This window comes from Oryctolagus cuniculus, chromosome 3 (assembly GCF_964237555.1).
Source record: "Oryctolagus cuniculus chromosome 3, mOryCun1.1, whole genome shotgun sequence".
NCBI classification, from domain to species: Eukaryota; Metazoa; Chordata; class Mammalia; order Lagomorpha; family Leporidae; genus Oryctolagus; species Oryctolagus cuniculus.
In genome coordinates, this window is record NC_091434.1 from 116541929 (window position 1) to 116614017 (window position 72089).

The window sequence follows — 72089 nt, forward strand, 5'->3', positions numbered from 1 at the left end:
ATACATTTTTGTGACTCTTTTGAAAACCATTCCTGTGCATGAATTTTAAAATATTTTTGCACCAATATAAACCTTTTAGTTCCATTTTCCATGAACTTTTGGAAGTATCCTCATATGTAAATCACAGACTATTATTTTCTAAATTTCATTTTCCCATGCAAGATGGTTTTGGAGATAGGGCCCCAAGACTTCAGTGATTGATTGCCTGCAGGACCAATCGGAGCTCCTACTTGCTCCAAAATTGATGGTTCCAACCCCACTGTGGTAGCGCAGTTTTTCATTATATGAAATGGAAAAGTGATTTAATAATTCTTTCTGTCTTATATTGCTTTAAAGAATTTCAGACAGTTAAAAATTGCATGGATTTTTCCACCATCTGTGTGAGAGTGGGGAAAAAAATGCTGGTTTTGTTTTTCCTATTTTTAATATGAGCCAGATGAAACAAAAAGATTGTTTCTCTGCAAACTATAGGTCAAGTACCTATAGAGGCGCAGGGACGCTCTGTAAGTTATCATATTATCTTTCTTCCTTGACAGGATACCATTAGGTGGTGTATCATTTCAACATTTATTATCTTTCATGTCCTTTTATCTTCACACTAGGATTTCTTATAAAAATTCCGATCTGTGCATTTGGTTTCATTATACAGCACTGTCTTTTAGCAAACCAATTTTTGAATGGCTTTCAATATTCTTCAGTTTCACATTTGTCATCTCGGCCTGAAACAGTGCCCTAGTTATGTCTGTTTTAGCTTGTTAAAAAGAAACCTGTCCAGGGAATGAAGTGTGGGGAGATCACACCTTTCGAGGTGAGCATTAGGCATCCTGGAGAAATGGAAATCACCCAGTGAGGAGAGTCAACCATGGCAGAAAATAAAGCAAAAATGTTGAAACCAAATGCAACAACTGGTGTTCATTTTTAGAATATTGTCAATTATTCTAACATCTGGAAGCATTCCATACACTGAGGAAGGTTCCTTCTACAGCCCATGTGGGGGTATTGCCTGACTCACAAATGGGGCTGCCTACCCAAGTGCAAAGTGGTCCAGAATTTTCTTTGCATTCAGAGTCAATAATATAAAGGGTTCCTAGCTGAATATCACGTTTTTAAAGCTTACTTTTTTTTAAGCTCCACTTAGCTGAAAACAGGGTAGACTGATGGTATGGTTACCACTGGCCTTTCAGACCATGCCGACACGGTCTTAAGAGATTCTGAGGACTTTTTTCAGGATCCATTTGGATGTCTTTATTCCTACCACTGCTTTACTTAGCTAAAGGGATTTGCATCACAGGAAATTTGAAGTGTTTTGGAGAAATGCTTCCAAGTCTCTGTTGCCATGTTGTCAATTAGAGTTGCATGAAGCATTACAGATTGGCTGGACCGGGAAGTGTCACTTCAACAGAACCCGACACCAACCAAAGCCGTCTAGGCCCCGACGTCATCTTAGACATGAGTTCTACAAGACGTTGCTCCTCCGGCATCACACTGACAAGACAAGGGTCTTCAAACCTTGTTCACTCACCCAGATGACAGGACTGATTTGGCATGCTTTCATAAAACAAGAAAACCCAGGCTATGCATTCATTTTATGAAAGAGCTACACAGCAGTTGTTATACATCTGCATGAAGGGGAGATCTTAGGAAAGGGAACTCTGGAATAATGCCTGATTCAAGGCACTTCCAAAGTGAGGCAGATTTGGGTAAGAAATGCAAGAGAAACAGAGAAAAGGGATTTTGAAATGTTACAGACCTCACTTGTTTTCTAGCAGTGCCATAGCAGATTATCACAAACAGGATGGTTTCAAAAGAGTGGAGGCTAAAAGCCTGACTCCAGGTATCAGCAGACACAGTCCTTCTGCAGGCTCTAAAGAACTTTCTTCCGCTGCTTCTTCCAGCTTCTGGTGGCTGCCAGCAGTCCTGGGCGTTCCTTGGCTTGGTGCTGCATCACTCCAATCTCTTCTTCCTTTATCACATGATCTTATTCCATGTGTGTAGCTGAGTGTCTGTATCTCAATGTATATGTACACACATACGTATATATGTGCACACATATGCATATATGTATGTATGTCAAAGGACTTTCTGTAACATATAAAGTACTTTCTTTCTTTCTTTCTTTTTTTTTTTTTTTTTTTGACAGGCAGAGTGGACAGTGAGAGAGAGAGATACAGAGAGAAAGGTCTTCCTTTGCCGTTGGTTCACCCTCCAATGGCCACCGCGGCCAGCGCACTGCAGCCGGTGCACCACGCTGATCTGATGGCAGGAGCCAGGTACTTATCCTGGTCTCCCATGGGGTGCAGGGCCCAAGTACTTGGGCCATCCTCCACTGCACTCCCTGGCCACAGCAGAGAGCTGGCCTGGAAGAGGGGCAACCGGATAAAGTACTTTCTTAACTCAATATATTGAGAAATGGTCCAATAAAAATGAACATATTGGAACAGAACAAATATTTAACAAATTCAGCTACAAAACAATGACTAAGCACATGAATATAATATAATATAATATAATATAATATAATATAATATAAGTCAACACTGTTAGTCATCAGAGAACTGTGGTGTGCCTAGGAGAAATTCTAAAATTACAAAAAATACTGATAGGAAAATTTTGATAGAGATGAAAGGGGAGCAGCACTCATACGTTGCTGGTGGGAAGATGAAAAGATGCAATGACCTTGGATAACCATTTTTAGTTTATTACAAAATTTAACATATATTTACTCCCTCGCTCAGCAATTCCATTCCTAGTATTGTCTAGTCTTGCCGAGTGGGCTAGTTCTCACAAGAATTTGTTATAAAGTGAGGCCACCGCACATGGCTGGCCTTTCTGAGCATACCCAGGTGGTGTTTTACTTCTCATTCTAGTTGTGACACATCTAGGAATCCCTTGCCAGGATGCCAACACCATGACATTTGGGCCCTCCAGACACCAGATTGTAAGCCAAATGCACCTCTTTCTTTATAAGTTATTCAGTCTCAAGTAATGTATCATAGCAACAAAAAAATAGACTAGTACAGTAAGGATATAAAGGAAATGTAATTCTTATCCACCACTGGTAACAACCATTATGGAGAACAGCTTGGCAAATTCCAAAAACATTTACATAAACATCTACTACATGATCCAGCTGTTCTAATTCTAGATATTTACTAAAAAGAAATGAAAGTTCAACCCCATGCAAAGAATTCTGTCAATCTCAAAGCAACCTTCCTGGTAAAAACTCCAAACTGGAAGCAACCCAGTGTTGTTCAACAGGTAGACAGTTGAATGAACTGTGATATATCCATTCAGTGGAATAATTATCAGTCACAAAAAGGAATGAACTATTGATGTATGTTACATCATGGATGAATCTCAAAATAATCATGCTGAGTGAAAGAAGCCAGACTCAAGAAACAATACTCACTGTGGGGTGTCATTTATATAAAATTGTGAGAAAGTCAAACAAGAAACATATCAGCAGTTTCCTGAGTGGAAGAAAAATGGGAAAAGGCAGGCAGACGCAAAAAATGTTGTGTTCATTATCTAGATCGTGGAGCTGATGTGTTTGTTAGCCAGATTATGGGTTGGGAAATGTTATTCTGTAAAGGGATAGGTAGTAAGTATTTTTGAATTTGCCACTACATACTCTCTGTTGTAACTAACCAACTCTATCATTACAGAGAAAAAACAGCCATAGGCAATCTATAGATGAACAGGCATAATTGTGTTTTAATAAAGCTTTATTTTCAAAAACAAGTGATAGACTATCTTTAGCCTATCATCTATAAGTTGCCTACCCTGGATCTAAATTGTAGTGGCAATTTCACAGGTGAATACTTCACCAAAATTGTGAAGTAGTACGTTTTAGACATGTACAATTATTAAAAAACAGGGATGATAAAAGACAAATCCCTGTCTTTGATTGTCCTGATATCTACAACTATCCATCTCTCCCTTCTAAGACTAGATCTCCATTTTATTTGGATGTGACTTTTGCAATGTCTTCCTGTAAACAGAGTGCATTTGCTCATCCAATCAAAGTAGAAGCTTTTTTAAAAAAGAAAGAAATTTATGTGGGAAAAAGAGAGAGAGAGAGAGAGAATCCCATCTGCTGATTCATTCCTCAAATACCTTCACTGACCAGGTGACTGATGCCAAGAGACAGGAACTCAATCCATGTCTCCCATATGGGTGGCAGGAATCCAATCAGTTGAGCCATCAATGTCTGCTTCCCAGGTTCTGAAATAGCAGGAAGCTGGATCAGGAGCCAGAGCCCAGGATTGAACCCAGGCACTCTAACATGGGATGTGACTATCTTAACTGCTAGGTTAAGTGTCTAAGCAAAAGCTACTTCTAATGATTCATCTTGACTTAGCTAACGCTTCTCTCTTCTGCCTTGAAGACAGGGTCTCAGATAAGACATATGGAACCAATCTTCATCTGCACGCAGCTTGGATCAAATCTCCAGTCTTCCCATAACCCACATTAACGTGAATGAGAATTGGATGCTTGGTGTCTTAAGTCACTGGGGTAGTTTCTCACTGCACCAAAAGCTGACTAATACACTTTCCAAGTATTCTTTCCACAGCCCTGAAAGGTGATTTCCCCATTCTTTTCTGAATGATGTTGCAAGCACATTTCCCTGATTCAAATTTATTGGCTGCCTCCTATACATTGGTCACTATGCCAGACACCACTCACACAGAATACGTCCACAGACTCCACTCAGAAGAAAGTCACAGTCTAATGAAGAAAGCAGACCAGAATTACCAAACAGTGTAGCAGCTGAATAGGTGTTAGGATCGTTGGAAGCACAGGGAATTCAGGAGTACAGAGCGGGTAAGCACAGGATCACATTCAGGGAGGGATGGGAGGCCGTGACGAACAGATCCAAAACGCTTCCCATGGAATCTGACACCTGAGCTCATCTGGTTTGCCAGGCCTGGAAAGAGGATGTGAGTGGAAGCTGCCCTGAGCAGAGGACACCTCATGAGCATCGCTAGAAGAAGATGAGCTGGTGCACCCCTGCCCCTACTCCCCTCCCCTCCCTCAGGACTCTTCACTAGAAAGACCATTGGCAGTGTCAGAAAACATCTCCTCTACCTTCAGCATTGCATGCGGATGGCCTCCTGATACCCCAGATGAACATGCTACAAGAAGTGAAGTTTCTTTTTTTAAAAAAGATTTATTTTTATTTATTTGAAAGGCAGAGTTATAGAGAGAGGTAGAGACAGAAAGAGAGGTCTTCCATCCACTGGTTCACCCCCCAGATGGCCACAATGGCTGGAGCTGAGTCGATCCGAAGCCAGGAGCCAGGAGCTTCTTCCAGGTCTCCCACGTGGGTGCAGGGACCCAAGGACTTGGGCCATCTTCTACTGCTTTCCCAGACCACAGCAGAGAGCTGGATCGGAAGAGGAGCAGCCGGGACTAGAACCAGCACCCATATGGGATGCCGGTGCTTCAGGCCAGGGTGTTAACCCACTGCACCACAGTGCCAGCCCCAAGAAGTGAAGTTTCAACACTGTGATTCTAGGCAGACTCATTCACCACTCAGCACCATCATTTTGGGGAAAGACTATCATGAGGGAGAAGTTTGAATTCAAGTCTGAATCAATCCCAAACATTTGTTTTACAGACACCCAGCAAGAGGTGCGTCATCTACAACTTTTCTGTCTGTGTGAGCTTGTATTATTTCTATGAGCTTCACTGCACTGGCATTGTTAAGCTTATCTTATTTAACAGGGTTTTTTTTTCTGTATTATTAGTTTTTTTTTCAGTGGACCTGGAGTACAAGATAACCACAGGCCTCCTCCTAAGTTATAAAATATCTAGGGAATTAGTGCAGGAAAAAAACCAGAAGGCATTTTCTAGAGAATGACCCTTTGGCATCCACTACATCTGCTACCAAGTGTTTTCTGTCTCTCTATTAAAAATATTTGCTTTAGGGGCCAGCGCTGTGGCACAGCAGGTTAAAACCCTGGCCTGAAGCACCAGCATCCCACATGGGCGCCGGTTCTAGTCCCAGCGGCTTCACTTCCCATCCAGCTCTCTGCTATGGCCTAGGAAAGCAATAGAAGATGGGCCAAGTCCTTGGGCCCCTGTACCCATGTGGGAGACCTGGAAGAAGCTCCTGGCTCCTTGCTTTGGATTGGCGCAGCTCCGGCTGTTGCGGCAGTCTAAGGAGTGAACCAGTGGGTAAAAGACTTCTCTCTCTGTCTCTACCTCTCTCTGTAACCCTTTCAAATAAATAAAAAATAAAATAAATAAAAATACTCACTTTAAAAGTTTTATCTATTTATTTGAGAGGCAGAGAGAAACAGAAAGATAGACATACAGAGCTCCCATTCACTGCCGACTCCCCAAATGGCCATGGTGGGCTGGGTCAAAGCTAGGAGCTAGGAACTCAAATCTCCCAGACAGGTGACAGAAATCCAATTACTTCAACCATTATTGCTGCCTCCTAGAGTTTACAGGGGTAAGAAGCTGGTATAATAACTTTCCTTATTCAATTCCAAGGAAATAGCAGATGTGTGAGTGTTCCCAAGGTATAGAAATCAGGATGTTTGGGGCAGTCTAGAGTGTCGCTCCCCCTCTTCGTGGAGGAGCAACACAGGACCCTGCGCTGTTCTTTCGTCTGCTCGGCCTTCCCCGGGTTTGCTGCTGGTTCTTCCCGGGTTGGCTGCCGTCCCTTCCACCTCCATGGAAGGGCGGTTCCCCCTGCCACATTCCCCACTTCCGCGGGGGAGCAGCACACCGCCGGCCGGCTCTCTCGGGGGCTGCACAGGTGTTCCCCTTAGATGTTCCTCTTAGATGTTCCTGGTGCATGCCGTCTCTCTCCTCCTTTATAGTCCTCTTCCACCAATCCCAACTCTGCTACCCACACGCCGAGTACGCTGCTCTCCTCCAATCAGGAGCAGGTCCCACAGTTTAATGGTTGAACTGGAGGCAGCTGTGTAGAAGCTGTTTCCCTTCTCAGTGCCATATTGTGGGAAAGCAGATGCATAGAATAAGTCTTAATTCCAGTAACTTAGTCTAGTCCGAGTTGCTCCCAGTTGCTCCCCACATAGAGAGGAATAGCAGTAACTGGGGCAAGGATCTAACATCAAGCAGAAGAAATGTGGACCAGGAGATTTCCCGGTTGGCCTTGTTCCACCAGGCGGCACCACCCTGCAGAGCCAAGGGAAGCTGTGTCATAGCAAAGCTCTTGCAAGTGCACACTGCTAAGGGAAATGACCTCATCACTGGGGTTAGAGAATGCCTTTGGATCTGACAGCTCAATCCATTCATTTTTTCCAGGTGAGAATACTGAGACCCAGAGAGGAAAACAACCTTTGCCGGATCACAATTTTCAACCTGAGCTTGACTTCATACACTGACTCTACCTCTTCCTCTCCCATTCCTCAGCAAGCCTTCATGCCCCAGGATTTCTGGGCGCTGACCTCCAGCTCACTGTGGACAGTTGTAGCCCATAGCTTTCCCGCTATGCTGGCCTTTCTCTCGCTTCCCCAGAAACTTCCTTGCTAGGCTCCTTGTCAAGGGTCTCTCAAAGCATGGTCCCAGCCCTTCTCTGCTCACCCCTCGCTTCCTCCCTGTGTGATGACATCCCTGCCACTGTGTGAGTATTTGCAAGTGGCTTTCCCACCCTGGGGTGCTTGTCTCATCCCAGAACTCAAGAATCCACAACATATCCCATGGGCATCTCAAAATCAGCATGGCCCTGCCTGAACATCCACACATTGCCCCATCTCCATTCATTCCCATGTCAAAAATGATCCTACAGTTTTCCTGCTACCTAGATCAGAACCATGGGCATCATCCTTGCCCCTAACATCTCCCTCCCTGAGGCCTGATCATTCTGTCTTCCCCTTCTTCAAATCCACCCACTTGTCTCCAGCTTCATGGCTGACAGCCTTGCGAGCCAGCCACCGCCAGTCTCGCAGTGGGATCACTGCAGTGGCTGGCTTCCAGTTCTCCCTCACTCACCCTAGCCTGCATCCCCAGTGCCACAGGTCATGGTCTGTGACAGCCAGAGAGAGTTCTGAAAGTGAAAATAAGAGCCTGAACATCCTGGAATGAATTTTATCTCATTGCTTGAAGGATAAAGCCAAAAAACCCTGCAGTATCTGGCCCCTGGTGACTCCTCAGCCTTACCAGTCCTTCCCCATCCTGGTTCAGACACACACACACACACATAAACACACACACACACGCACACACACCTTGCTTCAGATATGTTTAGTTCTTTAAATTTCTTTTTTTATGTACAAAAGTGAGTATATATTTAAAATGAGGAAAGAAATTATAACATGTTACAAATGTATAGATTTTCTTAAATTGGCAAATTACCCCCAACATTATCTGAAACTATCAGGCTTCATCAAGAAAAGATGAATCAGGAATACAATGATGTAATTTGGCATATCAGGATACACAAAATAGACAACTTCACACACATGAACTCCCTATTTATTGGAAGTAGTTCTTTAAATTTCATCAAGGCCTTTGCCTCCTGCGTTGACACAACCTTATACTTCCTCCTAACCCTCACCTCCTTTCCCACACTCCCCCAACCTATCATTCATCATGCAGGTTTCACCTCCTCCAGGAAGCCTCCCCTGGTATCCCAGTTCCTTTGCTCTTCTTGCACTCTCTTCTTCCTTCATCATCTTGTCGCCACCACAGTCTACACTGATCTGCATAATGTCTGCCTCTCCTCTCTAAACAATGAGCTCCAGCACAGCAGGGCTGCACTTGCCAAGCTTATCACTGTGCCTTGAAACCCAGCACAGAGCATAGCACGTAGCAGATGCTCCATATGAATTTTGTAAAAATAAGTAATGTGATTGCCATATGCTAATCCAGAACTGTGCTTGGTCCACCTTTCTCCTACGCCTCCCTTTAAGAGGAAGGTTCAGGAGCAGGCCTTTAGCCCAGCAGTTAAGACTCGTATCACACATCAGGGTGTCCACATTAGTCCTTGGCTCTGTTTCCTGACTTCAGATTCCTGTCAATGCAGACCCTGGGAGGCAATGGTGATGATTCAAATAATTAGGCTCCTACCATCCTCATGGGGATATAGATTGTGCTCTCAACTCCTGGGTCCAGCCCAAGTGGAGCCCCAATCATTGTAGGGATCTGGGGAGTGAGCCAATGGATTGAACTACTCTCTTTCGCGTGCTCTCTTTCTCTCTCTCTCTCTCGCCCCCTGACTCTTGAATAAATAAATTTTCTTTTAAAAAAAAAAGAAGGCCCAAATGGTGTTAAGACATGTGGAGCTCAGCAGAGGTGAATGACTGCATTTTAGTAAATGCTGGATCTAAATTTGGGGACATGTCAAGGTGCACAGGTGGCCCTTAGTGACAGGACTCCACAAAGCAGCACACACTGGACATCTTATATAGACCTGAAAGACCCCAGGATTCTAACACAACAGAAGACATATTTCCGGCTCTAGGTGAGCATAACATTCTCAAGCAAGCACTAAATGAGATCAATTTTTAAAAATGTAGCCTGTAAATAAGAAACCCCACTTTGACACAACAAATCTGCTAACTCAGCATACTGCAACTGTATGTGCTTGGTGAGTTATCAGCCTCTCTGAACCTCAATCACTCCATCAGTGAAATGGAAATAAAATTAGCTGTTTAGCCTACATCAGAGGGTTTCCAGGAGAATAAAATAAAGCCTGTATGTGTGTGCACGCGTGTGTGTAGCAGTTCTGTGAGCCGCAATCCCCTGTCTAGGTAGATTACACTGTTTAGGTGATGGAGACTGCAACAGCTGGATTCAACATTCACACAAAAGAGGAGCTCACACACACAGGAACTCACTTGAGTTTCATCCTAAGTGAATCTGGCAGGGGCTTATTTGTCTGTCCAGGAGACTCAAGTGCTCCTGGCACCACAAATTACCCAGACTCTGGACAAATGCAACAGCAGGACTTCAGATTCCATGGGCCTCAGGAGACATGTGTGGCTGAATCAGTGCCCTCCACAGAGCAGGCAGCACAGCCCCGGTTTCACTCTGGAAGCACTGGGGCTCGTGTGGGAGAGGGCTTGTTCAGAGCTATCACCTCTAATTACAGCTTTCACCAACAATCCCCTTCCTCTGCCCAGTCCCTAAACCCCATGTCTGTCTACTTGATAATAACAAAATCCTCTTGATTTGCTTTCAATCTCCATTCTACACTAACTGCATGGATAGTCTATAGTGTCCCTAATTTGTACAAGGGGAATTCAAAGAATTTGTAGGGGGAAAAATGGAATTTAAAAAAAATAGGGGCAGGCATTTAGCCTAGCAGTTAAGACACTCGAGTCTCACATCAGTGTCAATTCCTGGCTCTGGATCCTGACTCTGGTATAGAATCTTGGAGGTAACCATGATGGCTCAAGTGATTGGGTTCCTGATAAGCACATGGGAGACCTGGATTCCATTCCCAGCCCCACATTTGGGCCTCAGGAATTTGGGGAGCAAACCTGTTAATGGACTTCTCTCTCTCTCTCTGTACCTTTCAAGTAAAAATCAGAAAATAAATAAATAAAATCTGTTTATTTTGGTGCTAGATTTTTTTTACAATTCTTTAATACTTTTTTAAGATTTATTTATTTTGAAAGAGCTAGAGAGAGAGAGAGACCTTCCATCCATCCGCTGCTTCACTCCCCAGATAGCCACAACAGCTGCAGTGGGATTGGATTGAAGCCAGGAGCCAGGAGCTTCATCCAGGTATCCTATGTGGGTCACAAGGGCCGAAGCACTTGGGTCATCCTTAGCTATTTTTCCAAGGCCATTAGCAGGGAGCTGGATCAGAAGTGGAGGAGCTGAAGCACAAACCGTTGCCCATGTAGGATCCCAGCCTTGAAAGCAATGGGTTTCCCCACTACACCACAATGCTGCCATACACATAGTTTTTATAAATATGCATTTTCCATGACCCTTTTATATGAACAAAACTCTGCATGGATTACAAAATATTTTTGCACTGAAACTTAGCTTTCAATTCTGTTTTCCAAAAAAACTTTTGGAAGTACTCATTTAACCCATAGGCTTGCTGTCCCCAGGAATCTTTAGATTCTGCCAATGACCTTCAGTATACAAAGAAAGAAAGCCCAATATCCCATCTCAGGTAGGATGGAAAAGTCAGCATTTCCAACTCCCGCCATCTCTGGAGACTCCCAGAATCTGGGGAAGCAACTACTTTTCCATGGTAATGATCTGCTTCATGCCTCTGTTTCTACCAAATTGTCTCTCTCACTCATGCTTCACCTCTTGTGTCTAAACCTCATCTCTCCATTGCATTCTGACCCACACCCAAACTTGAACCAGCTCTTTTTCCCTTGATTCCCAAGGAAATTGCAAGAAAATTTCTGTGTATAGCTGAGCTGTACTGAAGGTGCAGGTATCAGGGGTAGAGACAGTTTATGTCACCTCCCAGGCCAACAACCAACCAAAACCTGAATGGGTATCTAACTTCCTAGAAGCCCCTGAGGTAAGTAGTTCTGGGGTTGAGCACAGCTGCAGAGCTACTCTGCCTGTGAGCAAATCATTAGAGCAGTGAGAGCAGTGGCCACGGGAAACACACTTAGTCTACCTAGGACACAATTTCTCCACTTCTAAAATGGGGAACATCAGCCACTGCTACCACCTCTCCATCTGTAGTCTGTCTTTTGGCTACCTCAGCTACTTCTGCAGAGCTGAGCTCTCCCTGCTTCTCCTGCATTCACACTGGTCATGTCCTAGGAATCCCTTTCTTCCTACTGATGTAAGCCTCAACACAGCACTGTCCATCCTGGAAAGAATTTGTTCCCTGGCTATCCCAGCCTCCTCCCTGAGCCTGCAGCTCCAGGGTCCTCCAGGAATCAGTCAGATCTGTGAGAAGGGCCCCAAGGGATTCAGATTCACCTTAACATGTGCAAAGCAGTACAGGGTACCATGTCCCTAGAAGATGGAACCAGTGCAGCAGGTTGTAGGCTTAAAGATCAGGATTTTTCTCTGCACTGCATGGGTTATCACTGACTGTGTGAATGTGGGCAAGTTGCTTCACCTCTGTGATTCAAATCCTCTCATTGATGCCATGAGACTTAAACTAACTGGAAACATAGTCAGATATGCCCCTATTTTGTACCAGTTTGGACATGCAGAGATCTCAGAACAGCTCTTGGTGGTAGGAAATGCAGAATAAATCTTAATTATTTTGTTACTAGCAGGAGAGAGGTCATTTTCTGAACACTCCTGAGCTTCAAAGTCCTGGACCTCCTGTGCGGAAACATTGGACCCTGCTTGTAGCCCCTGGCCCAAAAAGTTGAATATGCAAAGCCCCTCACAGATCCTTGATGCTCAGATTGTCTTCACACGCGTGAAAAATCTGGCAGTGACAAATCCCTGGCCTTACAATTTGACTGGGAGCTACTTACCTAGTTGAGGACGTACTAAAATCACCTGGGTAGAAGGAGGCTTTCAAACACCAGCGGCCGGGTCCCACTCCCAGAGATTCGGATATTCTGGCACCTGGAAGCTTTGAATGCTTCACAGGTGATTCCCAAATGCAAGGTTGAAAACTGTGCTTTGCTGCCTGCTGTGTCATCAGTAGCTAATCCCTCCCCCCTACACACACACACACACACACACACACACACACACACACACACACTCAGGGAAAAGTAGAGATTTCCCAGTATCAACTGCAGTGGTACAGTGCTTCATTCTGACAAGATCTCAGGCATTGTAGCTGAAAGGGTTAAACTGCTGCTTGCGACACTGGCTACCTCATGCCCTGTCCCAGCTACTCCATGCCCAGTCTAGCTCCATGCTAATACACCTCGAGGCAGCAGTTGGTGGCCCAGTACTTGGGTTCCTGTCACCCATGTGAGAGACCTGAGTGGAGTTCCTGGCTCCTGGCTTTGGCCTGGCTCAACATGAGCTGTTGTGGGCATTTGGGAGTGAATCAACAAAGATTCTCTCTCTCTCTCTCTCTCTCTCTCTCTCTCTCTCTCTCTTTCTCTCTCTCTGAATCAACAAAGATTCTCTCTCTCGCTCTCTCTCTCTCTTGCTCTCTCTCTCTCTCTTACTCTCTCGCTCTCTCACTCTCTCATTCTCCTTCTCTGTCACTGTGCCTTTCATACCTTTTAAATAAATGATCTTTAAAAACAAGAATGTGCCCAGCTCTGGCCAGCACCGATACTGGGTCAGCCAATCCCTGTCTCTTGAGATTCACACTCTCCATGTATATACTGAAGTTGTTTTATCATCATTTCCCCTCATGGACTTCTGATGGGTTCTGCAAGAGCAGAATAATATGGCACAAATAAATAATTGCATGGTTGTATCAATTATCTATTGAAGAGTAATAAATAATGCCCAAAGTTAGATCTTCTAATAAGAATGACTTATCATGTCTTACATTCTGTGAATTGATGAATTTTGGTGAGTGAGTCTTCTGCCTCATTAAGAATTGGTTTGCATATCTTTCTGTATTTTGTATTCTATATGGGAACTTGGCTGGGACTAAAGCATCAAAGATGACCTCCTATTTGAGAGACCCCCTTCATTCAACTTCTAATCCCTTGGGAGTTCAGCCCGCACTTCTGGACAGACAGTCCCTAAAAAAGCAGAAACAGAAGCCATTGAGTCTCCCGAGTGTTGGGCCTAGAATGGACACAAATCACTCCTCAGAAACCTGTCCAGATTCAAGTGTAGAGAAAAGTGACTAACTCAGGTGAGAGGAGCAGCTTATGCATGCAAGAGTGGGAGGAAGTCGTTGACAAATCTGCAACAGAGGCCAAAGAGACTTGGAAAATGGGGAGTTAAGCAAAATAAAATAAGCTGGTTGGCTTTAACTGAAGGAATTCTCAAAGGTTTTTAAATGTTCCTCACTATTATGAGTTTCCAAAAAGGCGATGTTGTATAGAAAATTTCCCAAATGTATCAGACCATGGACCATTTTTTTGTTCTATTTTTGTCTTTTCATCTTGAAAAACTAATATTACTCAAAACATAAGGTCTTTAATGGCTTTTTCAGACTTAACATCTTTTGATTTCCAGACAGAATGGGTTTTTCCAATTTTGGTGAGAGGGGAATGGTCAGATCAGAGAGCTCATGGCTTCAAGTTTCTTTAGTGCTGTAAACTCTATGGAAACAGTGTGTCTTTCTTTGTCCTTGGTTTCTGAACTGGCCTCTCTTTGGTTAGCCGGGCTCCCTTACCCCTGTTCCCTTCTTCTGGGAATCCTTCTTGCGTTTGTCAAGGCTATGAGACACCATTTAAAATCAAAGTAGTGGATTTTTAATTTAGGGATGGAAAATCTCTGTGGAACTTTGCAGACTACATAATAAGGTCTATTTCTAGCTTTCTTCTTTCATAAAAAGTAAATTGGATTCAGCCGGCGCCGCGGCTCACTAGGCTAATCCTCCGCCTTGCAGCGCCAGCACACTGGGTTCTAGTCCCGGTCGGGGCGCCGGATTCTGTCCCGGCTGCCCCTCTTCCAGGCCAGCTCTCTGCTGTGGCCAGGGAGTGCAGTGGAGGATGGCCCAAGTGCTTGGGCCCTGCACCCCATGGGAGACCAGGATAAGCACCTGGCTCCTGCCATCGGATCAGCACAGTGCGCCGGCCGCAGCAGCCATGGGAGGATGAACCAACGGAAAAAGGAAGACCTTTCTCTCTGTCTCTCTCTCACTGTCCACTCTGCTTGTCAAAAAAAAAAAAAAAAAAAAGTAAATTGGATTGTCTGTGTTGGCTTGACAGTGGGAGACAAGCCCAGCTATGAGTGTGACCCCATTCCCGGCACATGCTCCTTCCCACCCTTAATTTATGGTCTGCATGGGTGGGGATATTATCACCTGTGTAGTTTCTTACCAGTTGAAAACACCCTACAGGCACACAACACTGTGGTCAGACTCCACTTTATCCCAGTGCACTGGAGACCACCTGGCACCCCAGGTAAACTCAGTGGTCTCCCAGGAATCCTACAGACCAGGGCTGTCAGGAGAGAGGTCCCCATAAGGACACAGAGTCTGAAAATTTACAAATAAAAGACAATATCCTTCCCCAGCCTGCACCAGCCCAGCTCATAGTTTTCATTAAATAATTGTTCGATGAATGGATCTCAACCTTAGAGGCTGAGCCAAGGGGTACATCTGGGAGATTAGATGATTTACAGGATAAAAATTACCCAGTTAAGACCTTTCCCACCAACAAAATGGGATAAAGACCAAGAAAAAAAAAACAAAAAAAACAAAAAAAAAAAAAAAAAAAAAAAAAAAAACAAGAAAGTGCAAGAGAAAAACCAAGAAACCAAGAAGTAAATTGAAGCGTTGAGATGAGTTGTATCAGGGATTTCTTCCAAATCAAAGAAGCTACCATTATTTTTTTCTTTCTGCCTCATAATCCCTCTCCTCCAAGATGGAAACATAGAACACACAAAAAGTCATTCCGGGTTTTTTCTTTGACAAAGGCTTTGTTTAGTTTTTATGAGTAGAGAGTGGAGGGAGGAAGTGAGCAGGAATAGAGCCAAAGATTATCTGTTGGTTTTCATTATCTCTGCTCTCTGGGTTCTCCACAACCATTCTACTTTCATTTCAGGATGTTTGGGAAACTCGGAGAAATAAAATAAACTAAAAGTTGCTTGTAATCCTATCATCTAAAGCTCATATTGTTAAGACTTGAGTATATTTCCTTTCTGAACATCATTATATATGAAGGTGCTTCTAAAAGTTTGTGGAAGCCAGAATTAAAAGGCAACTTCAATGTGGTGAAAAATTTTTGGAAATTCATGAAGAGTTTTTAATATGAATTTTTCTGGACTTTTTGAAAACTCTCATTTGCGTGGATTTCAAAATTTTGTGCAACAAAATATACATGTCTTTTAGTTCCATTTTTTCATAAACTTTTTGAAGTGCTCCTTTTATATATGAATACACATACAATATGTGTGTGTATATAATGTGCTCTCAAATTTTGTTAAGATGTGGGTGTATATACAAGCGCATCAAGGGCTGGCGCTGTGGCATAATAGGTTAAGCTTCTACCTGCAGCACCAGTGTCCCACATGGGCACCAGTTCAATTCCTGGCTGCTCCACTTCAGATCCAGCTCCCTGCTAAAGTACCTGGGAAAGCAATGGAAGATGATACAAGTCTTTGGACCCTTGCACCCATGTGGGAGACCCAGAAGAAGCTCCTGGCTTCACATGGGCTCAGCTCCATCCATTGTGGCCATTTGGGGAGTGAATCAGTGGGTGGAAGACCTCTCTGTCTCTGTCTCTCCCTCTCTCTGTCTGTAACTCTGCCTCTCAAATACATTTTAAAAGCCTTCAAAATGCATTATATATTGATTTAATTATATATATATACACACACACACACACACACACATATTTTTTGGTTGAGAGAATCAAATAGAGAACACAATTTATCCAACACATAAACAGCAAAAATTGCACATAAAACATATTTTGAAGAAATTTAAGTAATGACAACATTAACAAGTCTTACACATGATACCAAAAGTAACATTTTTCAACAAGACAGCCAAATTGGGCATATAATTTTAATAATATAATCGTATTAATTATAGCAATTAAAAAATTGTAAGTGGTATTTCTTTAGAACTCAATAGTAAGGATCCAGGAAATAGTAAGAATTTTTTCAAGCAACATGTTTTTGGTTATTACTAAACACATACAGCACTGATACAGAGCAAAGAGGACTTAAATTTCTCCTGATAAGTTCTAATACAATATCATGGTCGAAGACTAGATTTTTCTGGCTAAAGAAAAAGAATGTGAAGAAAAAGATTACAGCTTATATTGGATTTAAAGCATTTTGCAATCCATTATTAGTAGGTGATTTGTTGAATTTCCCCCTCACCATAAATGGCACACATATTTTTAATAAAATTGAGAACACATTTTAAATACACTCCATGTCCTGCTATTAGCATTTGTAAAACATGATTGGTTCTACTGTATGATATACCATCTACAGTTGTACCTTCTTTTGTTATCTGCATGTATTGTTAATTTGTGTAGCAACATAAATATTTGTTGTTAAGCCTTTGTATCTGACTGGCATGTGGGCTCTGGGATGGTAGATTGTAGGAGTGTGGGTTTTATCCTCCCCTGCTAGCCAGTGTACCGACTTGCTGTTTCATCCTCGCTCACATGGCTAGGGATCTTTCAGAACTGACAACTTTGAAGTTCTCCTCTGCATATTTGAATTATAGCTTTAATATATAGTAATATTCAATGGAGATAATCCCCTATCCTTACTTTTATCTATTTTTGCCACATCATTCTTCCAGATGATCTTCAGAATCATTTTGTCATGTTTGAAGGGACTTACTTTAAAACTAGAAGCTACTCTGAAAGAAATGCACATCTCTGTAATGTACCGTTTTCCCACCCAAAACCACAGGGATTATTCAAAATCTTCACTTCTTGCAGAGAAATTCAGTAGTTTTCTTCCTGGAGCTGTCAGACATTTCTGGCTCCTGTTGCTCTTAAGCAGTTTGTTTTCCACGTTGCTGATAACTTTTTAATCCCATTATACCTTTTACCTGGATATCGTTTGCAATTGGAAAATCTATTAAGTGTTGCGTATTTATATCAGAAAATTTTGCAGAACTTTCTTATCAATTCTAAAGTAATTTTCACAAATTACCTAGGATTTTATTGTCTTATAGTCATATCATTTGCAATAGTGGCCAATGTGCCTCCTCATTTTGGATGTTCTATTTTTCATAGTGTGAGCTGGCCTTCTTCATTTGTTTCTAACATTTAGTGAAAATACATCATGTGTTTTACTTTTATTAACTATAATGTAAAATGCTGTTATGAATTAGAAATTTTTTTATAGTATTAAGAAGTATCCTACTGTTCCTGGCTTCCAAACTACAAGGGTTCTTCCAAAAGTTTTTGGAAAATAAATTACAAGATGAGTTTATTTTGGTGTAAAAGAGTTTATAAATCCATGCAAAGTTTTTTTAAAAAATATAAATTGTCTATGTATATTTGGAGACCCCACGTATTTCAAAAGCAGAAGTGGGTATTTGATTATGTCTAAAGCCTTTTAAGCTCCTAAGGAGATTAGCATGAGTACTGTTATGCCACCATATTTCATTTACTATAAAATACATGGTAATTTCAGAGATGTGCAACCATACAAAAAGGAAAGATAGATTTTAGAAATGAGAAAGATATCCTAATATTAAACCATTAAGCATAGACACTCCTAGTTCATGGAGAAATGTGCTTTTTATTATGTTGTTGAATTTGGTTTGTTCAAGTTTAACTTGGAATTTTAAATCTTATATTCACATATGATATTATTTTATCATTCTTTTTATGTACTGTATTTATCAGGTTTTTATACTGGGGTGTCTCTAGTTTCATAAAATGAATTGGTTAGCTCATTTTTTCCTTCCTCAGGAATTGTTTACATAGCATGAGAATTATGATCCTTGGAAGACAGAAATATCACTTTGCTAGAAGTTTCTTGTCCCGAGATCATTTAAAAAATAGCATTTTAATGAATACTTTAATTGCGTGGTTATTGAGTTCTTCTAATTTTCCTTTTCTTGACAAAGTTGATCTCAAATTTTTCTGAAGTATTATCATTTCCTTTCAATTTTTTTAGTTGACAAAGAAATGTACAGACTTGCCTTATCTTTTTTAAAATTTTGTATCTTTTAATCTACTTAATTGTCTTTCCCTTTCCTATACTCAATTATCTTTTTCTTATTGTCTCTTATTTATATTTATGAGATATTTGCCTTTTTTCAAAACATAAATTATTGTATTTACTTTTCGGCTTCTCTTACTCACTATTAATACTTTAATAATCTTTATTGCTTTCTTTCCTTTGCTTGTTGTACTTAAATTGGATTTTAATAACTTTTGACACTGACTGCTGGCTGGTATATTTCAGTTTCTACTTTGTAATTACACCACCATTGCTTTATTTTAGGCCATGAGTATACCTATGAAGAAAAATGGCCATGCCACATCAATTTTGATATATATTTTCATTTTGATTAGGTTCTAAAACCTTATTCTTTATTTTTTTTTAAAGATTTTATTTGAGAGTTAGAGTTACAGACAGTGAGAGAGAGAGACAGGTCTTTCTTCTGTTGGTTCACCCCCCAAATGACAGTAACGGCCAGAGCTATGCCAATCCGAAGCCAGGAGTCAGGAGCTTCTTCCTGGTCTCCCATGTGGGTGCAGGGGCCCGAGGATTGGGGCAATCCTCTACTGCTTTGCCAGGCCATAGCAGAGAGCTGGATCGGAAGAATAGCAACTGGGACCAGAACTGGCACCCACATAGGATGCCAGCACTGCAGGCAGAGGATTAACTTACTGCGCCACAGCACTGGCCCCCTTATTCACTATTTTCTAAACAGCCTGCTTTTGATTTTCTTTTTGAATCAATTATTACTTAAGAGAGTATTTCTTAATTGCTAGTTATTTTAGGATTTGGGGGTTGTACATTTCTTTCTCTGTGTGTCCTTCCATTTTTAGTGCTAGAATATTGTAGCTGGGAAACTTCTGCTGTTGAAAGGGTTTTCATAGATTTTAGGTTTTGAGAAACCTATTGTATGGTCAATTTTATGTATGCTTTCTGCATGTTTAAAAAGGCGATACGATCTCCAGTGGTAGGGCACAAAACAGTTATTATACCAATTAGTTCAGTCCTTTTTTCCCAAAGAAACCGATAATTTAATGAGTATAAATTTCATACATACAACTTTAGGAATATAGTGATTCTTCCCCCCATACCCACCCTCCCATCCCTACTCCCACCCCACCTTTTCCTCTCTCTCCCATTCCCAGTCCTGTTCTCCATTAAGATTCATTTTTAATTAACTTTATACACAGAAGACCAACTCTGTACTAAGTAATGATTTCAACAATTTGCACACACACACAATATAAGAAACAGTTTGAAAACATGTTTTACAGTTAATTTTCATAGTACATCTCATTAAGGACAGAGGTCCTGCATGGGGAGTAAGTGCACAGTGACTCCTGTTGTTAATTTAATAATTAACACTCTTACATATGATGTCAGTGATCACCCGAGGCTCTTAACATGAATTGCCAAGGCCATGGAAGCCTTTTGAGTCCACAATCTCAATCAGTATTTAGACAAGGCCATAAGCAAAGTGGAAGTTCTCTCCTCCCTTCAGAGAAAAGTGCATCTTTCTTTGATGGCCCCTTCTTTCCACTGGGGTCTCACTCACAGAGATCCTTCATATAGGACATTTTATTTTTGGCACAGTGTCTTGGCTTTCCATGACTAAAATGCTTTCATGGGCTTTTTAGTCAGATCAGAATGCCTTAAGGGCTGATTCTGAGGTCAGAGTGCTATTTAAGGCATTTGTCATTCTATGAGTCAGCTGTGTGGACTGCTTTCCATGTTGGAACATTCTCTTCTTTTTAATCCTACCTATTGCTATTACCAGACACTTGATCTTACTTATATGATCCATTTAACACTTAATCATATCTATATGATCAATTAAACACTTAATATGATCATTTTAAGACCTAAGTTGGTGTTATTACTACCCAGCTTAATGGGAGTTGGAGTTCCACGGCAAGTTTTTAGCTTTTCCCAGCAACACCAGCCCATGACTCTGGGATTTAAAATTCAAGATAAGTTCAGGAGGCAAATTGTATTCAAATGACAGCACAATTAAAAAAAATTCCCAATTAATTTTAAAAGGTAATTATAAAAATATCTTCACTGACCACATGGAATAAAGCCATAAATCAGTAACAGAAAGGAAACCAAGAAATTCAGAAGCATGCGACTATTAAAAACTCAAACAATGCATCAAAAACTTATTAGGACAGTTAGGAAATAACTTGAAATTAATGAAAATTAAAATGAAACAGATTAAAGCATATGGGATGCAAAAAGCAGTGCTCAGAGGGAAATTTATAGCTATAAATGCCTACACTAATAAAAGTAATATCTCAAATCAGCAACATAACTTTAACCTTAAAGAACTAGAAAAAAAGATTTTCAGTTAAAATTTAAACACCTAAGAATAATTGTGTGTTAATTACAGAGTTCAACCAATGGTACTAGAACAAAAGTGATCCCTGTTAGGAATTTGGAAAACATTATGCTGAGTGTAATACGCCAATCCCAAAGGGACAAATACCACTTGTTCTCCTTGATAGGTGACAACTAACTGAGCACCAAAAAGGAAACCTGTTAAAGTGAAATGAACACTATGAGAAACGGTGACTTGATCAGTCCTCACCCTGACTGTTGATGAGCAACTTGATATGTTATCCCTCTTAGTATTTTTTTTGTTTGTTCTACTTAATACTTTTGGTTGAATACTGTAATCAATACACAATTATTCTTAAGTGCTGAAACTTAACTGAAAAGTGATCGCTGTTAAATGTAAGAGTGGGAATAAGAGAGGGAAGAGATGTGCAATTCAGGACATGCTCAAGCTGACTTACCTCAAACGGTAGAGTTAGAAACATACCAGGAGATTCGAATTCAATCCCACCAAAGTGGCATGTACCAATGCCCTCTCACTAGTCCCAGTGATCAATTTCTGTTCACAATTGATCATAATGATAGGACTAAGAGCCAAAGGGATCACATAAACAAAAATAGTGTCTGCATATACTAGCTGATAGAATAAAAAAGGGAGAGAATGATCCAACATGGGAAGTGAGATACACAGCAGACCCATAGAATGACAGATGTCCTAAACAGCACTCTGGCCTCAGAATCAGCCCTTAAGGCATGCGGATCCGGCTGAAAAGCCCATGAGACTATTTCAGGCATGGAAAGCCAAGACACTCTGGGGGAAAAAAAAAAAAAACTAAATGAAAGATCTCTGCGAGTGTGATCCCAGTGGAAAGAATGGGTCATCAAAGAAGGAGGTAACTTTCTCTGAAGGGAGGAGAGAACTTCCACTTTGACCATGGCCTTGTCTAAATATGATCAGAGTTGGTGAACTCAGGGGGCTTCCATAGCCTTGGCAGCTCATGACAAGAGCCTAGGGTGATTACTGAGGCCATCAACAAGAGTGTCAATTTGTTAAGTCAACAACAGGAGTCACTGTGCACTTACTCCTCATGTAGGATCTCTGTCCTTAGTGTGCTGTACATTGAGATTTCATGCTATAACTAGTACTCAAACAGTATTTTTCACTTTATGTTTCTGTGTGGGAGCAAACTGTTGAAATCTTTACTTAATGTATGCTAAATTTATCTTCTGTATATAAAGAGAATTAAAAATGAATCTTGATGTGAATGGAAGGGAAGAGGGAGTGGGAAAGGGGAGGGTTGCAGGTGGGAGGGACGTTATGGGGGGGAAGCCATTGTAATCCATAAGCTGTACTTTGGAAATTTATATTCATTAAATAAAAGTTTGAAAGCAAAAAAAAAAAACAAAAAAAGAAAAGAAAATTAATCTTGATGTGAAGGGAAGGGGGAAAGGAGTGGGAGAGGGGAGTGTTGTGGGTGGAAGGGAAGTTACGGAGGGGAGGAAGCTATTGTAATCCATAAGCTGTACTTTGGAAATTTATGCTCATTAAATAAAAAAAATCATCACAAGAAAAAAAAAGAACTGGAAAAAAAGAACAAACTCAATGCCATGCCAGTAGAAGGATGGAAATAATAAAGACTAGAGCAGGGATAAATGAAATAATCAATAGACAAACAGAGATAAACAATGAAAATAAAAACTCCTCCTTTGAAAAGATTTAAAAAATGCAAATCTTTGGCTAGCTTGACTAAGAAAAAAGAAGAGTGGACCTGTGCTGTGGTGTAGTGGGTTAAGACGTTGCCTGGAATACCAGCATCCCATGTGGGTGCCGGTACAAGTCCCAGCTGCTCCACTTCCAATCCAGCTCTCTGCTATGGCCTGGGAAACCCAGAGGAAGCTCTTGGCTCCTGGCTTTGGATCAGCACAGCTCCAGCTGTTGTGGCCAATTGGGGAGTGAACCAGAGGATGGAAGACCTCTCTCTATCTCTGTGCCTCTCTTCTCTCTGTGTGTAACTCTGACTTTCAAATAAATAAATTTTTTAAAAAAGAGAGATAATTAAATTAAGAAATTAGAATTGAGGATATTAATATCAACCTTATGGAAACTGAAAGAAGTATAAGAGAATACTATAAACAATTCTACAAAAACAAATTAAATAAAATGCAATGGAAAAATTTTTATGTAAAAAGGAATAGAAAATCTCAAAATATCTATAATAAGGCAAGAAATTGAACCACTAAGCAAAATCAGTACTCACAAACTTCTACAAAAGTCTGGGACTAAGTTACTTCATTGATAAATTCTGCCAAACACATAGAGAAAAATTCACACCAGTCGTACTCAAAGTCAAAGGTGGAAGAGGAGGGAACACTCCCTAACACATTCTGAGGTCAGCATTACCTTGATACTGAAGACAAATGAAGATGCCACAAGAAAACAGAACATGTGTTGTACAATGTGAATTAATGCTATAACTAGTACTCAAACAGTACTTTACACTTAGTGTTTCTGTGTGGGTGCAAACTGTTGAAATATTTACTTAATATATACTAAATTGATCTTCTGTATTTAAAGATAATTGAGGCCAGCATCGAGGCTCAATAGGCTAATCCTCCACCTGTGGCGCTGGCACCCTGGGTTCTAGTCCCGGTCGGGGTGCCGGATTCTGTCCCAGCTGCTCCTCTTCCAGTCCAGCTCTCTGCTGTGGCCCGGGAGTGCAGTGGAGGATGGCCCAAGTCCTTAGGCTCTGCACCCGCATGGGAGACCAGGAGAAGCACTTGGCTCCTGGCTTCGGATCAGCATGGTGTGCCGGCCACAGCGGCCATTGGGGGGTGAACCAACGGAAAAGGAAGACCTTTCTCTCTGTCTCTCTCTCTCACTGTCCACTCTGCCTGTCAAAAAAAAAAAAGGTAATTGAAAATGAATCATGATGTGAATGGAATGGGAGAAGGAGCGGGAGATGGGAGGGTTGCGGGTGGGAGGGAAGTTATGGGGGGAAAAGCCACTGTAATCCAAAAGCTGTACTTTGGAAATTTATATTTATTAAATAAACATTAAAAGAAAAAAAGAAAGTATATGCAAAAATTCTCAACAAAATACTAGCAAGCTGATCCAACAGCACATCAAAAAGATTGCATACCATGACAAAATGGGAATCCCAGGAATGCAAGGGAGGTTCAACAGGAGGAAAAGCTTATCATTCAGTATAACACAACATATTAGACCAAACAGTGGTGGGGAAACAATGATCATCTCAATGGATGCAGCAAAATCATTCACAAAATCCAAAACCATTTCATGGTTTTAAAAAAAAGAAAGAAATTCAGCAAGCTAGCAATGAGAAGGAACTTCCTCAAGTTGGCGAAGGACATATATCAAAAACTCACAGCTATTGTCATACTCAGAAATGAGAGACTGAAGTTTTTCCTTCAAGTTTGATGAGACAAAGATGCTCAGTCTCATCAGCTCTTCAACATTGTACTACAAGCCCCAGCCAAAGCAATTAGGCAAGAAAAAGAAATAAGTCTTATGAAAAAGTGAAACTATCTCTGTTTGCAGATACCATGATTACCATATAGCAAATCTAAAATTCACACACACACATACACACATACACACACACAAATACTGGAGCTCATTAAAATGAAATCAGCAAAGCTGCAAATAATAAGTTATTTTCAAATACCAGCAATTGAACAATTCAACAGAAAAATTAAGGAAACAGTTCCATTTGCACAGGTATCCAAAAGAATAAAAAAATTAGGAATAAACTTAACTAAAGAGGTAAAAGACATATCCTGGCAATTATAAATCATTGCTAAAATATATGAAAAAAAACAAATACAAATAAACAAAAGAAGGCTTAAATATGAGTGTCACATATGAAAAGATGGCAATATTTTAGGTCCAATGTACCCCTATTCTACTTTTTATTTATTGAATATTATGATTAGTGGTGCACTAAGCCTATGGTTATAGAGTGGATTGAAATTATGTTTTTGCAAAAATTTTTTAAAAAAAAGAAAGGAAGGAAAGAGTGGGTTGAGGGAGGGAGGGAAGTATGATTATCTTAGAATTGTCCTTATGAAATACATGAAATCTGTTATCTTTATATTAATAAAGAATTGTAAGAACCAAAGTTCCAACTATTTTTTTCTTTTTGCTGAAATAGAAAATTTGAAGCTCATATTATATGGAATTACAAGGAGCCCTAAATAATCAAGTCAATAGAAAGAGACAGGAGACAGATTTTTTTTTCTTTTGAAAGGCAGTTACAGAGAGAGGCAGAGAGATAAATATCTTCCATCTGCTGTTGCACTCTCTAAATGGCCGCAACAGCCAGAGCAGGGCAGATCCAAAGCCAGGAGCCAGGAGCTTCTTACAAGTCTTCCACACAAGAGGAGGGGCTCAGGCATTTGGGCCACCTTTCACTGCTTCCCCAGACCATAGCAGAGAGTGGGATCGGAAGTGGAGCAGCCAAAACTCAAACCAGCGCCCATATGGGATGCCGGCACTGCAGGCTATTGCTTTACCTGCTATGCCACAGCACTGACCCCAAGAGACAGATTCTCAATTCAGGTAGAAACAGAGGGATGGGGACCCAGAGGAAGTATAACCCAATCACCAGAATATGTTGCATTGTTGCTGTGGATTTGTTCCTGAGAAGAGGAGCATGGTGGGGGCAAGAGGCGTGGAGTCACCACACAGACCCCGGGAGTCCAGTGAAAGTGGGCCAGAGGGGAGCAGCCTGCAGACTCGTTTATTTCAGTTGGTACAACAGCTTATATAGCCAAAACAGCCAATCCGGTCAAGGGGCGGTTTATGTCCTAACCAATTGCAGCCTGTTGCCAGGCGGGCTCCATTTGCCATGTGGTTTCCAAAACCATCCAATCACAGCCTGTTACCAGGCAAGCTCCGTTGCCAGGTGAGTTTCAAAGCCATTCCTGAGTAACTGACCCTGGCTTGCCAGCGGCCATCTTGGCATGGCCTTCTCATTCCACCACATTGCATCAGTCAAAGGTCTCGACTCATGAGTGGCTCATGAGGAGCACTTAACTTTCACCTTGTTAGCATATCTATGAAAAGAAAGCAAAAAAAAAAAAATTGGTGATTCTGGCAGCTACTCACTGAGTGACCCATATCCAGTACTACAGGTTTTCACCTTATTTCACATATATAGTAAGTGATAATGGGAAGTTCCTCATTTAAAAACTTACAAAGAAGCCAGTGTTGTGGCATAGGGTAAAGCCACCACCTGCAGTGCAGACGACCTTGTTGGAGTCCCAGCTGTTCCACTTCTGATACATCTGTCTGCTAATGTGCCTGGGAAAGCAGCAAAAGACGACCCAAGTCCCTGGGCCCCTGCACCTGTGTAGGAGACCTGGAAGAAGCTCCTGGCTCCTAGCTTCATCCTGGCCCAACCCCAGTTATTATGGATACTGGGTAGTCAACCAGTGGATGGAAGATCTCTCTCTCAACCTGCCCTTCAAATAAATAAATAAATATTAAAAAAATATATAAAAGCATACACATATGACCTCTTCCTCAGCAGCCCTTTTTGGGACCACTTCCTGTGCTGCTGGGAGCTTTCTCTTTTACTTTCTCTTTTGCCCAATAAACTTCCTTCATTGCTCATTCTTCCTTGTCCATGTGCCTAATTCTATGTGTCATGAGACAAAGAACCTGGAAGAGAAAGAAAAGCTGTAATGTAAAAGAGTTGTAACATTTCTAAGGAATTCAGTGAAGAAAAGAATTTACATCCATATTCAAAAGAAAAAGTCAAAAGATTCACTCTTCCTGATTTTAAAAACTCTTACCAAGCTACAGTAATCATGACCATGTGATACAGGCATAAGGCCAAACATAAGACACGACTTAAAAAAGGTAATGAAGAGAAGGAACCAAACCAAGATGGCAGCTGAGTAAGAGAATCTGCTGACCATGTTGCCACAGACACACCAAGGTGAACAGTTATACACATACCAAGTCAGTCCACAAAATTTATGTAAGCCTGACAAGAGGCCACATCTTTTACTCTCTTCTATTTTTAAAATATTTTTTAATTTATTTACTTTATTTGAAAGGCAGAGTTTCAGAGAGACAGGGGCAGAGAGAGAGAGAGAGAGGTCTTCCATCTGCTGGTTCACTTCCCAAATGACAGCCATGGCCAGAGCTGGGCCAATCCCAAGCCAGGAGCCAGGAGCTTCTTCCAGGTCTCCCACACAGGTGCAGGGGCCCAAGAACTTGGGCCATCTTCTACCACTTTCTCAGGCCATAACAGAGAGCTGGATTGGAAATAGAGCAGCCAGGACTCAAACCAGTGCCCACACGGGATGCCAGTGCTGCAGGTGATGGCTTTACTCGGTATGCCACAGGGCCAGGCTCTTCATCTTTTATAATCATAAGAAAAGTCACATTGAAGAAAGCAAGGAGAGTCACTTGTGTCACCCCTGCTCCAACTCCAAGGAGGTAGGCACCAAGAGACACCTTCCAATTGGAAAAAGGAAAGAACTGGATCCCAGTACCAGGGGCACTGCAAAAAAAAAAAAAAAAAAAAAAAAAAAATTTCAGAGTCCCGCTGCCCCTAACTCCAGGCTCATATTGATGGGGTGAATATCTGGGGCTTCCACATCTGGGTGGCCTCCACCCCCTTCCCCCTAGTCACCAACAGAAAGCAAAATTTCAGCTGTGTGGAAAGACCAGGAGAGGAAGCTTAGGACTATGCCCTGGAGCTCAGGGTCAGGTCTGTAGGGTTGAGCCCCAGCACTGGTAGGACCCAAAGGACTCTACCCTTGGCCAGAGCTCACAGACAGAGCCTCTAGAATTACCTGGTATCAGGCAGAGACCTACAATCTGGAGTGTCAGACTCATTTCAGTGATTTCCCTACTGGCTTAAGGAATTCCTCTGGGACTTTGTGGAGAATCTGTGACTGTGAAATCTAGGTGTGACCACTCTGGGTGACCAGAGGGCTGCCTTTGTTACTCTGTTCCACACTTGAGTAGACACGAAGGAGCCACAAGACTGTGTTGTGTGACAGGACAGACCTTAATTGTTTCCATCCTGAGGCCAGGGCCCATGGTCAGAATCTCTGGACCTGATGTGCACCACCACCAGCCTCTTGCATGCAGGGGGTATACCCCTAACATTGCACAGGGCCTGTGAGATCCAGGAATGACTCACTGAAGGGTCTCTCTTAGAAGCTGAAGGATTGACTTTATCATGCCACCTAAAATCTTTGGCCAATACCAAGGAATTACAGGACTGTTTTGAAATCCTATGCCAGGCTGAGAAAACCCAGCATTGGGCCGATCCTAAGGGTCTGTGTTCTCAGGCCAGTGCCTGCAGACAGCAGAGTCTTTGGAACTATTTCAGAACCCAGCATGGTTCTACGGCCCTACCTGAGCAGTCTTACACCAAAGCCAGCTTCACCAATGGATGACGGGTGCCACACTGGGCAGTAAGCCCACCTAAGCAGTAGAGAGGCCATTGCGGGGTAACATTTGGTCCTACCTTCATGGTGCACTCACTTTGGTGGACTGAAGGCTCTGGGTGTGATCTAATATTGAAGCATTTGTGGACACATGGAAAGGAATCGAATCTACCTCCAGCCCAGGAAGAGAATTGTGGAGATGGACTACCTGTTTTTAGGCACTTCCTCAATTCACACTGAACAACCCATCGACTTCAGTTTTGAGATCAATTTGAATTTGGAGAATACTGTAAGACAGAATCAGTAAAAACACATCATCAGTGTACTTGGGACAAAACACAACTTAGGGTGCTATCTAGTGCTGAAATAGCAGAAGTATCCATAGACTCATAGAAAATAAACAGATGGCTTAGAATAGCTACAAGTACAGCCACAAATGAAGCCAGATTACTATAGTTAATCCTCCAGCACTCACCAACAAGCATCAAGAAATTTCATGGAATTATGACTTCACCTAAAGAGAAAAATATGGTGCCAGAAACTAACCAGCTAGAAACAGATTTCCAGATATTGAATGAACATTTCAAGATCACTATTTTAAGGAAACTCTACAAAATTTACAAAGAATTTGTTCAATATTCTAACAGAGAGATTGGATAGACAGATGGAAGTAATCAAAATCAAGCAGAAATTCTTCAACCAAAAGGAACAATAAGTGAAATTAAAAACATGATAGAATGCATAGGCATCAAGAGCAGAACAGATCAAGCAGAAGAATCAGTGAGCTCAAAGACAAACTATTTGAAAATGCACAGTTGTAGAGCAAAGAGAAAAGAAGAGGAATGAAGGAAGGGTACCAATATTGTGGCACAGCAGATTGAGCTGCTACTTGTGATGCCTGACATTCCACATCAGAGTGCCAGTTCAAATCCTGGCTGCTCTACTTCTGATCCACCTTCCTGCTAACGCACCTAAAAAGACAGTGGAAGATGGCCCAAGTAATTGGGACCCTGCCACCCATGTGGGAGACCAGGATGGAGTCCCTGACTCCCAGTTTCAGCCTGATTCTGACCAGGTTGTTGCAACCATTTAAAGAGTGAACCAGTGGATGGAAGTTCCTCTCTCTCTCTCTCTCTCCCTCTCCCTCTCCCTCTCCCTCTCCCTCTCCCTCTCCCTTTCCATCTCCCTCCCTCTTTCTCTATCAGTGTGCTACTCAAGCAAAATTAATTTTAAAAAAGGGGAATAAATAAAATAAAAATAAGAAAGTTAATGTGAAATATGAAAAAAAGCAAATATCCAGTTTATTGGTATTCAAGAACAGCTTCAGGGAGTAGAAAGCCCACCAAGGAGACAATGATGGAAAACTTTCTAGACCTAGAGAAACAGTTAACTATCAAGATACAGAAAAGTCAAAGGCCACAATCAGACTCAATTCAATCAAGTCTACCCAAACACAAATTATAGTCAGACTACCAAGAGCAAACACATATAAGTGGTCTCAGTCTGCCTGGCTGCAGACTTCTCAACAGACACCTTACAAGCCAAGAGGAAGTCAGCTGAACCTTTCATAGCACTGATAGAAAAACAAGATTGTCAGTCAAGAATACTGTATCCAGCAAGATTATGTTTCATATATGAGACAGGGAAATAGACACTCCCAGACGTCCTCCTCCCCAAAAAGCTGGAAGGATTTATCTCCACCAAAAGACCTTTTGCTTCAAAAAATGCTGAAGGCAATTCTTCAAACTGAAAGGGACCCAAGTAAGAAAGTATCAGAAGGTAGAATACTCATGGATAAGTATAACTATGTAAATAGATGAGAAATGCTCTCATATTGTACATACAATATGTAAATTATATCTTTGCTGTGAAGACTTAAGCAATTAAAATCACTACATGAAGCATTAAGAAATAGGCAACACCGAGAGGTCAAATGCAACATCAAAAATTCAGGATGTGGGCAGGAATGGAACACAAATGTAGAATTCTTTAGTAGGATTTCTTACCTTTGTGGGTTTTTTGTCTCTTTCCTTACCTTTATTTTTTTCTTTGTAAAAAGATTTATTTATAAAAGTCGTAATTACATAGAGTGGGGAGAGACAGAGAGAGAAGTCTTCCATCTGCTGGTTCACTCCCCAAATGACTCTTTCCCTACCTTTATAATCAACATTAAGTTGTTACCATTTCAAGATGGCTCGTTAGAGCTAAAAGAAGTTTTTTTTTGTAAGCCTCATCATAATCACAAGGCAAAAATCAAAAACAGACTTACCAAAAATAAGCAAGGGATCAAGCTGCAGCCCTAGAGGAAATCACTTATCCACAATGAAGATTGTTAGAGAGAGAAATAAACTATGATAAAAATACAAAACAAGTATCAAAATGATAGTAATAAGATCTTATCTATGAATAGTTGCCTTAAATATCAATGGACTAAATTCTCCAATTAAAAATACAGAGTGGGGCTGGCCCTGTGTCATAGTGGGCTAAGCCTCTACTTAAGGGGCTGGCATCCCATACATCCTGAATGCTCCTCTTAGGTCCAGCTCTCTACTTATGTCCTGGGAAAGCATAGGAAGATGGTCCAAGTACATGAACCCCTGTACCCATGTGGGGGACCTGAAAGAAGCTCCTGGCTCCTGGCTTTGGAACAGCCTTACTCTGACCTTTTCAGCCATTTAGGGAGTGGACCAGTGGATGGAAGATCTATCTGTGTCTCCATCTCTCTGTAACTCTACCTCTCATATAAATAGATAAATCTTTTAAAAAAAGATATAGAGTTATCAAATGGATTTAAAAATAGGGTCAAACAACATACCACTTACAAGAAACTTAATTCACCTCTAAGTACACACATAGATGGAAAGTAAAAGGATGAAACAAGACATTCCATGCAAATGGAAACAAAGAAAAAACCTGTTAGCACTCTGACCTCAGAATCAGCCCTTAAGACACTCAGCTCTGGCTGAAAAGCCCATGAGAACATCTCAGGCATAGAAAGCCAAGACACTGTGGCAAAAAAATGATCTACATAAAGGATCTCTGTGAGTGAGACCCCAGTGGAAAGAAGGGACCATCAAAGAAGGATGTACTTTTTTCTGAAGGGAGGAGAGAACTTCTACTTTGCTTATGGCCCTGTCTAAATATTGACAGTTTGTGGACTCAAAAGGCTTCCATGGCCTTAGCAATTCATGTTAAGAGCCTTGGGCAATCACTGACATCATAAATAAGAGTACCAATCGTTAAATCAACAACAGGAGTCACTGTACACATAATCCCCATGTAGGACCTCTGTCCTTAATGAGTTGTACTATGAGAATTAACTGTAAAACTTGTTTTCAAAGAGTACTTTATACTTGTGTGTGTGTACAAATTGTTAAAATCTTTACTTAAGATAGAGTTGGTCTTCTGTATATAAAGTTAATTAAAAATGAATCTTAATAAAGAATGGGATGGGAGAGGGAGTAGGAGGAGGGACAGGAGTAAGGGTAGGAAGGCAGGTATAGGAGCAGAATCTCTATATTCCTAAAGATGTACCTGTGAAATTTGTATTCATTAAATAAAAGCTTTCTCTAAAAAAACTGTTAGAATAAACAAATTCAGCAAAATTAATTCAATGACAAATGTCAGTAGCATTTTATATGCCAGTAGTGAATCATCTGAAAAAGCAAGCAATTGTATTTCCATTCCCTGTGTTTCAGGGTCCCTCAGCTGTGGTATAAGTGGAGCACATGCAGTCAAGATTCTGTCCACCCTGGGCAATTTCCTTAAGCCTTGGAAGACTGGCTTGCAATGGAACTAAGTGCTATTTTGTTCCTTGTGAGTGAATAATTTGCTTTATATACTTTCTCTCTCTCTCTGTGTGTGTGTGTGTGTGTGTGTGTGCGTGTGTGTGTTCTTTCCCACTAGATCCAGGCAGTAAGTCAAACTGCAGTGGGCAGAACTGTTTCCACTCCTACTCCTGTGTTTGGCACAATGATTCTCTTTCCTATCCTCCCTACAGTGGAAACCCTCCCCAGGGATTGGGTATTCATGAGTCTGCCTCACAAATCTAAATATTATGGTTGAAATTGTACAAGTATTAGAAAAAACACAGGAGTACATTTTTATGATTTGAAATTTGCCAATGGATTCTTAGAATTCTCACTAAAAGCACAAGAAAAGAAAGAAAAAAGATAAATAGGACTTCATATGAATGAAACACTTTTGGGAACCTAAGGACATAATCAATGAAAGGTTGCCTACAGAATAGGAGAAAATATTTGTAAATTATAGATTAGATCTAATAAGACATTAATCTCAAATAAAGAACTCTCACAAAGCAACAACTTAGAGATCAACAAACCAATTTAAAATTGAACAAAGGGGATGGCATTGTGGCATAGTGGATTACACCACCCCTATTATGGCATCTCATATGGGCACTTACTGCTCTCTTGTGAGTCCTGGGGCTCCAGTTCTGATGCAGCTTCCTACTAAGACACATGGGAAAGCAACAGAGGATAGCCCAAGTGCTCGGGTCCCTGCCACCCATGTGAGAGACCTGGAAGAAGCTCCTGGCTCCTGGCCTTGGCCTGGTCCAGCCCTGGTTGTTGTGGTAATTTAGGAAATAAAGCATCAAATGAAAAATATCTCTCCCCCACACCATTCTGACTTTCAAATAAATAAAGTAAATTTTAAAAATAAAACAAACAAATTATTTAAATGGATATTTCTCCAAATGGCTAATAAGTAAACAAGAAGAAATTCAGTATTTTAAATATTATTGGTCATTAAGAAAACACAAATCAAAACCACAATGATATATCACTCTGTGTTCACTAGGGTGGCAATAATAAAAAATGGAAACAAAAATAACACATGTTGGCAAAGATGTGGAGAAATTTGAACCCTTGTACGTTGCTGGTGGAGTGCAAAATAATGCTGCCACTGTGGAATAGAGCTTGGCAGGTCTTCAAAATGTTAAGCATAGATAGTTAAGTATTAGCATATGGATCGTAGTTACCACATGATCCAGCGATTCTACTCAGAATATTTATCAAAGAGAAATGAAAATATAGTCAACCCTCCATATCTATAGATTCCCTCTCTGTGGATTCAACCAACCACAGTTAGAAAACATTTGGGAAAAAATTATGTCTCTACTGAATATGTACTTTTCTCCTATCATTATTCCTTAAACAATACAGTGTAGCAACTATTTACATAGCATTTCCATTGTATTAGATATTAAGTAACTCAGAGGTGATTTAAAGTATACAGAGGACTTGCATAGGTTGTCTGCAAATATTGAACATCTGCATATTTTGTTATCCATGAGCAGTCCTAGAACCAATCCCCTCCAGATACCAAAGAGTGATTGTGCATGTCCACACAGAAGCTTCTATGAGGACTTTTATGCCAATGTTATTTATGATAGCCAAATGGTGAAACAACTTTAATGTTCATAAACAGATGAATGGATAAACCAGTAAACCAATTGTGGTATAGACATACAATGGAGTCTCATTTAGTTATAAAAAAGAATGGAAGTACTCTTATGTGCTACAACTTAAATGAACCTCAATGCCATTTTGCCATGTGAAAGAGCCCAGATACAAAAGATCACATCATGAAAGATTCCCTATATTTTATATATCCAATAGACAGATCCAGAGAGAGAGACAGCAGATGAGTGGTTTCCAGTTCCAGGGAATTGGGGTGGTGGAGAGTGAAAGAAAAGTATTTATTGAGCAAGAAATTTTCTTCTGAGGTAGTGAAAATGCTTCGACACCAGAGAGAAGTGAAGGTTGCACAGCATTGTGAATGCCCTGGGTGCCACTGAATTGTATACTTTAAGTTAACCAACTGTATTTTGTGTTTTAGCACAATATTCAAAGAACACACGGACACAAGATGGTTTGGTTGTTCTGGGTTACTGCTATTTGGTGGAGGGCCTTGGGGGCCCATTCATTCTGGATGCTTTCAAAGGGAAACTTGTTTACTTGTCTTTCTCAGCTTCTAAACACTGCCTGCACCTCGTGGCTCCTGACTCTTGCTTTATATCACTTCAGCCTGTTTTGTCGTTTCTGCTATGTCTAAAATCTGCTGCCCTCTTATTAAGGCTCCTTGTGATTGCATTACCCTACTTGGAGTTATCCCAGATAATTACTCCATCTTGAACTTCCTAATCATGACCACAAGTCCCTTTTACCATACAAGAGGTCTTCAAAAAACAAATGGAACATGCACATGATGAAAAACTAGTCATGGATTGTTTTGCACCAAAACAAATATCTTTTGATTCCATTTTCCATGAATTTTTTTGAAATTCCGTTGTATAAAATAATGTATTCACAAGTTCCAATGAAGAAGAAATGTACTGTATGTGAGAGCATTATTCAGTCCATTCCAAGTGCTAAAGATTCAAATGTGGGAGTCTTTTGCATACGAGTGGGTTTTACCATCAGGAGTGAAGTATGAATACCTACCACTTCCTCCTCACCCAGGTCTTCTTTTAAAACAAACAAGCAAACAAGATTTGTTTATTCATTCATTTGTTTGAAAGGCAGAATGACAGAGAGGCCAAGATTGGGGAGGGGGAGGAGAGAGAATATCTCATCTACTAGTTCAATCTCTGAATGCCCACAACTGCCAAGAGACAAAAACTCCATCCAGGTCCTCCATATGGGTTGCAGGGACTCAAATATTTTGGGCTTTCATCCACTGTCTTCCCAGGCACACAAGCAGAATGCTGGATTGCATGCAGAGTTGCGGGAACTCAAACCAGAACTCTGACACGGGATATGGGAGTGGGGAGCCAGCTTAATCCAGTGCACCACAATGCCCAGCCCCCACCCCAGAACTTTTTTTTGATTCATTCTTTTTTGAATACAGTGGTTAAGCATCCAATTTCTTTAGCTCATAAATATATAGTTCTTTCGCTACAATGCTTCCATTGAAAAGATTTGTAAACGTTGTTCCATTTGTTTTCTGTCAAATCCAAGAGCAGAGGACAAAAATGAGGTCAGAAACATTTTTGTTCACCTGTATGCAGAAGACCTGATGGGGATAGTACAAATGCCTCCAGTACTCTTTCTTTTCCAAAAGTTTGCCAATACACATCTAAGAACAGCGTCTTACTAAATGTCACCTGACATGGCAAGCCCCTCTGATATGCAGCAAGGTGTTTTAGTTCAACAGGAAAGTTTCTTCACTTTCCCAGTAAAATTTAGTATTTTCCCTATGACAATAGTAGAGGAGAGATGAAGTCCTTGTATCCCTGGAACTCACATTCAAGTGGGAGTCAGTTGCAAGTGGGGATATAACCAGTGAAGAGATATGAAATAAAGGAAAGGATAGCAATGAAGACAGAGGTTCCCTTCCAGACGGGGATGCCAAAAACTCTGGAGGAGCAAATACCATGCCGGGCTGCAAGAGCAAGTGGTGGTCAGAATGGGTTACTGGAACCCGGGAATTTAAAAACAGTGATTTTGTTTCTGACTACTGCTGATCTAATTCCTTAAGTATCTTCCCTATAGATGGTTAGGTTCTTAAGTTTAATTTTCATTATTTGTCCTCTATGTAATCTTCTGGATCACTGTTTCCATTTATTGAACAAAACCTATTACAGTTTCCTACATGCCAGCCCAATAAACATGATATCAATAATAAATGATTTAATTTAAATATCATTGACTCCTTTAAGACAGATCCATTGTTAGCCCCATTTTATAGTTGAGACCACAGAGGCACAGAGATGTAAGAAAACTAGCTTAAGGTCACAGGGCAAGGAAAGAGAGGTTCAAGATTTGCACCCATGGGGGACACGCCACAGACCATGTTTTTGATTCCTTTTTGTGTTGTTTCTCCATTCATCCCTGTGTCCATTTTCTTCTTCATGCCAAAATAAAGAAAATGATATAGCATGTCTTCAACATCACTACATCAGTCTAAATCATCAGTGCATTGCAATTTTCTGTCTTCAATGAGAATTAAATTCTTGAACTGCATGTTTAATTTTTTTAAAAGATTTTTTTTATTTACTTGAAAGGTGGAGTAACCCCCTAACACACACACACACACACACACACACGAGAGAGAGAGAGAGAGAGAGAGAGAGAGAGAGAGAAATCTTCCATCCTCTGGTTCACTCTCCATATGACCACAAAAAGCAGGGCTGGGCCAGACTGAAGCCAGGAGCCAGGAACTCCATCCTTGTCTCCCATGTATGTGGCAGGGGCTCAGTTTGGACCATCTTCTGCTGGCTTATCAGGTGCACTAACAGGGAACTGGATTGGAAGTGGAGCTGCCAGGATTTATACCAGCTCTCATATGGGATGCCAGTGTCTCAAGTGGTGGCTTAATTGGGTGTGCCAGAATGCCAGCCCTTGTATGTTTCATTTCTTTGCTATCCTTCTCCTCAGTATTTTTGGCTATTTCTTCATAATGTTTTCTTTTTGCTTCATGAAAACCAAGACTTCATGCATCCTTCAGAATATTTCAAGAAGTCACCTGATATTTTATTCCAGACCACTTGTTATGTAATCTCTTTAATATGTTCCATGTTGGGCTGTTGCTGCCTTCCAATCTTAAAATTAGAACAGATGCATTCAGATGTGGTGCTGCCTGCAGGTGTGGTGTGCATAGTTCCCTTTACCTTACTTGATGAGCACTTTGGTTTCAACAAAACCTTTTACCAGATACACAAGGGGTCTTCAAAAAGTTCATTGAAATGAGTGTCAGGAAAAACTAAGCAGGGGCCAATGTGTAGCAGCAGGTTAAGCCAACACCTGCTACACCAACATCCTTATCAGAGTACCAGTTCCCTTATCATCCCTTATCAGAGCACCAGTTCAAATCCTGGCTGCTCCACTTCTTTTTTTTATTTTTTATTTATTTATTTATTTATTTGACATGCAGAGTGGACAGTGAGAGAGAGACAGAGAAAAAGGTCTTCCTTTGCCGTTGGTTCACCTTCCAATGGCCGCCACAGCCGACGGACCGCGCTGATCTGATGGCAGGAGCCAGGTGCTTCTCCTGGTCTCCCATGGGGTGCAGGGCCCAAGCACTTGGGCCATCCTCCACTGCACTCCCTGGCCACAGCAGAGAGCTTGCCTGAAAGAGGGGCAACCGGGACAGAATCTGGCGCCCGACCGGGACTAGAACCCGGTGTGCCGGTGCCGCAAGGTGGAGGATTAGCCTATTGAGCCGCGGCGCCGGCCTTGTTCCACTTTTAACACCACTCGCTGATAATGTGCCTACTATCCACGTTGGAGACCTAGATGGAGTTCCTGGTTCCTGGCCTCAGTATGACCCAATCCCAGCTGTTGCAGCCTTTGTGGAGGGAACTGCAGATGAAAGATCAATCTCTCCCTTTCTCTCTTTCTCTCTTTCCCTCTCTAACTGCATTTTTCAAAGAAAATCTTAAAAAGGAACTATGCATGGATTTCAAAAATTTTTGCAGCAAAATAAATTCATATTTTCATCCAATTTTTCATGAATTTTTGGAGTCCTCTCATGTAGCCAGAAGGCAGGAGACTGTGCATAGGGATCCAGAACTCCAGGATCTAGCAGGTGCTCATCTAGTACAGCCCAGCTAGAGCTATCCTTCTTCAATTCTCTTGTTTATGGAGATGCTAAAACGATGAAGTGGCCCCAAGTTAGCTCCAGCATACAGTGCTGCTAGCTCCTCCGACCTACAAAACTTCATTCACTGAGCCATAGCTCTGTGTAATAAGACCCATCCTTGTTGCCTTCCTTCTCTACAGTTTTATTGGAGTTCCATTATCTCCAGGTACATGGAAAGGAGAATTACTGGGTGGGAGCAGAGAGAAAACACCTTCCAAGCATCTCGAAGGACAGTCAAACAAGAGAAGAGGCAAGGCTGGCATTCAGCCGGTGGGCTCGAGCTCAGATTCCTCAAGGCAGCCTCTCTTTTAAGGGCTGCTGCCTGTGTGGTCATGGTTGTTAACGATTTTAAATACCACTCTGGGTAAGACATATTCTACAGGAGACCAAGTTTGCTTTGTTTTCCTTGGCAAAGCATTTGTTGGACCCCAACTGTGGCTCTCATTTTCCTTTTATAGGCCTTGTAACGCTTATGGGCACTCCCGCAGGTTCTGATAGTACATTAGGCATCATCTTGGCTGGTGGTAGTGCTCACTCAGTCCCCAAAACACTAAGTGAGGAATTACTATATGCCAAGGACTGTGCTAAGCCCTGGGGTTACAGTTCTAAGTTGCAACCACACGACCCTCTTTTCACAGATCTCCATCTTTTCCCCGTCTTCCTAATTGGATTCTGGAAACTCTAGAACTGCCATCTAGAAATCAGTTTAAATTGGAAAATAACAGTGCCATTCTGATGAGAATCAGGAGTAAAGTAGTGCGGGAAATAGGGGGAGAAAAAGAGAGGCTGAATCTTAGACAGCTTAAGATCTCATCCTTGCTTTACCACTAGTATCTGAGGACTTTGTACAAGTCGTTTAAACACCCAGTTCTCAGCTGCTTTGTGCACAAAGACTAGGATAGACCAGATTCCCTTTAAGGCCCCTTCAAGTCATAAAGTTCTACGTTCCCAAGACAAATGTTCTTCCCATTAACGGGGTGTCTCAGAAGCCATTTTTTATCAGTGGATTTTAAACCTTATGTTTATCAATACAGTAGTCTGGTTCTTCTGACCCTCTTTATACCATTCCTAATAAGAAATGTACCAGCCATATGTGAAACACATGGGGTCTGTCCAAAGGCCATGAAAGATACATAAATTACACGAGTGAAAGATGCAAAACACATGTTGACACATCTCAAATCCACATGTACATTTTGGTTACGGTTTAATGGTATTTAATTTTGAGGGTTATTCAGAAATCGTTTTAAGGTACTCCTATAGAAATGGCATTGAGATGGGGCCCAAGAGGCTCTTGTAGAAAAAACAAGTAAAGCTGCCTAAAGACCTCTACGATGGTCAAGGTCATGGATGTCTTCTAAGGCAGTCAATAGAGGGAGGCATTGCACACCCTGTAGCATCTTGATGAAGTCGCAATGCAACAGAAGGCTAAGTGAATAGCAAACCAGTTATCTCACAATAAGAGACTGCAGTGTTACCTATGAACCCAAGATGGAAAGACAGCTGGTGCATCTGCTTTGGCCATCAGCCCCAATTTGGGGCTCTCTTCCAGAGTTCTGCAGGTGTTGAGCACACAAGTTCATGCCCTTCTGGCTGCTTGAAGAATACCTACTGATTCCTCAGGGCCCCATTCACCATCACCTCCTCTGAGAAGCCCTACCTAATCTTCCCAGACTGATGGGCCACTCCTCCATCCATACCCTTAATGCTTCACTCTCTCTCACTTGACACCTATTGTTGGATCAGCATATGTTTGTTTTTACAACTGAGTAGTAATTATTCAGTAATGACTGAGAAATAAATGTGCTTTTGTGACCTTTGGAATTCCTGGTGCTTAGCAATATGCTTGACATGTTTGTTAATGCATCTGTGAGTCACAGAATGAGTGTCTGTCAACACCGAAAATCAGATTGAATTCAATCTCTGACCTTGGAGCTTTAACAGGAAAAGCCAAAGTCAACACCCTATATCAGAACAGGAAGTTCAGTTTTGTGAATTTTCTATCATGGAAGAACTCAAACTCTATTTGAGGGGGAAAAAAGTGTATTCCATCAAGAAAAACATACTGAGCACCTGCTATGGTGTCCCACAGCAGCCCACATCCAGCAGAGTTCAGACGGAAAGAAAACTATGTAGGCCTGGCCTCATATTGCTTGCTTACTGTTAAAATGAGAAGAGAGCTGCAGGTACTGGATACAGAAAATAATGCAAGACCTCCTGGGCCAACGACCCCTGATAACAGCTCTGGAAAATCTGGGGAGGGAGAGGTCAAGGTACGACCAATCAGGGCCAGCTGTCAGCAAAGCCAGGAGTGTGTCTCTAGTTACTGATGCCCCCATCTACCATCTAAGCCTGCCCTGCCCAAGTGTGGTCACTCAACACTTAGCACGTGTAGCTACTGAGTACTGGAAATGTGGCCACCTGAATGGGGGTATGCTGTACAAGCTAAATGCACACCATACGTCAAAGGCTTTGTTCTGAGAAAAAGAACACAAAAATAGCTCACTTGTTTTTACATTATTTGCATATGAAAATGTTGGAATTATAATTTGTATCTAGAATACAGACCATCCTCTGAGTTTATGATGATGCAAAAGTAATACACATTCAGTAGAAACTATACTGCAAATTTTGAATTTTGATCTTTTCCTAAGCTTGAGATTATGTGGTTCTATTGTCTCTTGTGATGCTGGGAGAGAGAGCAAACTCGATTTCCAATCACAACAGGAAACAACAGAGACTCAACAGTGCACTGTTTCACCAAGGGAGGTTGTATAATAGGTTAGGTGAATTCAATGCATTTTCCACTTACAATATTTTCAATTTATGATGAGTTTTTCAAGATATAATCATCCCACAGTAAATTGAAGAGTATCTGCATTGGGCTAAATAATATTGAAATTAAATGCACCTGCCTCTTTAATTTTTTATAATACAGCTACCAAAAACCTTAAAATTGCATATGTGAGTCACATTGTATTTCTAAAGGACAGTGCTTTCATAAGCCATCCCTGCCCCTTCAGTTCCTGCTCATCTTATCTGCCCACCCTCTTTTGGTCTTGTTTGGGGGGAGGCTTACAGAAAGTTCTTGAAGGACCAAGTAGCTCAAAGCCCAGATGCATCATCTGCTATCATGGCAAATGGATAGATATCCTGGAAGCAAGAGGCCCTGTCTTTTAGCCAATGCAGTGGACCATTGACGCCTGTGTGGCTTCTTTCAGCAGGAAATTATCAAGATGGATTGATATTTTCCACAAACCTATCCTAGGAAGTGCAAGCAGCCCAAGCCAAGGGCATTAAACTCGAATGTCAATAAAGACCTGGAAGGTAAACACAAACAAGTAAGGCAAGCCAAATGTATTCTATCAATGTAGTCATGCTCTGTACAAGAATTTTCTTCACTTCTCCAAAAAAAAGTGCTCTTTTCTTTTTATTCTTGACACTTATGATGTTTTCAGCCAATCTTTTATTTTTCTGCTTTTCCTATAAAAAGAAATTTCACTGAAGTCTTAATTCAATTTAAGAATTAAAAAAATAGTGCAAACACAATGATAAATTGCAGTTGACACTTGCTTCAGTGCTGGAGCTCAGTAGGGAGTTGTGGAGACTGCGGAGAAGTGGGGAATGCAGGTCCCACCCACAGGAGCAGCCCCAAATCAATGCCAGCCAGTAGGTGCCAAGTAGTAACATGGACCCCCCTGCAGCTGAATCAGATTTTTCAAGAAAAGCCAGAAATATGAATATTTATGCAAAATCTCATAATTTTTAAGTGTTGCCAACTAATTCAAAATGTTTTTAAAACATAGTGTAAGCCAGAATTCTGTGATCCAAACAAAACCTATGCATAGATTAGGTCTGGCTTATGGACCACCAATTTGCAATCAGTGGTCTGGAGCTAGACACTGTCTGACTCATGGGAAAAAAAAGAGAGAGAGAGGAAAGGAAACACTTCTGAACACTTACTATGCACCCAAACTTCATCCTTTGTCCCAACAACCTATGAACTTCTATTAGCACCATTTTCAAACTGAAGAAGCAGAAGTTTATTTGAGGTGAATGATCTAAGATAATTCAACAAGCTTCCATACTGGCAAAATTTGTCTACTTCTTGTTCCCCTCATATCCAGGCATCCTGTTTCTTCTATCCAGGGAGACCCTTAATGGCTTCCTAAGTCTCTCCTCATCACCTCAGTCCTCACCCACCTCCTCTGTCTCCTGGGTGCCCACTCTCTGGATGCCTTCTTGGCACTCAGGATTTCAGCATGTCTTTGTCATGTCTCCCCAAGTGAGCATGGACTCCAACCATTTCTGGGGTCTCTTACCCTCAAACGTGAAGATGTTCACTTAGCAAGAGGCACAGTGATGCATGGTGGTTGGTTGTAACATGCGTCTCTTGCCTGTCCACCCCAACTCTTCCCCTGCCGCTTTTGGTGTGTGTTCTATTCATATCCCTCACCCTCCCCTCACTATGGCTCTTGACTACAACACTGAGAAGAGGACCCACAGAACATGGGAACAGGCCCTCACAAGCCTTCATCTGCCAGACAAGAACCCCAGGGGCAGAGTGGGTAAGATCTGGTCCAAGGTTCCCCAGGACTGGAATCCCAGGGCTGGAAGGAAAAGCCAGACTTGCAGACAGACTGGGAATGAGAAGTGCACTCCCAATAGGCTTGCTGACGCTAGGCCTGCTTTCCCCCAACCTCTTCCTATTTCCCTAGCATTCCAAGAGTGTGTCTACGTTTTCTTCAGCACAATGAAATTAACTTTGGCCGAATCTGATAGTCCCTACTTCAACAAAATGTCTTCTAGCTGGGATAAGCTCCCCCCTCTTTCTCCAGGTTAGGATGCCAGCTCCACTCCCTCAGCTAGGGGGGCTTCTAGCAGCTAGTTAATGGTCCCAGTGAGGGGAAGTAATAATACAGTGATATCCAGAATTTTATATATTCCTGAAGCAACTTACTACTAACAAAGCACTTCACATCTCTACTTTTTTGACATTTACAACAGCCCTCAAATCAGCAAGCGTTACTATACCCATTTTGCAGATGTGGAAACTGTGAACCATAGTGGTTAAGTGAACGGCCTAAGGTCTAAGGCAACACTAACACTGGAACCCAATCTTCTGAACCCTTAGGTGGTGTCCTCTTGAGTTTTTCCCTTCCACAATGAGTTTTATTCTTCTGACTTTAAAATTTGTATGTCTCCTAGCATAGAATTGGAAAGACATGAATACGTAGGAGGAAAAAAATAAACAATTGTTGGAATCTTACAACTCAACATAACTACACTTAACTTGTCGATGTATCTTCTTTTGTTCTGTTATCTCTGTGTGCATTTTTTAAAGATTCAGGAGCATATAATTTTTATATGTAGTTTGTATTATTTGCACTCTTAACTTGTGTAAGGTGAATTTACTATCATTAGATACTAATTAGAAACATGATTTTTAGTAATTGCAAATATCCCATCCAACATAAGAGCTTTCCCCTATTCTGACATATAGTCTTTTTCCATAATTTTGCTAATAAAAATTACAGGGTAATAAATACACTTACAGCTAAATTTTTATCCACATCTCTGAATAGGATAAAGAGTGAAACTTTCCTGAGGATAATAGGGAACCATGCGATGAATCAACAGGCATTCCAGTACAATGAGCTTGAGCATCTCGCTAGCTGGACGCTGCCTGGGATACAGGGAGCAAAACCTATGGGCATCATTTTCTGAAGGGCCAGGTCTTTTCACTTTTTCTGCTGAATGATTTCCTAAATATGCTCCATTCCCATTGCCCCTGCCTAACACAGAGGATGTCTGCTGTTGTCCTCTAAGTGATGTTATGTCCTTGGCCTCCTCTGCACAGCAGCCCAGATGAGCTTCCTAAGGCTGAAATCATGCCCGTCTGTAAAGGGAACTCCTTCCCCAAGTTCCCAGAGCCTCCCAGCAAAGATCCAGAGTGGCTTCCATTCAGACTGTAAAATCAGCATTCAAAGTGAACTTTAGCATGTAGTAAACCCTCAACAAATGCCCCTTTACCATGCATTCCCGTGCTCCTCACCATCTAGACCAGATTTTGAATGTTTCTCTTTCTTTCATGAACGTGGAGGGTCCCACATCACAAGGTCCTCAACCTGTCTCTCTCTGCAGCCCCACCCCCAGAGCTTCCAGCACAGGCCCCTTCCTGTGGGAGGGAAGGTTTTATAGAGTTCTAGATGAACTGATTCTTCAGTTTAGAAAGGACGCAGGACCTAAACCTGTAATCAAGACAAGCCCTGCTCAGAGAACCTTAGACACTGCCATGGGTTAATCCAGGGTTGTCATCACAATTTAGAAAGAATATTAAAAATATAGTTTGAAAACCATCACCCCCTTTATTTAAGAATGAGCATTTGACAACCCCGAACCCCCACCCCTTGGTTGATTTTTCAGCTCTGAATGAGGCCACCCAAGTGCTAAGGGCCCTGCCAGCAGAGTCTGATCAGTTCTGGTTTAGGGCAGCTCATGGTAATCAGTTGGAACAGAACCTTCAAGCCAGTTCCATTTCTATGGCTTCTTAGATGGGAAACAAACAAGCAAGGTGACAAGACAATGTCCAAAAATGCTGGAGCACCAAGGCGAGGGAGGTGACTTTCTTAGAAGGAAATCTGTCCTTTGTGTGGTGCCTCTGCATCAAATGCTCTCCCATTGCAGCAGCGGCAGCTCCGTGAGATACTGATGAGAGCGTGCTTGTGGTTCACATCCACTCTCCCACTGGATCCTTCCAATGACCTGTGAGGTGCTTGAGCAAGCATTACCACACCTACAAAGTGCAGACTAGAACCCTGAAGTCTGCAGCCGGCGGGGGGCATGACCACATCCTCAGAGTTGCCTTAAAGAGTTGGAGGTTGAGTCAGAAGGCAGGCCCGTCGTGTGCTCAGCCAATGGGCCTTCAGTGTGAACCTGAAACGGCCTGGTTCTATGATGCAGTTCCTTCTCCTCCCCTGCCTCCAGCTATCATCTCTAAATGGTGAAGAATCGCATTTCTCACTGGCCTTCTTGGAAAAACCACACGGACAATCAGGGCGAAACTCAGGCTCTTGGAAAGTTCAGGTATTATTCTTTCCTGCTGGCATTGTAGACTTCACTCCCACCCGGGCAGCCCCTGCAGAGCTAAGGGATTCCCTGAGCATCTGCTGCTGCCTCGCAGTCCCCACCTTCATCTCACATTGAGACTTCACCAAAATACTCCAGACGTTGCCCTGTTTCTGATTTACCTCCTCCTTCCAATCCTTCTTCCAACCAAACTCATCTTCATCTGTTTCTGCTCACTGCCTTCTTTAAAATCCTCCGTAGATCCCCATCCCCCACCCAAAGAAGTACGCCTCTTAGGCTGGCGCTAAAGGTCATCTTCATCCCCACACCTGCCAGATGTGGACTGTGAAGCTATCTCTCTTCACGCTGAACCCTTGCTCATGTTCTGTTTCTTGAGGCTTCCAAAAGCTTTTCTCAAGCCCTGCTCCCATCCAGGAATTTCAAATCTTCAAATCTTTAAAACCTGCTTCAGGGTCTGCCTCTTCCTTCAGTGTCCTCCAAGTAGACTGCCCTCCCTCAAGCCCTGCACACTCTGAAATCATCAGGGACCATCTTCGGCTCTCTGCACATCACCTCGGAACTTTAAGCTACCATTAGCTGTGATGAGAGTGCTGTGTCCATGTGAGTCTTGACTCTCCAGTTGGCTAACAAATTCCTTGGAGGCCAAAACTATGCCTTAAAGACCAAGCTGCCTCCTGTTAGCACAGAGCAGGTGCTCGAGTGTCCTCTTTGAGTGCTTGGGCCAAGGCCATGACAACAGGTCTAAATAAAGGAACACTGGGATGGAATCAGGCATTCAATCCAGCTGGCTGTGAGGCTTTGAAAACACTCTTTCTCCTTTCTGAACTCAAACTACTCATTTTACAAAATGAAGAGATCAGACAAGATGACCTCAAACGCTGCTTCAAACTCTATGAATCATGAAATATTTGGAGTAGATGGGACATTTTCTGATGGGAGACAAAAAGAAAATGTGGAGGGCTTAGTAGTAATAGCGGAGACCTCCTTTCTGCCCGCGTGTTGAGTTTGCATCCTACATTTCCACTGATTTGTTTAAGTCCCCTCCCTTGACCCCTTGGCCATAATGAGATCCACACACTTGTCAGGTGTTGAAGTCATTTGGCCTTTAGCCTCAATCTCACCAGCCCCCAAGCACATGGGACTTGGCCACGGCTTTTACACACGTGTTCCCTCTTACCTAATCTTTCAAAAGGAAACACAGCACTATAAAATTGAGTGAGAGAGAGTCAGGAACGGAGAGGAAAGTAGGTGGAGAAAAACAGAATTTGAAAAATATTTGTCCAACGAAGAAAAAAATACCAACTGCATGGGTCATTAAATCAAAAAGCCAGTCTGAACTGGGGGGGGGGGGGTATTTTCACGAAAGTCTAGGGTGTAGTGGTTACAACACACACACACACACACACACACACTCCAGTCCTTTTTGAACATAAATATAAGCTTTAGAAGTGAAGTATATTTGTCAGGTACCAAAATGGTGGTAATTAAATTCACGGGGTATGTATGCATTACAGAGAAACCAGAAGCCCAGTAGTCTGAGACCTTACAAAGGAATGATCATCACCAGCACCATAATTACTCATTAGCCCCAGGAATGTACGCCAGGCCTCCTCAGACTTGTCTAATATCAGGCAACAAAGCACCATAATTATATTTCATATCTGGGGCCAACCCTAAAAACAAATGCACAGAGGCCTACGTTGTCTCAACTCTTTGTGCCCTCTGCGGTGAATTCCAACAGTAGCTCTTGACACCGTAGAGAAAAACAGACAATCCTGACTGTGCTAAAGTTCAAAAGTGAGAATACTCACAAATGGCAAAGAAACGGAGGAGCTTTCTTTAACTTAGTGGATAAGTGGAATGAAATTCCAAATGAAGGAAACACGAGGTATTTCAAAAAGTTCGTGGAAAATGGAAATGAAACATATACTTATTTTGGTGCAAATTTTAAATTCACAAATATAAAGGTTCTTCAAAAAGTGTATAAATGCGCGTTATGAAAAAAATCATGCATGGATTTCAATTGTTTGGACCAAAATAAATGTATCTTTTTTAAAAAAGATTTATTGATTTATTTGAAAGTCAGAGTTATACAGAGAGAGAATGAGAGGCAGAGAGAAAGAGAGAGGTCTTCCATCCACTTGTTCACTCCCCAGATGGCTGCAACAGCCGGAGCTATGCCGATCCGAAGCCAGGAGCCAGGAGCTTCTTCCAGGTCTCCCACGTGGGTGCAGGGGTCCAAGGACTTGGGCCATCCTCTACTGCTTTCCCAGGCCATAGCAGAGAGCTGGATTGGAAGTGGAGCAGCCGGGACTAGAACTGGCACCCATATGGGATGCTGGCACTGCAGGTGGCAGCTTCACCCACTATGCCACAGTGCTGGCCCCCCATAAATTTATCTTTTACTTCCATTTTCCATAAACGTTTGAAGTACCTTAGTGTATTTTGTCACCTAAGATACAAATTAAATTAATTGATGGAAGTAGGTAAGCTGATGGGGAAAAGCTCAACTCCCATAATTACAGAATGTAGGACATTTTCATTCCAAATATAAAGATTCTTTCAATTAAATGTTACAAATTTCTCAAAGTACAAGTGTTTACTTCCATCACTTCTTTTGGTTCTAATAACATCTGAGCAGTAAGTCAAGCGGGAGTGTTAATCCCTTATTTGATTCTGGAGAAACCTGACCTCAAGAGAAGTGGAAAGACTCACCCAAGATCACACACTCATTCACCGGTAGAGTTGGGGACGAAAGCATGACCCTCTGAGACCTGATCAACCATCCACCTTGCTCTCTCCCCTCTTCCCTCACCCCTGGGGTTGGAGACACATTGATTTAGTTCTTGCTCCTGAAAACTCTTGGCTAGAAACAGCTACTATGTTTAGATGGGATTTGGATTGAGAAAAAAATTTTTAATGTCAAGCCAAGCAATCTAAAATAGCACTTTCACCTACTTAATCTGGTTTGAAACTCCAAATTCTAGAAACTTCCCATAAGGAGAAATTATTTAAAACTTTTTCCCCCCAGCATCATGTTCACAGAGTGAACTGTCAAGCTGCTCAGGCAGTCTACAGAAAAGAAGTGAAACAGTAATTAGATTTTTAAAACCACCTTAGCGTGGGAGTCCTGCATGTGAACCATCACTCAGTAACTGTATGACCTTAGCTGAATGAGTTAACCTATCCAAGCCTCAGTTCCCAAATCCGGAGAATGGGACAACACCTACTTCCCCAGAACACGTGGAATTTCCTGTTGCATAGCAAGTGATCAACGACAGTCTTCTCACTTTCCTTAGCTCCAATCTTTGTAAAAGTTCAGTTGTTACAACAACGGGTGCTTAGACTCCTGGTATTCAAAAACCACTGGCCGGCCGGCGCCGCGGCTCAATAGGCTAATCCTCTGCCTTGGGGCGCCGGCACACCGGGTTCTAGTCCCGGTCGGGGCACCGGATTCTGTCCCAGTTGCCCCTCTTCCAGGCCAGCTCTCTGCTGTGGCCAGGGAGTGCTGTGGAGGATGGCCCAGGTCCTTGGGCCCTGCACCCGCATGGGAGACCAGGAGAAGCACCTGGCTCCTGCCTTCGGATCAGCGCGGTGCGCCGGCCGTGGTGGCCATTGGAGGGTGAACCAACAGCAAAAGGAAGACCTTTCTCTTTCTCTCTCTCTCTCTCTCTCTCTCTCTCTTTCTCTCACTGTCCACTCTGCCTGTCAAAAATAAATAAATAAACAAACAAACAAACCACTGGCCATTGCATTGATAGTTGATTCCTATTATTTGCAGGAAACTGACCCGTTCATTCACAAATGTTTATGTGCAGTCTTTGCTTTAGGCACTGGTCACGTGATGGCGAACGAGAGGAAGCTCTTAAAGCATGCATTAACAAGCGGGCGGATTCTTGGCGTCGGACAGCTTTTCTACTTACAGATGGTGAGACGCCTAGGGAGCGAGTTCGTGGGCTAAACCCGGTGGACGCATCCTATGACTCGGCCTCGCCACATGCCTGCTTTCCCCACCATCAGATCGTGGCAATTGCGCTTCCTGCTGCACAGAAAAAGCATCGAACATCCACTGTGGGCTCCTTTTCACAGCCCCTAAAGCAGCCTGATCCCTTGCCCTAGAAGACTTGAGCCCTGGGGTCAGATCTTCATCCGCAGCCCTGTGACACCCTTGCCCACCTCGCTGGGGAAGACTGGGAAGTGACTTGGTGTTGTCTGCTGAGACCTCACCCCAAACTTGGGCTTACCCTCAAAGCCTGGCTCTGCCTCAGCCAAGCCCGACTTTGCCTAACAGATGCATTTCCATCCAGCACGTGAGAGGTGGTGACAGCTTACATCACCTCAAGGGGCCCGGTCCTTGGCCAGCGTCCTCTCTCTTCTCACCTCAGCCGCAGAGCTTGCTTCCAAGTGGCCTTGATGTTCTGAACAAAACAAAAGGCCACCATGTCTGCCAGCGCCTGTGGCCTCCCATGCTCCCACAAGTCTCCTTCAGATTTCTCTGGAGAGACTGTGTGCCAAGCAGGTTGCCGGTGCGGGGTGGCGCAGGGAGGCCCCCGCGGCATGAGCAGACCCTTCTTTTCTTTGGCATTTCCCTCCACCGGACTCCCATGGAATCCTTCTCCGGGTTTGAAAGGCGCTGCAGGAATGCAGAGAGCAGAATGGTGACTCAGAAGATGGTGATCGAGTCATCTGCTTTGCATTGTCGAGTACATTTTTCACATGTTACTGGGTGAAACCAGCAATAAAGGGCACCAAATGCTAGAAATAGAACAAAAAGAGATAAAGAAAGGGAAGGGGGGGGTGGGAATCTTATATTCTCTAGAGAAATCTGCCTTGATTCAGGACATTGGTGTTATAGGAAAAATCATTTTGCTTTGAACAGCTCTTTTCTGACTCACTTGTTGGAAAGAATGTGCCGGCTCGGAGAGCCCCTCTCCTCCCCCCAGACAGCTCCGCTGAAATCTGAACGCTCCAAGTCCTCCTTGTTGACTTGTGAAAGAGATCTCTCTATATTCATTTGGGCTCTGTGCACGTCACATGATACCAATACATTCCAAATGCTAAGAGACAAGATTACTACTTAACCATAGAACAAACCAACAGGAATTTTAATCAAGACAATATCCAATAATGAATAAAGATGGAATGTTTTTGGAGGGATTCCAGAATACACATTTGGGAATTTTTAATCTTGCTCGTCTTTGAATCTAGCAAAAATATTTTAAACTTTTCTGACCATGCCATTTCAGGCTAAATCCAGAAACCAGCTACTATCTAAGGTATTAAAGCATTTCTTCTATACAGACATTGAATTTCTCAAATCTCGGCCAGTAATTGGTACCAGATTAACCAAAAGATGAATCAGCAGGCACGTCCTTTTAAATGCAGTGTTTAAGTTAAATTATTTTATGACATGAAAGATAAAAAGAAACCCAGATAGTGACTGGTATGTGGCTAGAATATTGCTAGATTTTAGGATTTAGTTCCTTTTAATGTTTGTATTCAGACCAGTTTTATTTGTAATAGCCTGTCAAATTGCTTTAATTAAACCATACTCAGCTATTGACCCAAAAATAGTCAGCATGGTTCATAATTATCTGAATCAACACTACATGTAAAGAAAACCTTTTTATAAATACTAATTATAATCAAAAGTAACTGAATCTCAGCAATATTTTAATTGCTTTCAAGAGTGTGATGCTGGTAAGAAGGCAGTGTCCTACTACAGAGTTTGAAGGGTACAGGCTCCTAGGGCTGCTCCTATAGGGTGGCGCTTTCCCTTACTACTGCACCCCCAACTACTGCCACCAATGAGAAGCAGGACTTCCCTCCCATATGGCTGCAGCGAGCATGGTTGGTGCTCGGGTCTTTGAAAAGGACAAAGATGTGGTTGGAAGATGCTAAAGGTGAAATATAGATTAAATGTGACATGTTACACTATAGGAAAGGTATTTTTAAAGACCATGTGGTAGATCAAAGGTTTCACTGCACTTATTTTTGTCTTCCCACACCTACTAAACCTGCATTTCTGCTGATGAGTGAAATTCTAGCTCTTGGGCAATCCCAGGACCCTAAATTGATACATCATCCAACAGCATTAAAATGTTGATTTTTGCATGATTAAAAGTGTGGGTGCACAATTTCACTGGGAAGAATGAGCTGAGCAGTCATTTAAAGTAAGTCAAGACTAAACAACGAAAATGAGAAAAATGGCCTGTGCAATTGCCCTGTTGGTTGTCTCAGTGGCCTGGTTGAAGGGGCTATCAGAGCTATGGTCTTAGCTCAGGATCTTTCTGACAGCTAGATGCTAATCTTTGGGCAGAGTCCCTGGCATTCCCTGAGTAAGTCTCTGATTTGGATAAGAAGGAGGCGGGGAGAGCCAAAAAAAAAAAAAAAAAAGAATTTATTCTGAATCCTTTTCAGACAGTAATTGATCAATGTCTGCTTTATTTCTTTTGCACTTTATTTGTCTTCAAAGGCGGGGGGAATTATTTTCAAATTACTCTGAATATTGCCGGTTTTGTCTTGGTATCCTGACCAGGCTGTCCAGATAGGATCTAGTCTTCGTGGTCCAAGTTAAAAAGCTGTGTAGCCAGAGAACAAACTCATCACAGAGAAGAATTTACAGAATTCCCAAGAACAGGAGAAGCTAATAGAGTTATATATGTTTTAAGAGGTAGATACAATCACGTGTGTGCAATATAAAACAGAAGGTTTCTAATGATTGGAAAAGAGGGGGGGAAGCTATTTGGTAGTAGCTTGGTGAACTTTGGCTGAACTTCTCTGTTTGGCAGGCTCTGGTGCGGACGGTCTAGGATGAGGCATTAGGGCTCGCATCTGAGAGGTTGACATCAAGCAGACAGCAAGACATGATATCTTATTTTCCTGAGCCATGCTGACACAAATTGAACTCCCCTTATTATTTTCTTATGCCAGTGAAGTTGCACTTGGAATTGAAGCATTTTGTGTGCAGATGTTGAGGGCCGGGTTGGTTTAATTTAAATAATTTGCAGATTGTTTAGTAGCACTCCAAAGATGGGAGTGTTCTTCATCTGAGTTCAATTTTATGAGCTTTGCTTTCTGATCTTCTGCAAGGTAAAACCGAAGCATTTAAAAACCTGAGCACTCAAAGATCTGGCGGCTGCGGCTGGCTTTGTTAATTGCAGAAAACAGAGAGGCCCCAGCATTGTTTCTAATTTGCTCCACTTTTTTTTTTTTTTTTTTTTTTTTTTTTACCTTTTTGTGGTTCTTCGCTTTCAGAGAATCTATGTGCCTTAGGAAGGATTGCATGGGGCCTGAGAGGGATGGCCCAAGACAGCAGAGTATCTCAATTAAAAATCAGACATAATAAGGACTGGCTTGTTAGAAAGGACTTGTTCCTGCCTCTCTGTGGCAACAGTTGGCTTCCTTTTTTTTTTCTCCTTCCGGGCTGTAGCAATTATGCATTTGCGCTGTTTATGCAGCCCCCTGCCCCCGGCAGACATGTCTTTCAGCCATGTTTACTCATGCAGCTTTTCTAAAGATTCTACGGGCCCTCCCTGGAGCCCGGGCGTAGATGCACGATTGTATTGCCTTTTCTGTGTGAGTCTATCGCCTTCATTTTTCCAGCATAGGATTTGTTTGCCCAGCTAGGCCCCACATGCTAAACAATAGAAATGAATGCTTCTTGGAAGAAAGTAAGATGTCAGTGTACATTACAAGCCCCCTGGGGTACATGGAGAACATTCAGAAAGGACTAGAGAAATGTGTTTTCTAATGAAATGGACCTCGTATAATTTATGACCCAATACTCAGGGATGAGTTTTTCTCTTTGGGAGTGTGTGTCTGTATGTGAGAGGGAAGAGAGTTTGGGATTGTATAAAATTCTAAATAATGATCCAGCGGGAGGGGGAAAAAATGTTCTTTCCAGTTTGGGCAACGACCAAAAGTGATTTGCATTGACCTCTGAGAGTTCCCAAAGAGTATGCGCAGTCCGTCCCACCCCCAGATGGGTACTGTGCTGGGTGTGGTCATCGCCTTGACCTCAGACGCACAGGACTTTCCCTCCCAGCACAAGGTGGGGGGAGTGAGGCAGAAAGAGGTGGAGTGGGGTATGCATGTGCATGTTGGGGTGGGGAGCCCCATTCTTCTGCTGTGTTCTCTGGTCCCCTCTGCTCTTGGGAGTGATATAATAAATTGCAAGAGGTGAGGGATTACAGCTGCAGGCCAAGGTCATGGGCTGTAAGCATAGAGTCCCAATTTGTTTCCTGTGACAGACTGGATAAGATTGACTCCAATGAAATCCCTTATTTTTTCTTCTTTCAAAAAGAAAATACCAGTAAAAAAAAACCATATTTTGATTCTAACTTCCAAATGGGGAAATCTTCCCGGAGCCTCAATCTGACCTCCTAAGCAGGAATCGAGGCATCTTCTGTGAGAGCAGCTGAAGTGAAAGCGACACAGGTTGCCATGCAGTATTAACATTAGAAGTCAGTATAGAAATAATGTAATTTAAGCCCCTCATTGTTCAGATAGGAAACTGACTCTCAGGGAGGCAGTGTGACATGGCCAAGGTCACATAGCTCATTCATGGAACTGCCAAGGTCAGAGGCCAGGGCTCCCATTGCCTGCCCAGTGCTGCCTTTCCCTGCTTCTGTGCAGGAATCTCTCTGCATCCAAGATGAATGCTGCCTAAGGGAGGACTGGCGTCCCCACACTACACCAAAGAAGCAAGTCTGCAGGTTGCTTACGCGGCTTCGCGAGGGATTCTGATCCATAAGTCCTCTTTCTTCTTCCCCCCAGCCCTGAAAAACTCAAATAAAGCCCTGCTTGGCCAGACACTGGACTCTGAGTGAAGGGATTCCACGCTTGGAGCTGTCACTGGGACAGAGGCCGCACTGTCTCTCTCCCACTAGGTCACCCTATAGCTTAGCCTGGGTTCCCCAAAAGGGTGAGCTGGGAAAGACTTTATGGGCTATGCTTTTGCCAACACTGCAATCCATATGGTCAGAAGTGCAGGGTTAGGGAGGTTAAACCTGGAAATGGGAGACACTCCATATGATGGTGTGTTATACCAAGATGAAGGGGCTAATTGAGACTTTGCTCTCTCTACTGCCATGTGAGCTGCTCTCCAAACTATCTCTAATAGGGAGAAGGAAGGGAAAATTTACCCACTGGAGCCCATCTCCCTTAAGTCAAAGGTTTGCTCCCCAGGCACTGGCTCCTCTGCCCTTCCAGGTTGTGCATGAGTGCTGGGCAGGATTCCAAGATGGCGTCCACAAGGACCATCTGGGACTGGAGTCAAGAGGCGTGGGGCACCTGGTGGAGGCAAGTTGAGCTTTTCCAGATCTGGACCAAGAGAAAGGTGAAGCCAAAGAGGTCTTTATTATGCAAAAGAGCTGACTGATGCACCATGGGAAGTAAATTCTCTCCTTTAATACTCCCTTCCACTAGATAGATGAAGATGATAGGTGATGGATGGATGGATAGATAGATAGATAGATAGATAGATAACATAGACAGGCCAGACATTGGTAAAGTGTGAAGAGGGGTGAGAAATTATTCCTCAGAGACAAAAGTTGTTTTAAAAAAGAAAAATCACAATTTGACCCTCTCTGTTGTCACCAGTTATATATATTCAGTAAGCTCCAAATAAATGTTGCTGTGAAAAAAGGATGTTAAGTGTCAAGTTGTTGATTCCACCATCCCATGATAGAAAGTGAGTCAAACCCACTAAGTCACAAACACAAAATGGTTTTGTCTTGCTCTATCCTTCAACTTAACAACTACATTTTCTTTCTTTCTTTCTTTCTTTCTTTCTTTCTTTCTTTCTTTCTTTCTTTCTTTTTTTGCAGGCAGATTTAGACAGTGAGAGAGAGAGAGAGAGAGAGAGAGAGAGAAAGATCTTCCTTTTCCGTTGGTTTACCCCCCAAAATAGCTGCACCAGCCGGCACACTGCGCCGATCCAAAACCAGGAGCCAGGTGCTTCCTCCTGGTCTCCCATGTGGGTGCAGGGCCCAAGGACTTGGGCCATCCTCCACTGCCTTCCTGGGCCACAGCAGAGAGCTGGACTGGAAGAGGAGCAGCCAGGACAGAATCTGGCACCCCAACGGGGACTAGAACCTGGGCTGCTGGCGCCGCAGGCGGAGGATTAGCCAAGTGAGCTGCAGCGCCAGCCAACGACTACGTTTTCTAAGATACTATCTCTGATAGTCAATGTTTTGACACCACACAAATCCCCTGATCGTTTAGCAGGCATCACAGTTTAAAACAGGGTGCAACTGATGTCAACAACATCCCCCAGAAAGAAGTAAATCAAACAGCTTTTGAGGCCAACGTTCTGGTTCAGCTGGTTAAGCTGCCACCTGTGACACTGGCATCCCATATTGGAGTGCCAGTTTGATCCTAGCTGCTCCACTTCTGATCCAGCTCCCTGCTACTGTGCCTGGGAAAGCAGAGGATGATGGCCCGAGTACTCAGGCCCCTGCCACCCATGTGTGAGACCTAGATGGAGTTCCTGGCTCCTGGCTTCAACTTGGCCCAGCCCTGGCTGTTGCAGCCATATGAGGAATGAACCAGTGGAAGGAATATTGGTTCGTTCTCTCTTCCAATCTCTCTCTCTTTCTCTCTCTCTCTCTTTTACCCTAATCAAGGTTATGAGTTTAATCCCAAGAATTCCCCCAGAACTATCTTTCTAGCTTGTCCTTAAGCTCCCTACCTGGCCTTAACAAGAGAAGCACAAGTCATATTTGCTTTACAGTTTAGGGTTCTGCGAGCAATTATGTATGAGAAGGAAAGTTACCAGATCAAAACTATTTGAAAACCACCAGACCATCTGATTGCTATTGCCCCATTCCTTCAAAAAATGGCTAATAGGGCTGGGAACCAAGGCACGTGTGTGGTCCCCAAAGGATGTGTAGGCGAAGGCATCAAGGATGACATCTGTTGGTTCTGAGATGACAGAGCCATGTAGCTAATTGGATCAGTTCTCTAACTCCCAGGCCTACAGTGAGGGAGGATCCTTGTGTCTTCCTCCAAACTTTGGCAGCTTCTTCCACAGACAGAAACCCAGAGTGCAAGATCTGAGAGGACCTTTTACAAATGCCATGAGGTTTAACTACTTCCTAAGGGCCAAGTCTAGTCTTTCTCAAGAGATGTTTGCATTCTGAACCCCAGGATTTCAAACTGTGCCCCTACTAGGAAACAGAACTTTTACAGAAGTGGCCAAGTTCACAGGAGGCCCTTAGGGTAGGTCATGACCACATGACTCGTGTCCTATTTCTAAAAAGAGGAAATTTGAACACAAAGACCCATTCCCAGAGAGGATGCCGTGTGCCGATGGTGATGCAGATGGAGTGATGAACCCACAAGACAGGAAACAATAAAGATGACCAGCAAACCCCTGAAAGTAAGGAAACGGGTGTGAAACAGCTTGTCACTCACAGCCATCGAAGGAAACAGCCCCGCTGATGGTCTAGCTTTCAACCCCCAGAACCGTGAGACAGTAACCTTCTACACTCCTACGTCACAGGTTTGGGAATTACAGCAGCTTTTCTCTAGGAATCAAACTACCCTACCCCAGTCAGCTGTTGAAGTCAATAGGAGAAACTGAAGCCCAGAGATTAGAGGCAGTGTGCCCAAAGTCACACAGCAAGGTGATGGCAGGACCACTGAGGACTTTCCTCACCTGTGGAGTGGTAGGATCCATGGGGTGACCCAGGAGAGCCATTATTGTGTCCTCAGCCATGCTGGAGCTGCAGCTGAAACAGCTAATGTGCAAAAGAGGTACGGGGAAACTCACAAAAAAAGATCTTTTTTACCTGTGATGGCCCTGAGTTGGGACAGAGTCAGGTCATCTCCAAAGCAGCATCCCAGGCCTCCCAATCAGATATGCTCTCCAGCTACTTCCCCAAACATCGGATGCTCGATCAATCAATCAGCAGATACGTAGCTACCCTGGTGATTCATGGCCTGGTGCCCAGCCTGCGGAAGAAATGGCTGACCTTTAGAAATAAAAGAGATGGATCTGTGCTGGAGACCAGTGGGGATGCCAAAGCAAGGGGAACCCGGCAGAGGTGTGAGCTGAGAGTGGAGAAGTAAACCAGCCACGAGACCTTTCCATGCACACCCCATGCCAGGGAGGAGTGCAAGGGGGAGAAGCTGGAAACTCCGCATCTGGAACAGAATTCATCACATTCTAAGAAGCCTGGATGTTGGCAGAGAGAAACATCTTCACCCTGAGGCCATCCTCACTGCATTGGTGCTCCCTGGACAGGTGTTAGCCCTTTGGAGCAGCCATGAGACAGCCATCACCTTGGCCTGGAGATGAGAAGAAAATTGATCAACGAGAAGAAAAAGGGGTGGGCACCTGGCCTAGTGGTTAAGATTCTGGTTGAGATGCCCGTATCCCATATTGGAGAGCCTGGGTTCAATACCCAGCTCCAGCTTCCGGCTCCATCTTCCTCCTAATGCAAGCCACAGGAGGCAGTGGGGATGGCTCAAGTACGTGGATTCTTTTTTTTAAAAGGTTTATTTATTTTTTTAAAGATTTATTTATTTATTTATTCGAAAGTCAGAATTACACAGAGAAAGAAGGAGAGGCAGAGAGAGAGAGAGAGAGGTCTTCCATCTGATGGTTCATTGCCCAATTGGCCCAATAGGCCGGCACTGCGCCTATCCAAAGCCAGGAGCCAGGAGCTTCTTTCAGGTCTCCCACATGGGTGCAGGGGCCCAAGGGCTTGGGTCATCTTCTACTGCTTTCCCAGGCCATAGCAGAGAGCTGGATTGGAAGTAGAGCAGCTGGGACTTGAACCAGTGTCTATATGGGATGCCGGTGCTTCAGGCCAGGGCGTTAACCCGCTGTGCCACAGCACCGGTCCCAAGTATGTGGATTCTTATCACCCAGGTGGGAGACCTGGATTGAGCTCCCAGCTCCAGTTTTAGCCCAGCGCAGTCCTGGTCATTGAGAGCATTTGGGGAGTGAACCAGCAAATGGGAGCTCTGTCTACCTCTCTCTCTGTCTCAAATAAAACATAATAATAACAAAGTAATAAAAAAGAGAAGAAAGACAAGCCAGTCTTGTGCTCAGGATGCAGAAACATGAAAAGCCCCTGCTACGTAGGAAACCTGTTTTAAACCCAGCGTGCTAAGTTCAATCTGATGCCTGCTTGCATTTCAAGGTAATGATTCAATTCACTTCAACTCAAATGCAACCCCTCCTGAAGCCTTGATCAGAACCTGCACCAAATTCAGCTTAGGACTCAAGATGGTTTCTGTGGGAAAGTGGTAGCTGTCAGACTTGGGAGGGCTGTCTTTCCTGGGCTTGCCCCCAGTACAGCCGGGTCAGCCATCAGAAGAAGGCACCCAGCGGCAGAAGACGGTGGAGCCAGGGTGGAAACTTCTGCTGCGCAGAATGGTGGTTCCCTGGGTGGCATGCAGCCTAGTGTAATAAAGGAACTGGCTTCCATCTGAGAGCTATTAAAGCCAGGGAGTTAAAGAATCACCAGTTATGTTCTCATCCTATGTCCTCGACACCAGCGTCAGCAGGGAAAGTGCAAGGAGCTTCCGTGTCTCAGAACAACAGAGATGGAGCTGCCTGGGATAGGGCAGCCCCGGTGGCCAGGGCAGCTCAGCAGCACTCGCGCCTGCCCATGGGCTGCTCTGAGGTTACTCTAAGGCTTCAGTTGGGACAAGGTTGTCCCTAACCCAAGGATGCATATTTGGATAAAAATATGCTCAAGCCCTGCTTGAGAGTCATGAGAAATGTGAGGTTTAAAAAAAAAAAAAGAAAGAAAGAAATATGCTAACTTACTTGAAAGGTAGAGTGACAGAGAGATTCCATCCATTGGTTCACTCCCCAAATGGCCACAACAGCTGGGGCTGGGACAGGGCAAAGCCAGAAGCCAGGAACTCCATCTGGATCTCCCACATGGGTGCCAGGGGTCCAAGCCCTTGGGCTATCTTCTGCTGCTTTCCCAGGCACATTCGCAGGGAGCTGGATAAGAAGTGCAGCAACTGGGACAGGAACCAGTGCTTGGATATGGGATGCCAGTATTGCAAGCAGCCGCTTCACCCCCTGTGCCACAATGCTGGCCCTAAGAATTGTGTTTGAAATCAGAACCCAGCCTCAGTGGAGATTTCACCACAGGACAGGCTGGAGGGAGAAGCAAGTCCGTGAAGTCTGGAAAACAAGGTTAAGCAGTCAGGAAATCCGTCACAAATTGAAGATGGACTAGGGTTCTGCCCAAGTGAGACAGACAGAGCCCAGGTCAGGCAGGAGGAGGCTGGAGAAAATGCAGAGGGAATTAACTTGGGTCATAAGGAAAAAACCTCCAACCAGAAACCCAGAATTGGAAATTCTGATGGAAAGACTCAAAAATCAGTCATCCAATTCAGCCTCATCAGGCAAAAAGCGCAAAGCAGCTTTGACGGGTGGAGCTGGGCAGGGCAGCTGGGGTGGAGGTGGGCTGGGGGAGCCAACCTCCCACCCAGCCACAGGGGGATTGCTCTGGTGGAGAAGAAGCTGGACAAGAACTCAGCCGTGAGACCCCTGTCGACAGAGAGGGGCCATCTGAAAACCACAGGCACTGTAGCCAGGCCCCTGGCAGGGAGAAGGACCTATCAGGAGAAAGGGCAAACACACAGAAGGAGAGAGTAGAGAGGAGAGGAATAGACCAGTCAGGGTTCTATAAATAACCCAGGAAACCACAAAATGCGTTTTTAAAGAGAGGTATGTGGTGGTTTCCTCTTATCTCCCAAGAAACACAAATGTTTCAATGGCCCCAGCAGCTCCTGCCAGGGCCTGGAAGCACTTGGGGCAGGGCAGGGTCAAGAAGCAACACTTGCTGTGGTAGCCCCATGCAATGTCACCCCCTTTGGGAGGGACTCAACACCTCCTGTGTCGCCCAGGAGCAGGCTGGCAGGGAGCAAGATGGAATGGCCTGTCCAGCCTCACACTGCAGACAAGAATCAGAGCAGGATTTGAACCCAGCTCTTCATGCCTGATCTCCAAAGTCTCATCCAAGATAAAAAGACCAGAAAGAGGCAAAACAGGCTTTGAACCCCATCCAGGCTCTCCTGTGAGTTCTCTAGTCTGAGACAGGGGGTTATAGACCAGCGTGGGGCCCCCTCCCCCCAACAGAAAAGGCCACCCCAGACCAAGACAGCTTCACAGTGGACAAGGTTGCCTTGCTGGTGAAGATGCCACCTCTCCTGGCAGTGGGACAGGAGACCGGAAGGGGAATTTGCCACCACATCTGGCTCATAACACCAGCGTTCTAAAGGCAGTTCCACCTGTCAGGCAGCCCCCGAGTGAGGGGCAGACAGGGGTCGGAACACCTCTGCTTCATTTCCCAGGGCCACCAGGTGACCTGAGTCCCTAGGACAAGGTTGTGCTGGGTTGGGGAAGAGGGGAAGGGGAGAGGGGTCAATATTCAAGCGGCGGGGGGTGGGGGAGGGGTTGGGGGGGAGTAACCAGGCCGAGAGCGGCTCAAGGAAGGTTCTGATGCAGATCGCTGCTTGGGGAGACATGCTGGGCCTGAGGGAGGGGGGAGGCAGGGCCGGGGTGACCCTGGGCACCCCCTCCTGGAGGCGGGGAGCCATCACTCACTGTCAGGGCGTTTCCAGGGGCCAGAAGCGCAGACCTGCAGGCTGTGCCAGCCCATAATTACCCACTGTCTTCCCTGCACTCTTAAACGCCTGTGGTAGGTGCTCATCAGCCACTTATTTCCAGCAAAGGAACCTGACTTTCCTAACTGAATATGTGCTTGTTAGCTCTGCCCTAAGTCACATTAACCACACTTGGCAATGAGCAACAGCACGCTTGGGAAGGCAAGTTGGTACAGGGAGCTTGTTAGGACTGATGAGTGTCGGAAATGTTTGGGGGAGGCAGTTGTGGGGCAATTGTGGGGCATCCTCTGGGCCCGGAGCCAGAGGGCTTGGTGAGGAGCACCACACTGCCACTCACCTCCACCGCCAGCGCTGCGTGTGCACTTGCTGCTTCAAAGCCAAGGTGCCTTGTCTGGGACGTAGAGACCCCAATCCTCACCAATCAGGGCCATCCTGAAACAAGCTAACAAAGCAACCAGAAGTTTTGAGTGTATGGAGTATCCCCTCCTTGGCCTCCTCCCAGATCCATTCCCCACCCCACAACCTGCTCAATGCTCTGGGCACCTGGACCTTGCCAATAGGTTCCCCCAGCTACCGCTCCCAGCTCCACTGGCCAAGGGTGAGCACCAGGGTGGTGATGTGGATGGGGAAGACAGACTGAGACAGCAATTTCCCTGAGGCCCCCTTTACGTGGCATCCTGCAAATGAACTGCCCTCCCCCTAGCAGAGGTCACAGCTGCTGCTGGGTCACCCAGCCATGTTTTGTTTCTACAGAACAAGTTATGGGGGTGGCTCCCTCTCCTTGTGACTTCCCCACTGCTTGCCCATGGCTCTTTATTAAACTCTCCCTAAGTGACCCCAATTCATTTTTTTATATTTTTTTAACTTTTATTTAATGAATATAAATTTCCAAAGTACAGCTTATGGATTACAATGGCTTCCCCCCCATAACGTCCCTCCCACCCACAACCCTCCCCTTTCCCACTCTCTCTCCCCTTCCATTCACATCAAGATTCATTTTTGATTCTCTTTATATACAGATCAGTTTAGCATACATTAAGTAAAGATTTCAACAGTTTGCTCCCACACAGAAACATAAAGTGAAAAATACTGTTTGAGTACTAGTTATAGCATTAAATCTCAATGTACAGCACACTAAGGACAAAGATCCTACATGAGGAGTAAGTGCACAGTGACTCCTGTTGTTGACTTAACAAATTGACACTCTTGTTTATGGCCTCAGTAATCACCCTAGGCTCTTGTCATGAGCTGCCAAGGCTATGGAAGCCCCCTGAGTTCACCAACTCTGATCATATTTAGACAAGGCCATGGACAAAGTGGAAGTTCTCTCCTCCCTTCAGAGAAAGGTACCTCCTTCTTTGATGACCCATTCTTTCCACTGGGATCTCACTTGCGGAGATCTTTCATTTAGGTTTTTTTTTTCCCCCAGAGTGTCTTGGCTTTCCATGCCTGAAATACTCTCATGGGCTTTTCAGCCGGATCCACATGCCTTAAGGGCTGATTCTGAGGCCAGAGTGCTGTTTAGGACATCTGCCATTCTATGGGTCTGCTGTGTATCTCACTTCCCATGTTGGATCATTCTCTCCCTTTTTTATTCTATCAGCTAGTATTTGCAGACACTATTCTTGTTTATGTGATCCCTTTGACTCTTAGTCCTATCATTATGATCAATTGTGAACAGAAATTGATCACTGGGACTAGTGAGATGGCATTGGTACATGCCACCTTGATGGGATTGAATTGGAATCCCCTGGTATGTTTCTAACTCTACCATTTGAGGTAAGTCAGCTTGAGCATGTCCCGAATTGCACACCTCTTCCCTCTCTTATTCCCACTCTTATATTTAACAGCGATCACTTTTCAGTTAAGTTTCAGCACTTAAGAATAATTGTGTATTGATTACAGTATTCAACTAAAAGTATTAAGTAGAACAAACAAAAAAAATACTAAGAGGGATGACATATTAAGTTGTTCATCAACAGTCAGGGCGAGGGCTGGGACCCCAATTCATTTTTTTTAATTTATGTACTTATTTGAAAGACAGAGAGGTAGAGATAGAAAGAGAGAGGTCCTTCATCTTCTGGCTCACTCCCCAAATGGCCACAACAGCTGGAACTAGGCCTATCTGGAGCCAGGAGCCTGGGGCTTCTTCTAGGTCTCCCACATGGGTTCAGGGGTCCAAGGACTTGGACCATCTTCTACTGCTTTCCCAGGCCACAGTAGAGAGCTGGATCAGAAGTAGAGCAGCCAGGATTCGAACCAGCACCCATATGGGATGCCAGCACTGCAGACAGCGGCTTTTACCACAACGCCACAGTGCCAGCCCTAAAAGTGATCCCCATTCAAGGATGCCACTTGCCCCCATCAGGACGCCAGCAAATACCGCATAGAGGAACACCACCAAGAGGAGCTCCCCCGCAACTCCCCACAAGACCTGGGAATGAAAGAAGAAGGGCAGGTCTCAGGAAGCTCACAGGTGGAGAAGAGGGTGGGATAGGAGAAGGAGGCACCAAAGACCTCCTCCCAAGTATGCCTGCCCACTCTGGCCTCCTGGCTGTGGCTGGGTGACCAAATCTCCCTTCCCAAGACCTCACACCTTTGCAGCTCTGAGGTGTGGCTCCCAGGTCACTTTACATCTGTGTGGTCACCGGGCTACATTGAAAACAGGGAGGAGAAAAGACAAAATGAGGGGACTGGTGTTGTGGTGCAGCAGGTTAAGCTACAACCTGCAAAGCTGGCAACCCCTATGGGCACTAGTTCAAGTCTTGGCTGCTCCACTTCCTATCCAGCTCCCTGCTAAGGTACCTGGGAAGGTAGTAGAAGATAGCCCAAGTGCATGGAACCCTGCACCCAAGTGGGAGACATGGAGGAAGTTCCCAGTTCCTGGCTTTGAATTGGCCCAGCCCTGACCATTGTAGCCATTGCAGGGAATGAACAGCTAATGGAAGATTTCTCTCTCTCTCTCTCTCTCTCTCTCTCTCTCTCTCACTCTCTCACTCTCTCTCTCAACTCTGTCTTTCAAATAAATAATAAATCTTAAAAAAAAATGTGAGTGAAAAGGGTTGGCAGCACTGAAGGGAAAGCAGCTAAGCCTAAAATCAGAAACTTAGAAAGGGGTTTACAGGAGCAGGCATTTGGCCCAAAGGTTAAGAGACCACTTAGGATGCCCACATCCCACACAGGGTACCTGGGTTCAAGTCCCAACCCCCATTCTGAGTCTACCTTCCTACTAATGTGCACCCTGGGAGGCAGCAGATGAGGGCTTCAATGTTTAGGTCCCTGCCAGCTGTGTGGGAGACCCAGACTGAGTTGCCAGTTCCTGGCTGCAGCCTGGCCCAGCTCCAGCTGCAGTAGGCATCGAGGGTGTGAGCAAGCAGATGGAAGCATTCTCTTGCAAGTGAATTAGCCAATTTTGTTTTGAAACAACTAAGACTAGGTCTCAGTGCTCGTGGGGTGTCCTAGATGTGGTGGTTTGAAAACAGGGCCACAAATTCTCTGACATCTCTCCACAGAGGCTGTCCTGATGTCCCTCCCACTTTGAGCTTCTGGGCCCGTGAATGGCTTGGCCAGTGGTGAGTAGCAGAAAGGACGCTGTGAGGTTCAAGGACCAGCAAATTCCTTGTGGTGTCCTTTTTGTTCACTTGGCAACTTCTTTCAGATGTGAGCTACTGCATGTGAAGCCTGAACACTCGGAGACCCAGTGCTGGAAGGCCACACGGGGGCTTCCGGACCCCTGTGCCCCCGAGCATGCCCACAGCTGTCCTCCCAGGGCTAGGCCAGGGCACGAGGAAGCCAGGCAGAAGCACCTCTTGCAGTCCCAGGCACACGCACATCAACTTGTGCTACTAGTGGGGTCCCCAGTGCAAGTCTCTGCCCGTCTCGCGCCCCTTCACCACCCCTGAACTCACCTATGGCACCTGCTCCCGGAGACTTCTGAGAACCTTCCCGACCTGTTGCCACTGCCAAATCCTGTACTTGCCCCTGTGGTAACCCAGCAGTCACTCCCCCAGACGCCCTGGTTCTGCATTCATGGACTCAACCAACCACAGGTGGAAAAATATTAGGGGGAAGCAAATAACAGTGTCTGTACTGAACACATGCAGACCGTTTTGTGATTATCCCCTGAACAATAGTCTAACAACTACTCATGTGGCATCTATGTTTTCTGCAGTGTTAGAAGTGATCTAGAGATGATAGGAAGGACATGGGAGGATGTGCATACATTATATGCAAATAGCACCCCGTTTTACCCATAGGACTTAAACATTTGCAGATTTTGCTGTCTGTAGCTGGTCCTGGAACCAGTCCACTGTGGATGCCAAGAGAAGACTTTACTTACTCTCCATCCATCTTCTGTGGCCAACACCTTTGTCCCTTCTACACTCAGTACTGGGGCTTCATCACTCTTATTTCATATTTGTTGAATAAATGAAGGCACAAAGAACTTCAAACTTGAGCCTCCCAACCATGGGATCCACAGGCAAATTCAATAATCTCCCTGATCCCAACTGTGCAAAGTTGATAACATAATGTCGGTCAAGTGTAAGAGGTAGCTATTATTATTATTATTACCATTTCACCTCTGGCTACCTAATTGTGTATGACAGTGGCTGTGGAGCCATAAATGGTAGAAAGCAAAGGCCTGGAAGCTCCTAGTTCTAAGAGAGCCCAGGTATTGTAGGCAGCCCTAAGACTCAGGGAGGGAGGCAGAACAAAGGGAGGCAGAGAAGCCAGGAGCAGAGGCCCCTGTCCCTGAAAGCCAGGCTGCACTGCCCCTGGAGCTGACTGCAGGGAGTCAGTCCATCCTACTGTGCTATGGGGTACGGCTGAGAACACAGCCTTCCCCTTCCAGCCAGATGCTGTGATGGCAATGTGAGTCCTCCAGCATCTCCAAAACATCAGCATCATTGACCACAGCATCAGCTTTGGAGGTGGAATTAATCCCCCACTAATTGCCCTTTGCACCCAGGTGTTGCCTGGTGTCCTTGGAGGAAATCCTCCTTATCTCACTGCAGTGGTTGGGGAGACGCTGAGGGGCCACTCTGTGTGTGAGAAGGCACTCATAAGGGTTGTCTACCTATAGAGCTGTTGCAAGAATGAAGCTGCTTGATATGTGCATGATCTACCGGTATTGTTATAATCACCTTTTGTTTCTAATTCTTTTGTTCTTCCAGATTTTAAAAATAGTTGCTGCACGAGTGATTGTAGCCTTTGTAAAATGCGGGTTAATTTTGAAGGATGTGGTTGTGACCTATTTTCCAAATAATTTCCTCTTTAAATTGAATCCTCTCACTTTATAACTTGACAAGTGGCATATTTATTGATGTTCTAAAGTTTGTGGGTTTTTATTTTTTGCTAAGATGTGATAGTTCATTATTTTATTCAGAAGGTGAAAAATACTCCATCTGACAGACTACCTACTGCACAATCACTTGAAAGTAAATTCTAGCAGGTGGTTTTTTTTGGTTTTTTTTTTTTTTTTTTTTGCTAAACCAATCACGGTAGCGTATTTTCTGCTGTTTAGGAGTGGAGGGAAAGAGTCTACTCACTGCTGCAGCGTCATTTCACACATCTATAGAAAAGCTGAAACACAGAAAGGCAGAATGAATGCTTACTGGAAGCAAAGGAGTTTCAGAGTCTATTTTTAGTATAGAAAAGTCCAGACTGGCAGCTCCGAAATGATTCTATCTGCCACCTTCTAAATTACCATAAGGCAGGAGATGGAGTAACAATGGACAAGAGTTACTTTCATATTAGCATATATGTCATGTTTAATCAATCAGAAGAGAACTGTAATTACTTTGCTCTCTTCTTAGCAAACTTTAAAGAAATGGAGTCGTGAACTTATAAAGTGAATGTCATCCTGTTTGGATAGTTATAGTTTTACAGGTAATTTGTTGCAGATTTTATTCAGATAACTTGTAATTATTTCCTTTCCTGCTCATCTTCAATCCTACAGACCATTTCAAACACAAACATAAGGGCTACAGATGTATAATGGGATCAATGTTGTAGTCGAATGGTAATTTGCTACATGCAGTGCTTATCTGCTTATGGGCCAAGGTTGTACATTTATGTCTCCAGCCACGTGTCACCTGGGTGGAAGAGAAAAAGGATCAAGGTAACATATGCTCTTGAACCTCCAGCATCAGTCAGGGGACCCAGCATGGTCTGCAGGATGGTAGCCTTGGAATCAACCTGCTATTCATATCCTAGTGTCTATCTTGGGGCAAGATATTTAATGTCTTCGAAGCCTCATTTCCTTGACTGCAAAATAGAGATATTAACACCATCCTCAATGGGTTTATTTGAAATTGAAGTGAGACCATCTATGCATACAAGAAGAGTCACTTGTAGCAGGCACTCAAGACATGACATAGTTTGCTAGCTAGGTCATCCTCTCCTCTTTTCCATTCCTGCTCTGACTGTGACTGGCTGTGAGAGCTCTCTGCCTTGAAGCCAGTACAGAAGTCTCTGGAAAATGACTTCCCTGAGCTCATCTGAGCCCAGAGGAAGCAGCAGCCGGTTGGTCATTTCCAACTGGACTCAGAAGGCTGACTCAGGGAGCTGCTCCAACATGGAGTCACAAAACATAGGCTGGAAGAGAAGCGACGGCTCCCTTGAGAATTGCCCAACCCCCCCCCCCCCCCAAGTCCTGCTGCTTCTTTTCAGGTGCTCAGCACCCACTTCATTCACTGTCCTGATTCCCATAAATTTAGAAACCTGGAACGTCACCAGCAAAGACTCCCACCCAATCATCCAAACACCCATGGCTTCAACTCCCAGGAAAAGGGCCAAAGAGCTTTTCTCAACCTCCTTAACCAAGGCATGCCCTGGATTGAAACTGAGAACCCATTCCCTAGCTGATGACACCACTGGGTGTGGCCATTTGTGAACCACTCACCCTGTGATGAGTTATGCTTGGCAGGATTGTTCTCCCATGTTGAAATCCTCATTGAGCCACTGTCTCTGACCACATGAACCATCTTTCCCTGCCGTAGTATCCACCCCCAGGCAGCTGGTCAACCCTCCTGGATGCTACCTGCTGGCTTGAAAGAGCACTAGTTCAGAGAGGCCTGGCTTCCACTCCATCCTAGATGGGGGACCTGGTCAAGACACTGCTCGGCCTGTGTGTCCTCCAGACTACTTCCAATGCTCACTCTGCCCATCTCCACAGTGTCATCAGAGCAACCACTGAGTATGAGAAGGCTGTGTGAAGATGCAGTGCTGTACATGTTCACAACAATGTGCACCGCTGAGTGACACCTTCCCTGAAGTATCTTTTGGTCTAACCACATGCCTTCTTGCTCAGGACTCTAGCTGCATCCCATGTCTACAACCTGCCTCCTGCTGAGGCTACATGCTTTTTTTGCAAGGGAGACTAAGGGGAGAAGGGGGTCTTCAGAAAGTTTGTGGGAAATGCATATTATGAAAAGCATGTGCATGGATTCCAAATTTCCTTGCACCAAAATAAATTTACCTTTTAATTCCTTTTCCCATGAACTTTCTGATGCATTCACATATGCTATGACTTTCTTTGCATCATCCATAGACCATGACTATTGCTGGATTTTAAAATAAGAATAGTTTCTTACATAACAGACACCTGAGGAGAGCATTTTGATGAATTAAACTGAATTGACCTAAATCAGACAAGTCAAAAAAGGCTAAGGAGGCAAGGCTGGCTGTGTAAATCAGAGCAACAGGCTAGAGCAGAGGTCAGCAGGGGCTGGTGGGGCAGAGGCACGTGGCCCATCTGGTGGGAAGGCACTGCTCAGCAGAAGCGAGCTGCAGGCAAGCAGGAGTAGGGGCTGGGCTTGCCAGGTAAACCCAGAGAGCCAGCATCTCATTTCCATGTGAAAATGGTTGACATCCGATTCAAATTTCTCAGAACGCTATGGGAACCAACATCTGCAGGCCAAGCCAACACTATGGGGCCCCAGCTGGCAACCTGTGACTTAGCAATCCAGAGCCAGTCATGGAACAAATGCAAACAACCACAACTTGCAACACTCCTGACTCCAGTTCTCCCAGCAGTGCACTGGGACAACCAGACTCAGTCTACCTGATAACCCTGTAGGTCCTAAATGCTTGCAGCCACCTACTGGGAAGGACCAGCATCACTCCACTGCGTGTGACAGGTACACAACTCACAGCACGTGCAACCCAGTCTCCCAACATCACATCCCACAATACCCAAATTATCAATACCTAGATCATTGAGATGAGCCCCCTGATGCCAGGCACGCTCACCACGGCAATGAGAAATTGCTCTACATCTCCAAACACTTGCTCTCAAGTTCTCCATTGGCTCCTAGTGTCTGCTCCCAGGCTGCAGGCCATGCTGAGCAGCTCTGGCTCACATGTCCCATGGAACTTGCTTCAATGAGCACCCCTCCATCTCTGTCCCTGGAGGAAGAGCCCAGGGCTGGGGCTGAGAAGAGTTCAGTGCAGAAAGTCATACCGCTGCCCTTCAAATTCTCCTCCTCAGATCACTTAACCAGCTTTATCAGTAGGGTTCACAAGAAACAATGAAACAACAGGATAGAGAAGAGGCTGGAGTATAGAAACTGCCTCACAGGATGCTGCTGTGAGCCGAAGAAGCAGGGAGCCCAGGGCTGTAAGTCATTCACAGGCGGTACTAGTGTTAAGTCCTGTAGTCCAAAGACTCAGGGACCAGCAGTAGTGAGGTCCAAGGGCGGGAGAAGGTGGATATCCCAGCTCCAGAATCTCTCCTGTTCCTCCTTCCTGAACTATTTTGTTCTATGCAGACCCTCAACAGACTGGACCCTGCCTGCTCACGTCAGCAAGGGCAGGTCTTCCTTACTCAGTCCACTGATGAAAATGCTACCCTCACAGGCACACCCAGAAGTCATGTTTCACCAGCTATTTGGGCATCTCTTACTATCCATCTTGATCCTAAGAGAATTTGCTGGAATCTACTCCTCTCTGCTTAATCCTACTTTCTTCCCAAACCCCACCCCCTTGTACACAGCACTCCATCCAGGGTCCTCTGGAGTTACATTTTCTCTGGCTCCAGGAGAGGCTGCCACCCCCGTTGGCACAGGTGCTCTGTATTTAGTGGCTGGCTACCCAGCACCCTTGAAACTGCTCGCCTGCCCTGAGCACCAGTCTCCACTCTCCGTGGCAGGTGTAGACTCAGAGGCCTGGGTGAGACCTGACTTCTGTGTGTGGTTCTCTCATGAACCTGTGACATAGCCTCCCACCTGTGCCTTGATGATAACTGCCCTTCACTGGTGAGCTCCCAGCCATTTGGGGAGTGAACAGTGAATGGCAGATCTCTCTCCTCCCTCCTTGTCTCTCCCCATTTCTCTGTAACTCTGCCTTCCAAATAAGTAAATCTTTAAACAATATATACATATCAAAGACCCTGAGGAACCCACAGGAAGGAAACTCACTTAACTGTAGAAAAGCCAGCTCTGCCGGGTTTAGCTGACCAAGGAATTATTTTCTTAGTAGAGTCTCAGTTCCTGTGCACTCTGTGCTCGGGAATAACACTCAAGGTCATGCGGACCTAGTGCCACACCCTCAAACAGCCAATGAACAGCAAGAGCAAGTCATGGAAAGAGAACAGGCTATGTGGTATCTCAGGACAACTACCATTCTGTCTTAACCTCAGTGTTCTCATCTACAGAATGGGAACAAGAGCAACACCCAGTGGGATTAAAGAAATGTGTGTAAACTGACTAGCTCTGGTAAATGCACAGTACACTCAGCTACACTTACTGGGTGATCAGTGAACTTTACCTGTCTCCATTCTTCCAGGCACCTACGATCCGCATGGTGGATGCCCAAGTCCTTCACATTTCCTTGAACATCACCCCACTGAACAGCAGACAGCTTAGAGGTAGAGATCTCACGGCACAAGTTTTCTGCAGCAGTGACTGGCACAGAGAATGTGGGCAGCACCTATCCAATGGACTCAGAGAAGGGGTGGGGGACGAAGAGCTCAATGGGACAGCAATGCCTTAACACAAAGAAATGGCTCTGGGGGCTACTGTCTGGCCTAGAGGTTAAGACATAAGATGTCTGTGTACCACATAAGAGCATTGTGGCATAGCAGGTAAAGCCACCTCCTGTGACGCCGGCATCCCATATAGGTACTGGATCATATCCCAGCTACTCCACTTCCAATCCAGCTCCTTGCTAATGGCTTGGGAAAGCAGCAGAGGCTGATCCAAGTATTTGTGCCCCTGCCACCCATGTGGGAGACCTAGAAGAAGCTCCTGGCTCCTGGCTTCAACTTGCCCCAGTACTGGCCATTGTGACCATCTAGGGAATGAACCAGCTGATGGAAGATCTCTCTCTCTCGCTCACTGGCTCACTCGTTCTCACTCTCGCTCTATAGCTTTTTCAAATAAACAAATAAATCTTAAAAAAAATAATTCCTGAGTCCAGCTTCCGGCTAATGTATAGCATGGGAGGCAGTGGTGATGGCTCAAGGACTTGGGTCCCTGCTATTCACATAGTAGACTCAGGTTGAATTCCCAGCACAGCCCAGACTGTTGTGGGCATTTGGGAGAGGGGAGCAGTAAAGGGGAGCATTCTCCTTCCCTGTCTGTATCTCAAATTAATTATCTAATTAATTAAATTTGAAAAAAGAAAAGAAATGGCTCTGTGAAGGAACCCATTCCCAGTTTAGCAAAGGACCAAGGAGAGAGAGTCCTGCCCACTGGCGAGGGTGCCCCAGGATCTTCCTCTCTCCACTCCCTAAAGCTCTGGGATGGAGGGTCCCGGCCAGGCCAGTGGGGGGGGGGGGGGTGGCACTGCCTTCTGTCTGGCTCTTCACACTAGTTGTATGCAGGGTTAGCAGGACCAGGTCTTCGTTCTGCAAGAGCAGTTGGGAAGCTCCAGAAGCCCTGTCCAGCTGCCAGTCAGACAGAGGTTCAGCTGGCCAAGGAGAAACACCAGCCAGCCTCCCACAGAGCGTGCCCAGCAGGTGCCCGCTGTGTGGGTGGGGGCTGGGGAGGAGAGGGGGCTCTCAGAGCCTGCTGACAGAGCCCCTCCAGAGCCCAGCAAGCAGCTCCCTGGGTGCACTCCTGCTACTGCACAGGTGACAATGTGTGGCAAGGCGATGCCCACAGGGCAGGCCTGGGAACGCTCCCTGCTCCACCATGCCTTCTGTGCCCCCCTCACTCCCCTCCCCTTCTCTTCCCTCCCACCCTCATCCTTCTTCCTTCTCGAGTTAGATTTCCCTCCCTTCCTTGTCACCCTCCACCCTCTCCTTCTTATCCTGGTTCTCAGTGCAGCAAGCAGCCCCAGAGGACCAGCATTCAAACCCTGCTTTGCTGGAGTCCTAGCCACCTGACCCAGGACACAGCACCACTCTGGGCCTCCGCTTCTTCATC